This window comes from Salmo salar, chromosome 11 (genome assembly GCF_965601325.2).
Source record: "Salmo salar chromosome 11, fSalSal1, whole genome shotgun sequence".
In the NCBI taxonomy this organism is placed as follows: domain Eukaryota; kingdom Metazoa; phylum Chordata; class Actinopteri; order Salmoniformes; family Salmonidae; genus Salmo; species Salmo salar.
Window position 1 is genome coordinate 110,231,889 of NC_138301.1, and position 71,253 is coordinate 110,303,141.

General features: G+C 41.7%; 2 protein-coding genes, 1 long non-coding RNA gene and 1 pseudogene across 6 annotated transcripts; all 4 read right to left on the bottom strand.

The window, feature by feature from the left end:
• Nucleotides 1-1,535: 1,535 nt before the first annotated feature.
• Nucleotides 1,536-5,190, bottom strand: LOC106563696 (zinc finger protein ZIC 3-like). Its single transcript, XM_014129507.3, has 3 exons — nucleotides 3,937-5,190; nucleotides 3,552-3,715; nucleotides 1,536-3,316 (listed from the first exon to the last, which is right to left on the bottom strand). Exons 1-3 carry the CDS (start codon nucleotides 4,853-4,855, stop codon nucleotides 3,125-3,127), a joined length of 1,275 nt encoding a protein of 424 aa, XP_013984982.2. The 5' UTR covers nucleotides 4,856-5,190; the 3' UTR covers nucleotides 1,536-3,124.
• A 1,741-nt stretch (nucleotides 5,191-6,931) lies between these two features.
• Nucleotides 6,932-9,026, bottom strand: LOC145858937 (uncharacterized). The gene is made up of 2 exons (XR_014379324.1): nucleotides 8,342-9,026; nucleotides 6,932-7,622 (listed from the first exon to the last, which is right to left on the bottom strand). It is a non-coding gene; the product is annotated as an uncharacterized LOC145858937 (long non-coding RNA).
• Nucleotides 9,027-31,759: 22,733 nt separating this feature from the next.
• Nucleotides 31,760-48,629, bottom strand: LOC106563695 (fibroblast growth factor 13). 4 transcript variants are annotated; one of them, XM_014129504.3, is made up of 5 exons: nucleotides 48,426-48,629; nucleotides 37,684-37,794; nucleotides 37,112-37,215; nucleotides 34,725-34,923; nucleotides 31,760-33,480 (listed from the first exon to the last, which is right to left on the bottom strand). In XM_014129504.3, the coding sequence occupies exons 1-5, from the start codon at nucleotides 48,481-48,483 to the stop codon at nucleotides 33,338-33,340; spliced, it is 615 nt and encodes a 204-aa protein (XP_013984979.1). In that variant the 5' UTR covers nucleotides 48,484-48,629; the 3' UTR covers nucleotides 31,760-33,337. The 4 variants fall into 4 exon arrangements, with proteins under 4 accessions (XP_013984979.1, XP_082814387.1, XP_013984980.1 ...); XM_082958261.1 differs by lacking the exon at nucleotides 48,426-48,629 and adding an exon at nucleotides 44,622-44,854; XM_014129505.3 differs by lacking the exon at nucleotides 48,426-48,629 and adding an exon at nucleotides 40,858-40,931.
• Nucleotides 48,630-68,225: 19,596 nt separating this feature from the next.
• The window catches only part of LOC106563707 (proto-oncogene DBL-like), a 13,935-nt pseudogene continuing 10,907 nt past the window's right edge, over nucleotides 68,226-71,253 (bottom strand).

Here is a 71,253-nt window from a genome sequence, read left to right on the forward strand (position 1 = left end):
GGTGAAGAGGAAGGTGGAGAACAGGGAAGATGAAGATTAGGATGCATTTTGGAGAATAAAAAAATCTTTGTTAAAAATGTGACAACCAAATTGGTGTGATATTACTGAGGGGAGTACTTGATATTGGTGAGGGTATCTACCAATAAGCAGGGCTAGAGCTGACCTGAAGTCAGTTGACATGGCTATCCGTAGAAAACAACACAGGACCAGACTCTCACAAAGATGACACAGACATTTGCGTGACAAAGGGCCGTTGGAAACTGCTTATGGGTTGATCCTCTTAGAACGTACTCCTAGCTAAGCCAGCAGATATAGACTAATAGAGCTGAAGGGTAGGCTGAAAAGGTGAGGAGTGTTGTGAGGAGTGTTGTGTTTATTAACCCTCAAGCTACCGACTGGGGTAATTTTGACCCCAGAGGCATTTTTTTTACATCATAGTCCAAAGATGGTTTATTCAATTCTTCAAATTTTTCCTGAGTTTGTCAATCAACTTGTTCTTAACAAATCTAAATCATTGTTTCGTGTTTTTGTATCAATTTGAACTGTATCAATAAAAATGCTCCTGATTCCGCCTATATAATATGATCAATTATATGACCTTTATTTGAATCTAGGTTTCTCTGGAGACAGAATTACAAGTTATCCATACCACCAGAGGATAGTGATTTTGACCAGATAGACAGATCACCTGCAGCAATATAACGCCCCATGTACTCGCCTAAGGTTGTACTTTTCTTATGACTGTGTACAAAAACCAAAATGACCTTATTTTTGTTCATATAAAAATCTGCCAATGGTATACAAAATCTTTTAAGTCACTTTGAAGTCACTAAAAAGATTCGGGCATGTTTTTTTAAGCATGTTGCCATAGCCCATCCCACTCCAGCTGTTTCACCAGCAGCGATGCTAATGCTGGCTGTGGGTTAAGGAAATAAAGAAAACTAAGCCATATTTTTGGTCAATGTCTATTAGAATCACTTTTTGTAAAAAGAATTAAGTATATTTCAAATAGACAGTCATTTTTACCAAAAAACATGTATATTTACTTAAGGATTCTGAAAAATGTAATGATGCAATCAAATTATGGTCAATTACCTTCTTAGTTCTAATGTGGATTGCACTTTGGGAAAAAGCTGCACATTATATGAAGGAAACATTCATATTTTCATTTGACAGAATTAGCAAATTAATGGTAATTTTACTAAAATAACAGTCTGTTTTGGTCATTTTCTGTTTCAGATAACATTATTTACATGTCTAAGGATGTTTTGATAACTAATAAATTGATATTTTGCTATGATTGTTCCTTTTTCAATAGTTTCTTCTTGGGGTCAAAATGACCCCAGTTGGTAATCGATGTAAAATATGTTGGTAGCATGAGGGTTAATCTGATAAAAGATATACTGATATTTCAACACAATTTGTTAATTTGCTACGCCAATGATATCTAATAGGCTATAATGAGAGCAGATTTGTGTACAGATCCACACATAATGTACAGCATCATCATGATAAATAAACAGGGAAAAACCAAATCAAAGTCTTACCAATTTATTGGTCATTTGGGATACACTGCAGTACATAGATAGTATCAATTTTAACAAATCAACAAACTGTGAATTAAATGCCACATTTTGAATATAGGTCAGATTTCTGTAACTTATTGTATGCTTTCTGTTATTTATTTCACTTTGCCTTGATCTATGTTTTTTTACATTTAGCTTTCATTAAAAAAAGTATCTGAATCTGATGCTAGTTTGGCTAACTGAACAACATATACCAGATGTATTTAAATTGCCTGTTTAAAATGTTTTCCTTGATGTTCCACTGAACACTTTAAGAATATTTTGTGTCTTCTGGGCCGTAATGGATTGTCAACTTTACTTTGTCCACAAATGCTGGATCTTGTAAATCATTTAGCAAAAGGTAGGCTACCACTCCAACATCCAACATCTAAAAACTAAAAGCCCCAAAATCTATACAAGTGTATCTAGTTATTAGATTCAACATCACTCATAAACAAAATGTACAAAATGTCCATAAACATGTTTTTCATTGAAGTGTTGACTAAAGTTGCATGCCTAAATCATATTGATTTATATATAACCGTTTATATCTGTAAATTTATACAACAACATTACAATAAACTGCAACAAAAATACAATTGTATGAATTATATTGTAAACAGTATATTTTAAGATAGAGAAATTAAGGAATACATTTTTATATTGTTCTTTGCAAAAGGCAACATTCCATGTGGATGACAGTAAACCCATCTTTTTCTGTCTTAAAACTGATTCTGAAAACAGAGCTAAAATCTAGCAACACATGAAAATACTGTTCTACTCTAATACTTCATTTCCTCCTTTATCTGTTTCCTTTCTTTCTCTCTAAAGTTACTTCCTTTCTTTTTATGCACTTTACGGTTTCTATATGTTGCTTTTGATGATCCATTTCGTATGTCTTTCTTTCTTTCATGTATTAATTAACCTACTCTTCTACATTTGCACACACTGTACATAGATGTTTCTATTTTTTTTCTCTCTGTTGTGTTATTGACTGTACGTTTGTTTATGTGTAACTCTGTGTTGTTGTTTTTGTCGTACTGCTTTCCTTCATCTTGGCCAGGTCGCAGTTGTAAATGAGAACTTGTTATCAACTGGCCTACCTGGTAAAATAAAAAGGGGGGGATGTCTTTGTCCATTTATCAGTAGGCTTATATGGAGGCCTATCTATGAATGTAAAGGCTTTGGTGCAGTGGGACACATTTTCATCTGTAAATCCGTAGTAAATGTGCAGTATTTTCCAAGGATCAGACTTTCCCTAACATTTGGGAGGCTATAGAAGAAACATCACTCCAGAATGATTGCCATTTGATTGCATTTTCTCTGCATTTTATGAAGGTGCATTTACAGCTCAACACTAAGGCAATGCATAGGACTACGCTGTGTTTTCTGAACTTTTGTTGAAAACTGAGCAAACCTATGCTATGGGCCTGAGTTCCTGCCTACCGTCCACAATTTCAATTAAATGACGAATAAAAAACGTTAATTCAACCAGTGTGCCCAGTGGATAACTATATAAACGTTTAGTGTTCTCACTTGGACTGTTAACTCTAACCGTTTCAAACGTACCATTCAACCACATTGGATGAGAGATCCTCTTTAAATATTGACGTATGATGCTTGACCAGCATGGATGGTTTTGCCGAGTCTTCGATGGCTGAGGACATAGCTCTACACGCAGCAGGTGGCGTGGATGACTCGTATCCAGATGTTCCCGTTGGGGAGGTCCCTGAGCTTTGAGATTCGTGAACCTGTAAAGTGAGAACATTTATTGTAGATGTGGTAACTCAAAAGTGTATTTTTTGATTGCTCAAATTTACAAACACAGGATATGTAGCCTAGTCCTTCAATTTTTTCCATAGCCTATATTTTGTGTGTTTTCTTTCAGTTACATATAACAATGGAGAATCATTTGATTTCTATATACTACGTCATATAAATATAGGTCATATACGTTGGCATTTTTCACCAGAAAAGATGGCTTGCCTTCGAGTGTTTCCTCAGAGAGCTGGGATGAGTGTAGGCCTTGTCACACACCTTGCAGATATATGGCTTGTCTGAGGTATGTACGTGCATGTGTTTTTTTCTGTCGCTGCTATTTGCGAACCGCCTGTCACAGCCTTCGAAATGGCATTTGAAGGGCTTCTCACCTGCCAAAGAAAATGAGTAATTTTAATGTAGAAATTAATTTAATAAATTGCGTTGTGCGTCAAAATTGCAGTTGGATAGGCCTATTGACTGGTAGTTAGTCAAAGTTAGACCCATAGCAGTCTTAAAACAGAGAGCATTGTAACTTCAACCAGTTTCATATAACACATTGCATATTATGTTAGGCCTGTTGATTTGATATAATGTAGGGCTGGCTCATTACCTGTATGAATCCTTTTATGTATTTTCAAATTTTCCGACCTGGCAAATATTTTCCCACAGCCATGAAACGGACAGTTGAATGGCTTTTCTCCAGTGTGTACACGAATGTGGTTGACTAATTTATACTTTGCTTTAAAAGATTGGCCTTCTCTCGGACAATCCTCCCAAAAGCAAGTATGATGACCCTGGTCTGGACCGCCGACGTGATCCATGGAGACGTGCGTAACCAGTTCAAACAAGGAGCAGAACATCTTGCCGCACGTTTTTTGGGGTTGATTTGTCTGATTCTCATCTATCCATTTACAGGTGACGTCCTGCTTAGAGGGCTGTCGCATGTATAGAAAGAAAGCACCGTTACCATTCTGTGTTGCTACTCTCATACCCATCTCCACATTGTGATCTAAGTGGAGCTGGGTAGCACTGACGTGTGGGTGAGGGCTGGAGACAGGTTGATGCGGATCTGCTCCCACGTATATGTCTCCCCGTGAACCCACATGCGCCCTGCGGTTCGCTGTGTATCCATTTGGGGATGCGCTCTGGTCGTATATAGATGAAAATAGAGGGTGCATCGGGTTTTCAGATATCATCAGGGGCATTCGCAAACTTTCTGTTGAGGTGCGGCTGAAAAATCCGTGCTCAGCATCCCTTGTTGCTATATCGACAATGTCTGAAGTGCGATACCTGATCGAAAAATCCATGGAGTCAATAGCTCTATATTCATGTGAACCAAAGTGACCGCCGTAGTTGTTTCCGAGCGCAGCTGCGTATCCGGAGTCTTGGGGAATAAACGGGGACTTCTGTGCCGCGGCAACGTCTTGACACGGGGAGCTTAGATTGAAGGCTGCTAAGTGAGAGGTCTCTCCATACGGGATGATCCCTAACCGAAGGTCTTTGCCCCCCGGTTCAAGATGTCTTGGCATTCCAACGCCCCGACACCAAGCGCGGAGAATTGCGCATCGTGGTCAGTGAGCTTGGTTGTTGAAGCGCCGAAGATATAACTTATGTAAAGAAGTACATAAACCTTTTACTGCTTTATAGCGGCCAAAGTGTCCATAATGTGCGAAAATCATATGTACGCTTCCATTCTGTTAAATGTATAGGCTAACCCACAATTCCTTGAAATCCCAAGTTTTTTAGAGGGCACAAAATGTGAGAGGTGGTCAAACTCCCATCCTTTTCGATTGCGTGGGCTATAGGCTAGGCTAGTCGATGTATACGGTCGATTCAAGTCAATCACTCCGCCCAAATACGGCACCAGCAGCAACCATACAGTAACCAATGACATCCAAGATAACCTTTAGGCACGTGATTTTCGTACAGAGAATGAATTGAAAAGCCATTTCCTCATTGGCAGACTGCATCTATACGTAGAAAGCGTCTGTAGTAACATCGAACCCGTCAAGCTGTCGTATTTCTTGTCTATCAAAAAGTGTAGCCTTATTCCCCTGGGTTCCATGACTTTCCTGGGCGTCGTTGCTATACCCTTGACATTGCCTGATTACCACCACTATACTGCTTTAGATTGGCAATTTTGGGGAATTTAATTATAGTGTATTCAACCAAACCTGCACTGCAGTATTTTGACCGTAGCTTCCCCTGCACTATGATTTACCAGGCAGGTTGTTATGGTCCATGCACAAGTAAATACCTCCAAATAATACAACTAGCCTATATGTGCGTACTTTGCCAAATTATGCATAAAAATAGCTTATTACACTTGACCTGTACAGGCAAACTTCAATGTCACGTAAAAACTGTAGTGTAGGCCTATTTCAAACATGCTAATTGAATGGTAATGTTTCTGTCTAGCCTACTGTATATGTGCCCAAAGGCTGAAATGTTTCAGGGATTTTTTATTATTTTTTTGAATGTAGGCTATAGCTTATATTTATCTCAATAATCACTTATGTTTCAGAACAATTGTATCCGGTTTTGCTTCCAGGTGTAGCATTGGTTACAATGGTGGGCTATAACCCAGTTTCCAGACATTTAAAATTAAAACGAACGAAAAAAAGGTTGGCCTAATGCGGTTCCCCTGTAGAATTACTACGACTTGGCAATCAGATGTTGTTCTCACGTCACAAGTAGGCCTAATTGACCAAAGACTTTCAAACTATTATAACTTTCCCTGACAGGGGATTCGAGCGACAGAAGGTTGGGCCTCATTTAGCTTATGTGTTTGCAAACGGCCTTAAGCGCCAAGGGTTTGGCAAGGCGTTTGAAGCCACTGCCAATAATCAGTCACGGATCGGATTGGAGCATGTGGAGGCCCTCCCCAGGTAGCCTATCACATGGAGTAACCTACCAGGTGCAGAAAACAGGAGCTCCAAATAAATAAAAAATAAATAAACTACATGGTAATTTTTCATGAAGAAAAATTTATTTGTGGCTGTGAAATAAGTTTTACTTAAGCGAAGCTGTGAAATATAGCCTAGTCAATGTTAAATATTAAAATATCTGGTCTGATTTCTTTGATAGACTACTATATCAACCTTGTTACTTTTATCGCGTTAGATCGCATATTTCATCACAAATAACTAGTCTCAGACTACTACACAAGGAATATGTGTGTTGAACAATGGAGGCTGGTGTAGTAGAGGGAGGGACTGTTATATACATAGTTGCCTTCAGTGGGAGACTACATAGTAGTAAGTAGCCCAGAAGTACAATGCAGCAGTAAAATTGAATGTTTTAGGTTGGCCATAGTAAATGGGGTCGCTACTGTAGTTTGGTCAGTGTGGGTGTAGTTTAGTGGGGTGATCTATGCGACACAGTCTTATGTGCTCCCCCCAGTGCTATAATTTGATTTGTAGAATATATTTCTGTTCTGATTTCAGATTTGAAAAGTAGAGAAGCAGACTAAGATTTCATACACTCTAAGTTGTTTCTTAAGTGGTTGGAAAAGTGGAGAGAAAGTAATTGATGTGTTTACTAAAACAGCTGTATTGTTGGATTTGTAGAAGATATTTGCATTTTGATTTCAGATCTAAATCAAGTCAAAATCTAATCAAAGTTTATTTGTGGCATACACAGATGAGCAGCTGTTAAAGCAGGTGCCGGGAAATGCTTGTGTTTCTAGCTCCAGCAGTGCAGTAAATATCTAACAGTACAATACTAATACACAAATAATCAACAACAACAAAAAAGAGGAAAAAACAAGAGATATCGGAACGCTTATATCAGAGTCTGGAATATAAATACATAGAGACAGTATGGACAATATACAAGTAGGAAAAAGGAATGTACTGCAGTAGTTATGTGGATGAGCTATGTCAAGAATACAGTATTTACATATAAACCGAAAAAACTATTAACGTAATTTTCAGAGATCAAATTACATTTCAACAAGATAATGATGCAGGAATGAGAATCTTATCTGTTTATTAAAACTACAGAAATGATTTCAGAGCAATAAACATTATGTAAACATTACTATACTAAGGTGCAGGGCAGGGTACCGGGCGGAAGGCCGATTAGTGATGAATGTTCAGCAGTCTGATGGCCTGGAGATAGCTGTTTTTAGGTATCTCAGTCACAGCTTTGTAGATGTCCTTGTGTGCAGACAGTGTGCCCCTGGTGATGTGTTGGGCTGAACGCACCACCCTCTGGAGAGCCCTGCGGTTGCAGGCGGTGCAGCTGCCGTACCAGGCGATGATACAGTCCGACAGAATGCTCTCGATGGTGCATCTGTAGAAGTTCATGAGGGAAAAAGCAGATACCCTTTAAAACCTGTTGGGGCTACAGGTTAGCAATGAACCCCGAGTCGGGATTGCTAACAAGGCTGGAAATTCAAAACATCAAAAATCTAATAATTTCAATTTCTCAAACAATCAACTATTTTACACAATTTAAAAGATAAACATCTCCTTAATCTAACCACATTGTTCGATTTTCAAAGAGGCTTTACGGCAAAAGCATAAAGTTAGATTATGTTAGGACAGTACATAGCCACAAAAGTACAAACATCCATTTTCAATTCAAGGTCAGGCGTCACCAAAAGCAGAAACCAGCTAGAATTATGCACTAACCTTTGTCAATCTCCATCAGATGACACTCCTAGGACATTATGTTATACAATACATGCATTTTTTGTTCCATCAAGTTCATATTTATATCCAAAAACAGCATTTTACAGTAGCGTGAAATTCAGATTTTTTTCTTCTCTGAAATGCTTCCGGTGAACATAACAAAATTACTATTCGAAAACATTGGTAAATTATAATATTGTCATTCAAAGAATAATATATTATCATCTCGTAATTGCTACCGAATGGCCAGATCTCAAAATAACTTTACTGGGAAAATCACATTTTGCAATAAACGGGGTGCTATGCTAAGAACAATAAGCTATGCTATACAGTTAGCATCATCTAATATCGATAATAACATTGTAAATATCCCCTTACCTTTGATTATCTCCATCAGAAGGCACTGCCAAGAATCCCAGGTCCGGAACAAATGTGGTTTCTTTTGACAAAGTTCATAATTTATGTCCAAATAACACCAAGTAGTTAGCGTTCATTATGCTCCCACAAAACGTGGTGGGGGGGGGGGGGTGTAAATCACGCCGAAAAGCTAAAAAAACCTAGTAAATAATCTATTTACGTTCGTTCAAACATGTCAAACGTTGTTTAGCATTAATCTTGTGGTCCATTTTTAACGTTAAACATCAGTAATATTTTCACACAACCTATCCTATGTCTAGATAAACAATAATGACAAACTCACGCTTCTCAGATTTATGCGCAGGCGCAAAAAAATGAAGTGATGACATGTCAACTTCCTTGCATTCTAATTTGCTCTCTGTTTATCATAGACGCTTCAAACCACTTTATAAAGATCGTTGACATCTAGTGGAAGCCGTAGGTGTTGCGAAATGAATCCTTTCTCACTATGGTATCTATAAAACAATGACACTAAATAGTACAGTCACAAAATTCACATTTTTTTTTTAAAATCTATTTTTCACAGGTTTTTGCCTGCAATATGAGTTTTGTTATACTTACAGACACCATTCAAACTGTTTTAGAAAATTCAGAGTGTTTTCTATCCGAATGTGTTAATAATATGCATATCCTAGCTTCTGAGTTGGTGTAGGAGGCAGTTAAAAATGGGCACATATTTTTTTCCAAATTTCTCAATACTGCCCCCGAGCCCCAACAGGTTTTAAGTAAGTTCTTGGGAAAGTGGTCAAAACAGCAGTGGTTTTTAAAAGTTGAAATAAAATGTAGTTGATGTGGTTACTAAAACAGCTGTATCAATGGATTGGTAAAATGTCAGATTTGATACCCTCTAAGTTAACCTATTACTGCACTGGCTACACAGAGTGATTATTGGTAGTCAAACAAATCTACTTTGAAACAAAAGTATTATGGGCTTAAATAAAAGAAGACACCTGTACCATGTCAGATATAGAAATGTGTTCAATTTTGAGTTTGCATCCCAATAATACAATTTATATACATCTCAGAAGACTGAAATATAACAAAACCATTTGACATAGAAATACCGGATTTGTCGATTTAAAAAAAAAAAATAAAAAATTCATTATTTATGAAATTGTAAAAAATATGAATAACATTCCATCCATGAGGCCAAAGAGGGCACTTTTGGTCAGTGACTGCAGGAAAAGGCTACCTTGTTGGGAAAGTGGTCAAAGTAGCTGATGTGTGTCATAAATCACAATGTTTACTCATTGTCTAATGCTTAGAATGTACTCCACCATATGCTATAATATGTCCGTTTTGAATGTTCTATTGCAGTTGTTAATTCAACAGTGGGAAGTTAGCTTAATGAAAGTACTTAGTGCAGTTCCTAAAACAGCTGTACCTCTTTTAGTAGAACACAATTCTCTTCTAATTTTAATAGCAGAGAAGAAGGCCAATATGTCATACCCTCTAAGTTTTTGCTTGTTGTAAAAGTAGTTGATTTGTGTCAAAAGTAAATGTTTACAGTGAATCGAATGTTGGAAGTCATGGAAGTTAACAATGGGAACTTTAGAACTTTGAAGAAATCCCATTAAAGTGGATTCGTTTTTGGTTTTCGAAGGACAAAGAGTTAAAAGTATAAATGTTTTCAAAAGCACACTATTCCAGAACGTTCTGCACGTTTTAAAGTTTGAATTGCGTTTTTAGCCTAGTGTAAGAGGAGTAGGGGAGAGCGGGGTAAGTTGTCAAACTGTTCATACCTCCAACACTAGAGGCGCTATCTCAAAAATCAAATAGCTACTTTGTGTGACTACATGTTCTATGGTCAATGTCACTCTAATCTGAGGTGAGCACAAGTTTCTTATTTTTCCCCTTCAGAAGTAAAAAATTGGCACTTTACATTTTATGCAATAATACTTTGTTAGGGATGAATGTTCAAAATTATAATTTTGCACTGAGTAGAGGAGACAATAACGTGTATTTGATACTTTAGCTGCAGTCCTATGTTGAGCTAACCTTGTGATTTAGCCAACATTAGCACACATGTCAGTTTGGGGCAAGTAGTCTCAATGACCTTGGGGCAAGTCTTCACATGTGACAACTTGCCTCAGTATACATAGACACACAGAACATGCTCAAAAAACATTGTGATATTGTGTAATCAGCTCTGATAATAGTATGAAATGTTACTGTAAATGCAATATTATATATACACATATATACATTTAGAGCAGCAGACATATCCCTGGACTACACAAGACAGGCTCTGGCGTGTGTGTGTGTGTCTACTAACACACTACATGCCTACTGTATCAGACAGTATACACACACACACACACAACTTCATGCAGTGTCATGAATTTAGTGTGGTGTTATGAATTGCATTGTGGCAACAAGGGTAGTAGACAGGGAGGTGGGCTTAATAAGCCTGTAATGGTATATGTAATTGCAATGAGTAAATTATTTTTTGAAGGAAAGCAGAAAGGAAGGATGGAAGGAAAGAGGGGAAGGAAAGAAAGATGATTAGAAATGATAAAAGGAAGACAGAGAATGGCAGCACACCACCTGGCATAATGTTAAAGGCAGTGAGGTAGGTGAAGTTGCAGAACACATGATTTGGAAATGCAGCTTGTTCAGTACATTACTCGGTCAGCTGACATTTATTTTGGTCTGTTGCAAAGTGAGGTCAGAAGACTTGCCTACCAGTTTGCTGTGGCACACCAGCTGAAGTTCACACTAATGTGGGCAGAAAAAGAAAAGGCCAGCTCGGAGTGGTTTACAGGCTTCTTAAAGCGTCACCCAACGCTTTCACTGAGAAAGCCAGAGGCAACTAGCCTTGCCAGGGCAAGTAGCTTCAACAGAGAAAATGTTAATGCTTTCTTCTACAATGTAGCAGAAGTGCTACAGAAATATAAATTTGGACCAGGAGACATATGGAATGTTGATGAAACTGGGGTGACCACTGTACATAAACCTGACAAAGTGGTGGGCAGACGTGGATTCAAACAAGTAGGGTCACTGACCTCCGCTGAAAGGGGAACCCTCGTCACACTGGCCAGTGCTGTCTCAGACACAGGGAATAGTATTCCTCCATATTATATATTCCCCCGTGTCAACTTCCGCGATCATTTCCTGATCAATGGGCCACCTGGCAGCAAAGGAGGGGCAAATCCCTCTGGGTGGATGAAAGATGTGCACTTTGTTGACTTCCTGAAACATTTTGTCGAGCATACGAAGTACTCAAAGGAGAAGCCCTGTTCACTCCTTTTGGACAAAATCACGAGTCTCATCTGTCCATTGATGGACTCAATTATACCAAAGAAAATGGCATAATTATGCTGTCATTCCCACCACATTGCTCTCATCGGCTTCAACCCTTAGACAGGTCTGTCTATGGGCCGCTAAAGAGGCACATCAACACCGCGTGTGATGCCTGGATGAAGAACAACCCCGGAAGACAATGTCAATTTATGACATTCCTGGGATTGTGGCAATCGCCTATCCTCTGGATGCAACCCCCTTGAACATTCAGGCTGGCTTTAGGGTGGCTGGGGTACTACCTTACAACAGGAATGTATTTCTGGAAACCGAGTTTGCGACATCCTACGTTACAGGTCACCCCATTCAGAACCCAACCCTACAAGGCCCCAGCACCAAGCCTGCCCTGCCAGGCCCCAGCACCATTTCAGCCCTGCCAGGCCACAGCACCAACCTGCCAGGCCCCAGCACCATTCCAGCCCTGCCAGGCCCCAGCACCATTTCAGCCCTGCCAGGCCCCAGCACCATTTCAGCCCTGCCTAGCACAAACTCAGACACAGACCTGCCCAGTTCTAATGCTAGCACCAGCTCACCGTCGCCCAACAATGCCATTGCTGACAGCGGACTACCAAGTCCAGAGGACATCCGGCCTTATCCAAAAGCTGAGCCCGAAAACCAGCTTGCAAAGGAAGAAAACGGTGCAAAACAGCAATTCTAACTGACACACCAGTGAAGCAGGCACTAGAAATGGAAAAGAATAAGGCACAATCTAACAAAAGGCAGAAAGGGAAGCAGGGGGGGGGGGGGGGGGGTCAAAATCTGGATCTGCAAAGAACAAGAAGGCAGCTAAAAAATGAAAAAGCATAGAAGAGTCATCATCAGATGAAGAGGAGTGGTTCTGCCTCATCTGTGTGGAGCCATTTTCAAACTGCCTTCCAAAGGAGACTTGGGTGAAGTGTGTGAGATGCAACAAATGGGCCCATGATGCTTGCACCTCAGGCCAGGCAATTTATGTGTGCCAGAACTGTGACTCTGAAGAGGAGTCTGATTAGTCAGATACGGATGTACGTCGTATAGGCTGTTACAAAACTGTGCATTAGTGCATTAGTGTGTTTAAACACCACGTTTTTTAAAAGACTTTAAACATTTAAGCAAGTTATCTGCAGCATTCCATTCCATTCCAACAATTACCGTGGATCTATGTGCACGCCAGAGAACGTTCGATTTCAAGTAAAGTGGTCGTGCCACTTAATTAATGTGTGCTCTGCCAGCATTATTGTCTTGATTGAAAGGCATGATTTGCCAGATTCTCGAGCCATGATTGTTTTTTATTTTGAGTTCTTTAATGGAGTTGAATTTGGTTTTGAATTTGAAATTAAAATCAATATTCTCAATTAATTAGTTGCGTTCTTATTTGTTGATAAACCAATGTGACAATTTACCAGACATAGTGTGACAATTTACCAGCTGATGGGGCAAATTGTCACAAGTGCACACTCTTTATTTAACGGTCTACAAGTCCATACTGAAAGAAGATATGAAGATATAATGAATACAAAATATGTGCCCAATACCATCTTCTTTCATTAGGTATGACATTTATACCATTGTGATGCATTGTGCCCAGTAAATGATAGACTGCGTAAAAAGTGTGACAACATACCTCGCTCTCCCCTAGCGTTCGAAAGAAAAAGTCTGAAATATGTGGTACATTATTTAATGTGAGACTTTTGCTTTCACGAGTCTAACTAATACAATTATGAATTAACTATCCAGGTAGCCTGGTCTATGAGCTTTTTTAATTCCTGAAAACAGAGCTACAATTTACAGTTTGGAAGGATTGGAAAAGTTAGGCCTAGTGCGTCAACCCATAGTCCCAGGGGAAAACAACCTGTGTCTGTGGTTGTTGTCTGGGAAAATGCATGGTTAAGACCTTACAAATATTGTATACCAAACAAAGTTAAGGAAGTGCACTTTAAAGTTTTACTTAAGATATATCCATGTAATTCTATGTTATCCAAATTCATGGCTATTGATGATATCTGCATTTTCTGTGAAAAGGAAGGTGACAATCTGTCTCACTTGTTCTTTGAATGTAAATTTGCGTCAGAATTTTGGGAAAACCTTGCAAAATACTTATTTACCATTATGAACACTACCCATGTTTTTGACATGAAGGATATAATATGTTACTATTGCAATGATAACAAGACCATTGAAATGATTGTGATTTGTTTTATTCTTGTTGCCAAATACTTTATACACAAACAAAAATTCCAAAATTCTATACCAAAATTACACATATTTTTGATTGAATTTAACTATCTTATTAAAACATTAACCCTAGTGAATAACAACAAGAATAATATTTTCCTGAATCATTATAATTTTTTCAGAGTGATTACAATTGCACTAGAATTGGTATTACTTCATAGATGTTTTTGTATGTTTTAGTATTTTCTCGTTAATACCTGCGTTCTGTTTTATATGATGTAACAATGTAAATTGTTGATCTGTATTTTGAATTAAAAAAAATATATATAAAAAAAAAATAATATAAGAGTTCTAAACATAAAAAAAATAAACCTGTGGTTACCTAGGTTACCCCATTGGCTCACAGCAACAACAAAAAAATGCAAACACCATTTTCTTGTCTGCTTGTTTTAGTCAGTTACAAAACTACATTTAAGAAAAGTACATGTCTAAAGACATGACTTTCCAACATTGCCTGCTCCTGAGCGTTCTCAATACTCAATACTGTAATATTGTAGGGCTTCCCTCTCGTGCGTCTTTTCATAATGGCGCTAATGTTAGCCACGTGAGTGAGTTCTAGCTAGCTACCAACCGGAAAATTAACGCTAGCCAATACCGCACAAACAAATTATACAGATACAAGTAGTGAGTGGAGTTACAAACGGACTATACTAAACAAGTTAAATGTCTTACCTGTGATGACATTTTAGCTACGTGTACTTAGACACAAAAACCCACAATTTCCCACGCCAAATAGCCTAAAGCCACAGGGCTCTTCTCACAGGCTCTTATTTCCCTACGTGGGAGGATTGGGAACTGTAGGTTTTTTGACCTGAGATTTTTGACATGTTTCCAAGCTCTCGGTACCAGATCAATGTGCAGGGGTACCCCACAATCAAACAAATTGACACGATTCACTCAAGAAACTAATCTGATTTGTATGATTATGTTTGTGATAGACAAAAACATGTGCTCAAACCACTCATTAAGTCATTAATTCATTAATTCAGATTGCTTGCGAATGCCACTGATGCAATCTCATGCAAGCAGTATTCAGAGGCCTTTGGCATTGAAAGGGCGTTCACCGTAACCACAGAAATAACATGAATGAATTTCTTAAGATGATCTCTCCTTCTGTCATTGGTCATAATGCAAAGCTTTGAATGCAGGTCTCAATAGTAAGCTCCATATTAATTCTAAACTCAAAAAGCTGCATACACGATTCAGTTCATAGTAACCAATACAGTTCCATTATCAAATCAACATCAACACATTCTCATGATCATAAGGGCACCAGTATGTGACAGAGAAAATTGAGGCATCAAGTAGTTCAAACATCTCTGAACCTGATCTGTAATACAGATAGTATAGATTGCCCCCAGGTGGTAAGAGTAGGCAACAACACATCTGCCACGCTAATCCTCAACACTGGGGCCCGTCAGGGGTGTGTACTTAGTCCCCTTCTGTACTCCCTGTTCACCCAAAACTGCGTGGCCAAACACAACTCCAACAACATCCTTATGTTTGCTGACGATGCAACAGTGGTAGGCCTGATCACCAACAATGATGAGATGGCCTATAGGGAGGAGGTCAGAGAACTGGCAGTGTGGTGCCAGGACAACAACCTCTCCCTCAATGTGAACAAGACAAAGGAGCTGATTGTGGACTACAGGAAAAGGCGGGCCGAACAGGCCCCCATTAACATCAACGGGGCTGTAGTGGAGCGGGTCGAGAGTTTCAAGTTCCTTGGTGTTCACATCACCAACGAACTATCATGGTCCAAACACACCAAGACAGTCGTGAAGAGGGCACAACAAAACCTCTTCCCCCTCAGGAGACTGAAAAGATTTGGCATGGGTCCCCACATCCTCAAAAAGTTCTATAGCTGCACCATCGAGAGCATCCTGACCGGTTGCATCACCACCTGGTATGGCAACTGCTTGGCATCTGACCGTAAGGCACGACAGAAGGTAGTGCATACGGCTCAGTACATCACTGAGGCCAAGGTTTCTGCAATCCAGGACTTATAATAGGTGGTGTCAGGGGAAAGCTCAAAAAATTGTCAGAGACTCCAGTCGCCCAAGTCATAGACTGTTTTCTCTGTTACCGCACAGCAAGCGGTACTGGAGCGCCATGTCTAAGACCAAAATGCTCCTCAACAGCTTCTACCCCCAAGCCATAAGACTGCTGAATAATTAATGAAATGGCCACCGGACTATTACATGTACACCCACCCATTTGATTTGTACACTGCTGCTACTTGCTATTTATTATCTATGCATAGTCACTTCACCCCTGCCTACATGTACAAATTACCTCAACACCTCCTGTACTCCCGCACACTGACTCGGTACCGGTACCCCCTGTATATAGCCTCGTTATTGTAATACTTATTGTGTTACTATTATACTTTTTTTAAACTTTAGTTTATTTGGTAAATATTATCTTAACTCTTCTTTAACTGCACTGTTGGTTAAGGGCTTGTAAGTTAGCATTTCATGGTAAGGTCTACACTTGTTGTATTCGGCGCATGTGACAATTTAGTTTGATTTGATTTGATTGACCGAATCAGTTCAAATTGCCCGTTCACTGGCCAAATTGATGAAATAGATCTAATGGAGGCACCCCAAAGTGTACACAACCATGTCTTTATATGTAAATAAAGGCTGAGATTAGGTTATTGGCTGTTATGCGCTGCATCAATTTGATAATAAAAATAAGATTCAGGAAGGGTAGCCATTTTGAGATGTCCTGGTAGGAGGTTGCGTCAGTTGGGTCCTCCATGTTGTGTAAGAGTCTGATAATGTTTATTTTTTTTGTCAGTGAGACAGATTTGAAATATTTTTCACAACAGTGATTTAGGTTTGTGAAATATTTTTATGTTATCACAACCTATGATATGGAAGAACATTTGTAAATGAAACTAGTCCAATACTAGTAGTGTCAACGTAACAGAACAAACGATATCCCAAACTGTTTGTGGCTTTGTCTAATTTCTGTGTTATTTCTGTGGCATTTCTCAATTGAACTTTACAATCATTCTCTCAATATGCTCATTGTATGATGAACAAAATTATAAACGCAACATGCAATCATTTCAACGATTTTACTGAGTTACAGTTCTTAAAAGGAAATCAGTCAATTGAAATGAAATGATAGGCCCTAATCTATGGATTTCAAATGACTGGGCAGTGGTGCAGCCATGAGTGGGCCTGGGAGGGCATAGGCCCATCCACTGGGGAGCCAGTCCCAGCCAATCAGACAGAGTTTTTCCCCACATAAGGGCTTTATTACAGAGATAAATGCGCCTCAGTTTCATCAGCTGTCTGGGTGGCTGGTTTCAGACAATCTCGCAGGTGAAGAAGCTGTATGTGGAAGTCCTAGGCTGACGTGGTGACACGTGGTCTGCGGTTGTGAGGCTGGTTGGACGTACTGCCAAATTCTCTAAAATGACATGGCTTATGGTAGAGAAATGAACATTAAATTCTCTGGCAACAACTCTGGTGAACATTCCTGCAGTCAGCATGCCAATTGCACGCTCCCTCAAAATTGTGACATTGTGATGTGTGACAAAATTGCACATTTTAGAGTTCTGTTATATTGTCCACAGCACAAGGTGCACCTGTGTGGTGATCATGCTGTTTAATTATCTTCTTGATATGCCACACCTGTCAGGTGGATGGATTACCTTGGCAAAGGAGAAATGCTCACTAACAGGGATGTAAACAAATTTTGTGCACAACATTTGAGAGAAATAAGCTTTTTGTGAGTATGGAACATTCCTGGGATCTTTTATTTCAGCTATGAAACATGGGACCAACTGTCACAGTTGTCGAAAGGAGGAGCGGACCAAAGTGCAGCGTGTGTGTCGTTCCACATTTTATTTTCAGCGTGAAACTAATGCGATACATACAACATAAACTGAAAGAACAAAAACAACAAACCGTGACGCAGAGGTGAAACATACACAACTCAAAAACAATCTCCCACAAACTCAGGTGGGACAAACACCAACTTAAATATGACCTCCAATTAGAGACAACGATGACCAGCTGCCTCTAATTGGAGATCATCTCAAACAAAGCCTAACATAGAAATTCAAAAACTAGAACAACCCAACATAGAAATACAAAACTAGAACATTACAACATAGAAAAACGAAACTAGAAAACCCCCCTGTCACGCCCTGACCTACTCTACCATTGAAAATAACAGCTTTCCATGGTCAGGACGTGACACCAACACTTCACATGTTGCGTTTATATTTTTATTCAGTATATAATTAATCAGTAAATATCATATTTTGCAGTACAGTGTTTAACTTTCCGTGTCACTGTGTGTTTTCGTATTAACAGAAAGCAGAAGCAACATCAATATTGAGCCCTGGAATCCCTATTAATGACTCTTTGACAATAGTATACAAGGTATTGAGTTACTAGCTATACTTACAACTTAGAAGCACTTTATGTAATTGACAGAAGAGAATAGACGAGTGTAATGGATGACAGAGTGAATAGGTGGTTGTTTGTCAGGCACATAGGTTAGAGACCTCTTCCAATACACGACAGGGGGGAAAAGCCTTGTTTATAGCTGCCGCTAACATGCAAACTTCTTATTGATCTTGTCCCGATGTTGTCCTGATCTTGTCTATTTACAGTTAGAAGATCTGATCAAAATCAGATCACAACGCGTCTTTTAATTGTCGACACCTGTCAAAAAATATGGGCTCAATCAGAATGTCGCACAAGATCAGGACAAAGGACACGTTAGAACCAGGTATAAACGTGGCTAGAGAGACAAAGCCTTATGCCTCCTGTGGTCTACTCTATCTTCTGTAATGCTATTATCTTTTTCCTTGAATGGCTATGATGAGAGGATGACGATGCTGTTCGCAGCACTCTTACTATGATAAAACCCTTAGTAGTCCAAGTCGTGGGTTTGGTTTCAATATAAATAAATTAAGTCTTCACATTTACATGATGGCACATATCATTTCATCTCATTTATATTCAATATATCCTGCGCTATCCAAAATAGTAGTACGAAAAGGTTTAGCAGAACAATAACATTCACATTGGAAGAGAGAGCCCTCTGCTGCATAGATAATGGCAGCACACCATGGTTGACGCAGCAATTCATCTCGAGTGCTGTACTCAATCTTAAGGCGTTAACACATTTTCTGTCCTGTCAAAATGGTACCTGATAAATCCATCAGCACTTTCCTATAGAACGTGTTGAGGAGGAAGCACCTTTAGCTGGGAGGATAGCACAAGCTGTGTCCATGTTCCCATGTAAGTGTTGAGGTGAGGCAGATGAGAGAGGAGTTAGAGCAGTGGTTCCCATCCTTTTTCGGTTACTATACTACCAACTGAATTTTGCTCTGAAGCCCTGAAGAACCCCTCATGTGCATTTTATCAGTGGGACTATGGTCTCATGAGTCTTCTCAAGTACCCCCTGTGGATAGGCCAAGTACCCCCAGGGGTCCTAGTACCCCTGGTTGGGAACCACTGGTTTAGAGGACCTGCTGCTTTATTTAATCCCACTGTGTAGGAAAGACCAACCATGGCTGTGTGACTGGGTAAACAAAACCCCAGAGTTTCTTTCTATATGTTCTGCCGTGAAAATTGATTCAGCCCAACTTAATCCTACCGTTGTTTTCAACAATGGCCGCTTGTGGCCCTGACACATCTCAAACCAGAATGATATGGCTGTCCAGTGAGATTCCATAGCATTAAGATAATGACCCTGTTGGTGGGCTTTGTTGGCCTCTACAGACAGTTACCCAGATGGCATGAATCAAGCCCTGACTGCACACTCCAAAACTACATCAGAAATCCTTAACAACCAGATGTCGAATACACTCAATTACTGCACCTTTGAACAAGTGAATGAGCCCTCATCATCACACTGACTAACTGCAAGGAAAGGCGAAGAGAGAGAGGAGAGGAGAGGAGACGAGACGAGACGAGACGAGACAGAGAGGTTAACCAATGGGGTTTACAATGGGACAGGTTAATGTTACTATTCTAAAACAAAGATGATATAAAAGGTACCAATTAATTTATTTAAAAATAATATTTTCTAAAACCAAGACAACAGGGATAGTGTCATATGATCAGGTTTGAGAGGTGTTGTTTTCTCATTGCTTAATAATTCATTAACAATAGAGAGGCAGGACAGGGTAAGTGCTTTCAGCAGAAATGTATTGTTTGCTTGAACAAAACCTCAAGTCACCATATTCTTCTGAAAGACCAGTATGGTATGTTGTTCTATCAGTAATTGTATTGTATTACTGAAGCAATTAATTAGTTGAGCTTGGACATTGTAGAAGTGCACAGATGACAATACCTTGTCCAGTCAGCATGCTTCTCCACATTAAATGGAACAACTTGGTCTCAGAGTATTTCATATTATTATGTACATAATCCAAGACACCCATTTAGTGTGTTACGTGATGTGCTACATTTCGTATGGTATGTATTCATTTGTGGATGTCTGTCACGCATGTTACATATTCCAATTTGTATGATATCTTACAAATTGCCATTCGTACAATACGTTATGAATTTGCAATTCATATGATATGTTATGAATTCCAATTTGTTGTTTCTAACTTTAGCTAGGTGACTGACGCTAACGTTAGCTAGGTGGCTAACGTTAGCATAGCTAGGGGTTAGGGTTAGGGTTAAGGTTATGGTTAGGAGTTAAGGCAAAGGGTTAAGGTTAGGATTAGGGTTAGGGGAAGGGTTAACTAGCATGCTAAGTAGTTGCAAAATTATTAAAGTTTTCCATGATGAAATTTGAACACGCAAACTTTGGATTTCTAGACAGTATGATGATGCACTACCTAACTGATGATGCACTACCCCCGCACCCCCCCTGCCGACCCCTCGCGCCCCACTGTTTGGGAACAACTGCCTTAAGTAACTGTCTGTCTTATGTAACCATACCAAACGTAACATATCATCCTAACTTCAGTGTCACGGATTTACATTTACCATGTTACGTCTAGTCTATGAGACCAGGCTGAATGGACAGGTGTCTCCCTTTGTTCACCAGTAGATGGCGACTCCAGTGCTCACAGATGATGGAGAGGCTGCTGCAGAACTCCTCTCATTGGCTACACATCTGCATTCTTTCAAAGTGTGTGTCCAGTGGAGAATTCCACCTCATTCACAATAAATTATTTTCATATCCCCAACACAAGGCCTGAGACCTTGAATATGTAGAGCCTTGGTTAACCCCAACCTTTTCATTTGAACCTATTGGACCAATTTCAATACGACCAATGACTCAAAACCAATAATTTGTTATATCAAGGTAGGATGTTTGTTTCTAGTGAAGCACATCGCTGTTGACCTTGTCAGAACCCCTTGTGATGAGATTTTAGCCTCTGATATATCAGCAGATAACATTCTACCTAATGTCCCTGTGATCTCTGTCTACTAGTTCGTAGCAACGCATTGGGTCCCTATACATTGCGGTTATTTTCCATTAATGCATGCAGGATCTGAAAAGGTCCACTCTAACTATGAGGGAAGAGAGTCAACAAGGTAATTTCTATTCCAGAGTACTGTCTCTCTCTCTGCAGACAGAGGGCCTGAGCTGCATGGTAATGGTGCTCATCAGGTGCTGGGGTGAAAGAGTGCCACAGGCCTGCCTGGAGTGGGGATGTTTTATACAATACAGAAGCCGTGGTGAGGAACACACACGAGGACAACAGTCACAGTATGAAGGGAAAACCTAGTCTGTTGCACAACTGAATGCATTCAACTGAAATGTGTCTTCTGCATTTAACCCAACCCCTCTGAATCAGAGAGGTGTGGGGGTCGGCCTTAATCAACCTCCATGTCATCAGCACCCAGGGAGCAGTTGTTGGGGGTTAACTGCCTTGCGCAAGGGGAGAAAATGAATATTCTTCCCCCTTGCGGGCTCAGCGATTTGAACCAGCAACCTTTTGGTTACTGGCCTGATGGTCTTAACTGCTAAGCTACCTATGCAGTACATTGAATTTGTAACATATTAATAGATAGAGGTATTACTAGAGGGGAAACGGAACAACTTGGAAGAACACTGTCTTCCTGTATATGCCTGGTAATGAAGGCTAGGCCTACTGCTATAATCCTTCTGTACTTATGAAAGCATGGTGGATGTGCTTGTGTATACTACAGTACAAGTTGTAACCCTCTGGAGTAATCAGGGCTCACAGCTAATAAACATGACTTATTCCGTTAACTGTATGCGGATGCATTTTATGCTGAGTCAGAGAAGTGAAGAACAGAACACTCTTTCCCTTTGAGAACATAAAATATCATGATTTAAGTTAAATCACAATATTTTGTTTCATTTTTAATGTAGCTTTTTAACTGTAATTTTCCTGGAAAGTCTGGTCTGCCAAAGTAAAGTGTGTACTTTTCGGCAGCTTTTAATCACGACCCTAAAATGAGTGCAACAACCAATCATAAGCCTTCTCCATCTCTCTCCCAGAAAGAGCTACAGGCAGTGAGGAAGACAGATGCTGCACTTCCTCCCATTAGAGGAATTAATTTCACTGGGTTGCTGTGTAGATAGAGTAGCTTATTTATACTCTATAGACTCATCACCTTAATGGCAGTCTGAATCGGCTCCATCTGACTGAAACAAAGGGGACAACACATGTGAAGATAGGTTCCAGAAACGTACCTTTCAGACACATTCTATTCCTACCAGTTGGAGTGAACCAATCTGCTGTCCACAACATAGCCACCATAGCCAATCCCTGCACTGATTGTGACTCAGGTTCCAGTAAAATGCCTTCAGTAAAAGCTAGTTGTGCTCTATCCCCTCAAACTGGAAGCCAGCCATGTCTGTGGTGCTAAAATTGTGGCCACACTAAGTTTTTTTGTTTGAATCTTTCAAATACCAAATAACATTGGTTTATATCATAAGAATGTAAATGAGTTTACATTTATCTTTTTACATTTACAGTGCCTTCAGAATGTATTCACACCCCTTGACTTTTTCCACAATTGTTGTGTTACAAGGTGGGATTAAAATTAATTTAACTGTCCTTTTCTTTCAACAATATACAAAAAATCATAAAACCCTAATATATCTTGATAAGATAAGTATTCAACCCTCTAAGTTAATACGTATTAGAATCAACTTTGGCAGTGAATACAGATGTCAGTCTTTCTGGGTAAGTCTAAGAGCTTTGCACAACTGGATTGAACAATATTTGCACATTATTCTTTGTAAAAGTTTTAAAGCTCACTCAAATTGGTTGTTCATCATTGCTAGACAGCCATTTTCAAGTCTTGCCATTGATTTTCAAGCTGATTTAAGTCAACTGTAACTAGGCCACTCAGGAACATTCAATGTTGTCTTGGTAAGCAACTACAGTGTATATTTGGCCTTGTGTTTTAGGTTATTGTCCTGCTGAAAGGTGAATTTGTCTCCCAGGGTCTTATGGAAGGTAGACTGACCCAGGTTTTCCTCTAGGATTTTGCTCACTTGCCAGCCATGGTCCCAGCAATACGCCCTATAGGTAATATCAAATCTGACACAGCGGCAGGATTAACAAGAAGTTAAGCTTTATTTTGATGTATTACACTTGTGATTTTATGAAAGTTAAATATTTATAATTCTGCAGTTTGAATTTTGCGCTCTGCAATTTCACCGGATGTTGGCTAGGTGGGACGCTACCGTCCCATAAGAAGTTAAAGGTCTTAGTCACGTCGGCTACAGAGAGTGTGATCACACAGTCATCCGGAACAGCTGATGTTCTCAGTGTTGCTTGCCTCGAAGCGAGCATAGAAGTGATTTAGCTCATCTGGTAGGCTCGTGTCACTGGGCAGCTCGCGGCTGTGCTTCCCTTTGTAGTCTGTAATAGTTTGCAAGCCCTGCCACATAAGACGAGAGTCAGAGCCGGGGTAGTATGATTCAATCTTAGCCCCGGATTGACGCTTTGCCTGTTTGATGGTTCGTTGCAGGGCATAGCAGGATTTCTTGTAAGCTTCCGGGTTAGAGTCCTGCACCTTGAAAGCGACAGTTCTACCCTTTAGCTCAGTGCGAATGTTGCCTGTAATCCATGGCTTCTGGTTGGGGTATGTATACTGCTCAAAACAATAAAGGGAACACTTAAACAACACATCCTAGATCTGAATGAAAGAAACAATCTTATTAAATACTTTTTTCTTTACATAGTTGAATGTGCTGACAACGAAATCACACAAAAATAATCCATGGAAATCCAATTTATCAACCCATGGAGGTCTGGATTTGGAGTCACACTCAAAATTAAAGTGGAAAACCACACTACAGGCTGATCCAACTTTGATGTAATGTCCTTAATTAAAACAAGTCCAAATGAGGCTCAGTAGTGTGTGTGGCCTCCACGTGCCTGTATGACCTCCCTACAACGCCTGGGCATGCTCCTGATGAGGTGGTGGATGGTCTCCTGAGGGATCTCCTCCCAGACCTGGACTAAAGCATCCGCCAACTCCTGGACAGTCTGTGGTGCAACATGGCGTTGGTGGATGGAGCGAGACATGATGTCCCAGATGTGCTCAATTGGATTCAGGTCTGGGGAACGGGCGGGCCAGTCCATAGCATCAATGCCTTCCTCTTGCAGGAACTGCTGACACACTCCAGCCACATGAGGTCTAGCATTGTCTTGCATTAGGAGGAACCCAGGGCCAACCGCACCAGCATATGGTCTCACAAGGGGTCTGAGGATCTCATCTCGGTACCTAATGGCAGTCAGGCTACCTCTGGCGAGCACATGGAGGGCTGTGCGCCCCCCCAAAGAAATGCCACCCCACACCATGACTGACCCACCGCCAAACCGGTCATGCTGGAGAATGTTGCAGGCAGCAGAATGTTCTCCACGGCATCTCCAGAGTCTGTCACGTCTGTCACGTGCTCAGTGTGAACATGCTTTCATCTGTGAAGAGCACAGGGCGCCAGTGGCGAATTTGTCAATCTTGGTGTTCTCTGGCAAATGCCAAACGTCCTGCACGGTGTTGGGCTGTAAGCACAACCCCCACCTGTGGACGTCGGGCCCTCATACCACCCTCATGGAGTCTGTTTCTGACCGTTTGAGCAGACACATGCACATATGTGGCCTGCTGAAGGTCATTTTGCAGGTGCTCCTCCTGCTCCTCCTTGCACAAAGGCGGAGGTGCGGTCCTGCTGCTGGGTTGTTGCCCTCCTACGGCCTCCTCCACGCCTCCTGATGTACTGGCCTGTCTCCTGGTAGCGCCTCCATGCTCTGGACACTACGCTGACAGACACAGCAAGCAAACCTTCTTGCCACAGCTCGCATTGATGTGCCATCCTGGTTGATCTGCACTACCTGAGCCACTTGTGTGGGTTGTAGACTCCATCTCATGCTACCACTAGAGTGAAAGCACCGCCAGCATTCAAAAGTGACCAAACATCAGCCAGGAAGCTGAGAAGTGGTTTGTGGTCCCGACCTGCAGAACCACTCCTTTATTGGGGGTGTCTTGCTAATTGCCTATAATTTCCACCTGTTGTCTATTCCATTTGCACAACAGCATGTGAAATGTATTGTCAATCAGTGTTGCTTCCTAAGTGGACAGTTTGATTTCACAGAAATGTGATTGACTTGGAGTTACATTGTGTTGTTTAAGTGTTCCCTTTATTTTTTTGAGCAGTGTACATACAGTCACTGTGGGGACAATGTCCTCGATGCACTTATTGATAAAGCCAGTGACTGATATGGTGCACTCCTCAATGCCATCGGAAGAATCCCGGAACATGTTCCAGTCTGTGATAGCAAAACAGTCCTGTAGTTTAGCATCTGCTTCATCTGACCACTTTTTTATAGACGGAGTCACTGGTGCTTCCTGTTTTAATTTTAGCTTGTAAGCAGGAATCAGGAGGATAGAGTTGTGGTCAGATTTACCAAATGGAGGGCGAGGGAGAGCTTTGTACGCGTCTCTGTGTGTGGAGTACAGGTGATCTAGAATTTAGTTGTATGTGTGAGGTACAGAGATGAGGTGGTCATTAAAAAATCTTGTTAGACACTATTATTGTACACAGAGTGAGTCCATCCAACTTATTCTGAGACTTGTTAAACACATTTTTACTCCTGAACTTATTTAGGTTTGCCATAACAAAGGGGTTGAATACTTATTGACTCAAGACATTTCAGATTTTCATATGAATTAAGAGTTGGCTTCACATGAGCTAAGAGTTGGCCTCACATGAGCTAAGAGTTGACCTCACACATGAGTTAAGAGTTGGCCTCACACATGAACTAATAGCTGGCCTCACAGACAGTAAGAAGAGTTCAATTATAGTATTTAATCCTGAGGCTGAGTGTGTGTGTGACATGAAAAGATTCCCCAACAAACATGACAACAGGGGTCAAATGAATGGCCAGTAACAGATCAGAGGTTGAGGGGTTAAGATCTTAGCAAGTACCACAGCATGGCCCTTCATCTGCAATTATGCAATTATTGTTGGAAGTAAGCCATTGTCATGAGCATCAAGGATAAGACAAGCATGCCACAAAGGCCAGAGCAGTGAATAATATCCCACTCTTATCAGTCACTCTTAAGCTGTCAATGAGTAGGCCATTTAGATATCCATTACATGACATGTGATATGTATCTCCTAATTGTAATGGCTATCTAGACGGAATTCTTATTGGCTTAGAAATATAACAGATAAATAACGTTCCCTTCTCCCTACCATTGACCCTTTATTGACCCCTCAAGAGTGATTGATAAGGGTGGTATATTATTCATTGCTCTTGCATGTGTTGCATGTTTACCTTATCCTTCAAACCAGGGCTATAGATCCATCTATTGATTGCAGTCAACGATGTGCGCTGTTCTCTCTGTTGTCATCAATATCATAATCGTTACCAATGCAGGAGGTCTATTAGCCCAAAGTCTCAGTCAGTCCCTGTTGTGTAGATGTCTGTGCGGGACTGATTTCTTCATCTCGCTTCCGCCCGCACCCGCGGCTTTCTGTGCGACTCCCACCCCCTAAATGCAAGAACTGGTCCCCAACCCAAATGCAGACCTGCAATGTTATTTTAGGCGTATGTGACGTAGCTCACTTGCCAGCCATGGTCTCAGCAATACGCCCTATAGGCAATATCATTAATGTGCAAAAAAAATACCTAAGAAATAGGTTAAGTTACTAGAGATTCTCACGTGGCCCATTGTATTCGGCTATTCAAGTGGCCCATTATATTAGGCTATCTGTATTACTGGGCTATATCAGCCAATATGCTAGACGTATTTTGAAGAGAGCAGAGTAGGAGAGACTTGCACTTTCTTTTTAGCTATTTTTATAGCCTACGTTTTAGGAGTGGGCGATTGTCAGACGGAGACAAATATGGGTGATCAATATGTATTTCTAGCCAATGTAGTAAACTATAGCCTAATCATATTTAGGAAGTACATTTCCTTGGGAAGATAAGTCGGAAGTTTACATGCACTTAGGTTGGAGTCATTAAAACTCGTTTTTCAACCACTCCACGAATTTCTTGTTAACAAACTATAGTTTTGGCAAGTCGATTAGGACATCTACTTTGTGCATGACACAAGTAATTTTTCCAAAAATTGTTTACAGACAGATTATTTAACTTATAATTCACTGTATTGCAATTCCAGTGGGTCAGAAGTTTACATACACTAAGTTGACTGTGCCTTTAAACAGCTTGGAAAATTCCAGAAAATTATGTCATGGCTTTAGAAGCTTCTGATAGGCTAATTGACATAATTTGAGTCAATTGGAGGTGTACCTGTAGATGTATTTCAAGGCCTACCTTCAAACTCAGTGCCTCTTTGTTTGACCTCATGGGAAAATCAAAAGAAATCAGCCAATGACCTCAGAAAAAAATTGTAGACCTCCACAAATCTGGTTCATCCTTGGAAGCAATTTCCAAACGCCTGAAGGTACCACATTCCTCTGTACAAACAATAGTACGCAAGTATAAACACCATGGGACCACGCAGCTGTCATACCGCTCAGAAAGGAGACGTATTCTGTCTCCTAGAGATGAAAATACTTTGGGCCAAAAAGTGCAAATCAATCCCAGAACAACAGCCAAGGACCTTGTGAAGATGTTGGAGGAAACAGGTACAAAAGTATCTAAATCCACAGTAAAACGAGTCCTATATCGACATAACCTGAAAGGCCGCTCAGCAAGGAAGAAGCCACTGCTCCAAAACAGACATTAAAAAGCCAGGCTAAGGTTTGCAACAGCACATGGGGACAAATATTGTACTTTTTGGAGAAATGTCCTCTGGTCTGATGAAACAAAAATAGAACTGTTTGGCCATAATGACCATCGTCGTGTTTGGAGGAAAATGGGAGAGGCTTGCAAGCCGAAGAACACCATCCCAACCGTGAAGCACAGGGGTGGCAGCATCATTTTATGGGGGTGCTTAGCTGCAGGAGGGACTGGTGCACTTCAAAAAATAGATGGCATCATGAGGAAAGGAAATTATGTGGATATATTGAAGCAACTTCTCAAGACATCAGTCAGGAAGTTAAAGCTTGGTCGCAAATGGGTCTTCCAAATGGACCATGACCCCAAGCATACTTCCAAAGTTGTGGCAAAATGGCTTAAGGACAACAAAGTCAAGGTATTGGAGTGGCCATCACAAAGCCCTGACCTCAATCCTATAGAAAATGTGTGGGCAGAACTGAAAAAGTGTGTGCAAGCAAGGAGGCCTACAAACCTGACTCAGTTACACCAGCTCTGTCAGGAGGAATGGGCCAGAATTCACCCAATTTATTGTGGGAAGCTTGTGGAAGGTTACCCGAAATGTTTGACCTAAGTTAAACAATTTAAAGGCAATGCTACGGAATACTAATTGAGCGTATGTAAACTTCTGACCCACTGGGAATGTGATGAAAGAAATAAAAGCTGAAATAAATAATTCTCTCTACTATTATTCTGCCATTTCACATTCTTCAAATAAGATCCTAACTGACCTAAGACAGTGAATTTTTACTAGAATTAAATGTCAGGAATTGTGAAAAACTGAGTTTAAATGTATTTGGCTAAGGTGTATGTAAACTTCCGACTTCAACTGTATATGATATAGCCTACCTTTTAGGAGCAGGACGATTTGCAGGCAGACAAATAATGGGTAATCAATATTTATTGAAAATTAAAAGGCGCAAAGCTCGCTCACTATGGTGGCCATAGCGCTCCCTGCGACTACTCCTTTCTAATGATCACATTTTTGGATTTCACCTCGGCTCACGTTGCTTGAGCGCCCTGCACTTCTTTCCATTATCAACATTTAAGACACTGTAGTAAACTAGTCTAATCATATTTAAGTTAATTTCCTTGGAAAGGCAACTGCCACGTGATTCTCCGCCCATGCATAGGCACTAGCGGTTCTGGGGGGGGGGGGGGGGGGGGGGGTGGTGGTCTAGAACCGCCACTGTGCATAGGCAGCCTACTCTATTTCAATGAGACTACACATATAAGCTACTACGCGCACTTGATGTCGCATGCCCAAATAGGAGAGGTAGAGATGACGTTGAGAGGAGACGTAGGCTACTGAAGTTGAAGGAGCGAATTCTGAGTGTGAATAATTGCGACAAAGGTGTGCTTTTAATACAATACATAGGCGTAGGCTAACGGATACAAATCAGGAAGACAACCGTTTCCAAATAAACTGCGGGACAACAAAATATATTGTCATCCCAAAGTCGTCGGTCCGACCGCCCTCTCCCACCCGCAGCATTAAAAATACCGACACTATAAGGATCTCTGTCAGGACCCAAAGCCCACTACTGCTGTGTCTTTTACCATGTGCTGCTTTCTCCACCCACCCTGCACTGAAGAGCTCGCCCCACATTTGTTCTGCATTTCTTTCTTTCTATGGCGAATAGACATGCCTCTACCAAATATTCTTTAGACTGCACGATTTCTCCTGCACGCTCTCTCTCTCCCCCTCCTCTCCCTCGCTCTCATTTATAATAGTGTTTGTACTGTCTAGGCCATCGCAAGCAGAGCTCTAGAGTTGAGCTCCACTCTGATTGGCTCAGTCACTCTCCTGCTGTGAAGGCCTTGTATTTCAACATGAGGCATCAACACGATCAATATTATTGGCCTTTCAGCCTATAGCTAGCACCACAGCAAAATGGCCTAATCACATTCATTCACAAACCGTCTCAGAGCAAGAGCCCTGATCTAGGATCAGGTCGCCCCTGCCCATATAATCTTATTCATTATGATTAATACATCTAGACGTTCCGCTAGCGGAACACCTGCTCCAATATCCAATGATAGGCGTGGCGCGAATTACAAATTCGTCAAAAAACCCAAAACTTCAATTTTTCAAACATATGACTATTTTACACCATTTTAAAGACAAGACTCTCCTTTATCTAACCACACTGTCCGATTTCAAAAAGGCTTTACAGCGAAAGCAAAACATTAGATTATGTCAGCAGAGTACCCAGCCAGAAATAATCAGACACCCATTTTTCAAGCTAGCATATAATGTCACAAAAAACAAAACCACAGCTAAATGCAGCACTAACCTTTGATGATCTTTATCAGATGACACGCCTAGGACATTATGTTATACAATACATGCATGTTTTGTTCAATCAGGTTCATATTTATATCAAAAAACAGCTTTTTACATTAGCATGTGACGTTCAGAACTAGCATTCCCACCGAACACTTCCGGTGAATTTACTAAATTACTCACGATAAACGTTCACAAAAAACATAACAATTATTTTAAGAATTATAGATACAGAACTCCTTTGTGCAATCGAGGTGTCCGATTTTAAAATAGCTTTTCGGTGAAAGCACATTTTGCAATATTCTGAGTAGATAGCCCAGCCATCACGGCTAGCTATTTAGACACCCAGCAAGTTTAGCACTCACCAAACTCCGATTTACTATTAGAAAAGTTTGATTACCTTTGGTGTTCTTCGTCAGAATGCACTCCCAGGACTGCTACTTCAATAACAAATGTTGGTTTGGTTCAAAATAATCCATAGTTATATCCAAATAGCGGCGTTTTGATCGTGCGTTCAAGACACTATCCAAGGGTGACGAAGGGTTACGCGCCCGACGCGTTTCGTGACAAAGAAATTCTAAATATTCCATTACCGTACTTCGAAGCATGTCAACCGGTGTTTAAAATCAATTGTTATGCCATTTTTCTCGTAAAAAAGCGATAATATTCCGACCGGGAGTGGTTGTTTTCATTCAAAGAGAGAGAAAGTAAACATGGAGTCGACTCGTGCACGAGCCTCAGTCTCATAGTACTCTGACCGGCCACTATCCAAACGCGCTAATGTTTTTCAGCCAGGGCCTGCAAAGCCACGATTCAGCTTTTTGCCGCCTTCTGAGAGCCCATCGGAGCCGTAGGAAGTGTCACGTAACAGCAGAGATCCCCTGTTTTGGATAGAGATAATCAAGAAGGCCAAGAAATGGTCAGACAGGGTACTTCCTGTGCAGAATCTTCTCAGGTTTTGGCCTGCCAAATGAGTTCTGTTATACTCACAGACACCATTCAAACAGTTTTAGAAACTTTGGAGTGTTTTCTATCCAAAGCTAATAATTATATGCATATTCTAGTTTCTGGGCAGGAGTAATAATCAGATTAAATCGGGTAAATTTTTTATCCGGCCGTGAAAATACTGCCCCCTATCCATAACAGGTTAAAATACAAAACGGGTCCTGGATCAGCACTCCTACTCTGAGATGCTTTGTGAATGAGTATAGGCCCATTTCCCTTGGGATTAATTGATGATGATCTAGCTATTCCATCCATATGATGGTGTTGATGATGGTGGATTAATTAATAACCCTTTCATGCACGGGGTGGAGCCAATATCAACAGGTGGGAAAGAAGGACAAAAATAAAGCACAATTTAACAAAATTTGTATTTCCTTAAAAACATTTTATTCAGTGCATTTTCGTTAGAACAACAAATAACCTACTGCAAGAAGGTACCAGATTAAAAGTGTATCTGTGCTCTGTGGATCATTCACTTGTAGTCTGGTATAGACTGGAGCACAGGGTCAAAAACAGGTAGATAATAAGCATAGTAGACCTACAGTACATCATGCTGCTATTTCCCAGAGGTCCACAGTCTCCCATGCAATAATAGTGTCAATCAATCAATCAATCAAAATGATAGACATAAGCATATATTCGCTCCAGGAGGAAAAAACAATGCAGGAGAATACAAACAATCATTTAATCTGTAAGAGCCCTCAATTTCACTAATAATCCCCATTTGATGGTAAAATAAAAAAATCAAGGATTATGTTATTATCCTTTCACACACACGCAAACAAATGACTGAATACATCTAAATACCATATGAAATGTTGTTTATAGTTTATGTCAAAGGAGCCTACTAATGACACAATACTGTAAAAGGGCTGACATAAGTTTTTAAACAACTACTCGGTTTCTCTATTTTATTATTAAAACAAGTTGCTGTAGACCACACATTGTCCGTGTCCGATCACCCGTCGCCTCCTTGTGTTGTAACTAGTAGACTGATTGGGTATGCGAAAATAGAACGTTTCATAGTATGACACATTTTGAAAATGGAGTATGTTTTAAATGCCAGGATGTCATGCTACTGAGGAAGAGATTTGTCTTTTTAGACTCACGTGTGTTTGACAACATATCAGCTGATAATCAAAAAAGGGGGATGGGTTGTACCAAAACGAATGAATGTCGGAAAACAACGCAATTGTGCATTAGATGATGCATTCTCAGTATGGGTGAGCCTAGTATGTTGATATTTGTTGCTTACTGCATAAATGTTTACTAAACAGTACGTTCTAAATAGTTTGTAGTACGATTAGTACACACTACACAGTTTGTAGTACGATTAGTACACACTACACAGTGTGCAGTTTTAGTAGTAGGTAAGACAGATTTAGGGCATGGCCTATGCTTGTGATTCGATTTCTTTCTTTCTTTGCCTTGAGTAAAACTAGAGAAACACGCTTGACTCTTTGGTACACAGGAACAAATGATCGCAGTCAGTATAGCTGGCAAGCAATTTATATGGTAGACGAGGCAGAAGGCTTGCAGATATGTACACCTTGGACTCAAACACACAAAAAAGCTTTTTTTAGGCGGCATGAAAGCAACAGTTGATGGACCACATAAATACTGACCAGTAACTCTCCCTCTCAAGACCTTCAGAGAGATATACATTGGTAATACACTACATATGCTCAAGAATACAAGGAAGAATATAAATTCCAGACCAGCAAAATGGCTTAGGCTTTTCGTATCGAAGTTCATAGCAAAGTTGACCCGCAGAAGCTCGCTCATGGATTTATTTAATTGATGATGTCATAGTCTGTCACAGTGGTTTCAGTACACACTAAGCTAAGCTAATTTGCTTCCTCTCCACCTGTTCAGTTTGATGAGGATCAGTTGAGTCTGCTTACAGTGAGAACTACCCTCTGCCTGACGCTGACCACCACAGCTATGTGGACTGCTCGTTCTGGCTCAGTGTCTTCCCTCCTCCGTTCAGCAGGGCTGACGCACTACGGCTCTTAGTGGGAGTACCGCTGCCGGAGCGGGAGAACTCGGTCAGATCATGGAGAGAGGGTTCCCTGTACATGGCAACTGGAAGACAATAGGGTATCAGGTTTGGTAAAGATCTGTATTGTGCAGAGCCTTTGACAACATGATATTCTTCTGTAAAATGCAACGATATACTAGGGGGAGTCTTTCTAACAAGGCCCTTAACTCCAACAGTTACCCCAACAACCTTCAACACACACACACAGAGAGTAAGACCCACTCACAGCCTCTCAGAGTAAAGGCGTCAGCATGCTTCCATTCGGCTCCCTTAAAAGACATTAGCTTGAAAAATAAGAAAAAAAGTGTCAATAGTACTGTTTGTGTCACGTCTGCTCCCGCTCTTCCTCCCCCTGGCGCTCTAGGACGCCAGGATCCCCAGCATTACGCACTCAAGCCACACCTGCCTTCCCCCCGTCATGCGCATCAGCGATCATTGAACTCACGTGGACTCAATTACTTGTGTCATTACCTTCCCTATATCTGTCTGTTCCCAAGCTCTGTTCCCGGCTTCGGAATTAATTGTCTCATGTCCTTGTTACCCGTGTTCCGACGCTGTTCCTGTCTTGTTTCCTTGTCTGTTCCCGAATAAATGTCTGACTCCCCGTACCTGCTTCTCCTGTCCGGCGTCGGCCCTTACAGTTTGTCCATTTTGAGACGCCATAGCCAGTATACACTTCCTCATAATAGTCTGAATTAAGATAACTCAAGAAATCTGCTATGTAAATTGCTGTCATTAATTGCCGTTTTTGCCGAGGAGATCTTAGTCGTGCAATTTTACATCTAAGATTTTTGCTGCAGTATTTGTCAATGAAAAATGTGCATGAATAAATGATTTGTCTCTTGTTGAATGACAACAGACGTTATTGAAGAATCCCTACTGTTGACCAATCACCGACGAAGGGGCGTAGACTTCAGCTACCGACTTTGGCTTGTCTCCAGAAAAATGTTTATGTGCTCGAACAGCCCCCAAAAAAGTCCAAAACAAACAAAAACTTCACAAAATGTCATCATAATATATGCACAAACCCTTCCAAACTGTTTTGGCTTGGAAGCATGTGGACGCCTTAGAGCGGGGATGGGCAACTCCGAGGGCCTGATTGGTGTCACACTGTTTCTCCATCCCTAGCAAACACAGCTGATTAATCAAATGTCATTCTAAACTGAAGATCATGATTTGGTGATTATTGGAGTCAGGTGTGTTAGCTGGAGCTGGGGCAAAGCTGTCACAAATCAGGCCCTCGAGGACTGGAATTGCCCACCCCTGCCTTAGAGTAAGACCCACTCACCTTTCAGTGGCTTGGGGATGAAGTGGCCTGATGGTTTATTCTTCTTCACATGGTTCCCTTTCATGATGACTCCCTCTTTATTGAGGCCAAGGTACCAGGCCCTGCCCGACTGCTGCTGTCTGTAGAGCATGGAGGAGTAGGTCACGTAGTAGTTCTCAAACACTGACTCCTTGAACTTACACTCCGGGGTGAAGTGTTCCTAAAGAGGGAGACAGAGAGGCGATAAAGACGGGAGTGTGAATGTGAGAGAAATAAAGAGAGAAGAAACAGAAAGGGATAGAAAGAGAGGGAGAGAAAGAAAGAAAGCTTCACTTAGTTTCAGCCATTTCACTCTCACCAAGGCTATCCATTCATATCAAATGTCCAAAGTGAAGTGAATGAGGACAGAAGGGATGGACTAACTACCTGGCATGAAGCACTACCAGAATCTGTCCAGAGCAGTACAGAAGGCTGAACTAAAAGTTGGGACCAATTCCATTTCTATGGCTGGGAACCTTTGACGTGCACAGCTTACAAATCAGCATAGGCCTGCCCCAAAGTGCCCAGTTGCTAAACAGCATAGGCCTGCCCCAAAGTGCCCAGCTGCTAAACAGCATAGGCCTGCCCCAAAGTGCCCAGCTGCAAAACAGCATAGGCCTGCCCCAAAGTGCCCAGCTGCTAAACAGCATAGGCCTGCCCCAAAGTGCCCAGCTGCTAAACAGCATAGGCCTGCCCCAAAGTGCCCAGCTGCTAAACAGCATAGGCCTGCCCCAAAGTGCCCAGCTGCTAAACAGCATAGGCCTGCTCCAAAGTGCCCAGCTGCTAAACAGCATAGGCCTGCTCCAAAGTGCCCAGCTGCTAAACAGCATAGGCCTGCTCCAAAGTGCCCAGCTGCTAAACAGCATAGGCCTGCTCCAAAGTGCCCAGCTGCTAAACAGCATAGGCCTGCTCCAAAGTGCCCAGCTGCTAATCTACAGTAAGAGATCCCTTACAACTGGTTGCTTTCAGAATTGAGTTGTGAAAACCTCAGTTGACTGATGAGCTGAATGAAACTCGCTTGCCATACTGTGTGAACAGGCCTATGATGGGAATGTCAGACTATAGGAGCCACCATGAGCCATCCATCAGTCTTACAGCTTGCTCATCCATCACTCTAACAGCTCAGATTGTTGTGGCGAGCTGATTACTTTTCACCTGAACAGTTTGAAAACACAGACTCATTCAATTGCCAGACAAAGGTCAAAGGTCAATACTTTAATTGGCAAAGATCGATACAAAACCTCATTCTGCAAGAGACACCAATGTCTATGGTGATAATACACACACCCAATCACACACTCACTCGCTCGCTCGCTCGCTCGCACACACACACACACACACACACACACACACACACACACACACACACACACACACACACACACACACACACACACACACACACACATCCAATCACACGCACGCACACATGCACACAGGCTAGGCTTTAGGCAACTTAGCTAAATAAACAGAATGAATCTAAATACACTGTCTAACATTCAGCCCATGCTGTATTTTTCCATCCAGATTGCTAAATGACCTCACCAGAGCTGAAACAATCCAAACTTCAAAGAGCATTTCCATACTCATGTGTCTCCATGGTAACTTCCAACTCCCCAGAAAACAAACCAGCCCTCTCGTAAAGATGGCCCCCAGGTTACCAATGGGGACATAAACAGAGGGACAAGATCGCTATTACAAGTTAAAATCACAATGTGGTGGCCACTACCACACTCACAACAGCAACTACTGCACAACTACTGACCTTAGTCATCACTCCAGTCACTTTGGTTTTCACACCAACAACTGATGCTTAAATATAATTAACATGGCAGATAAGGTGACCTTCAACGTAGTCAATTAGCTCAGTAACACAGGTAGTAGTATACTTAAGCAAAAAGGCATCTCAGGGGTTTGTGGTATAGGGCCAATATACCACGGCTAAGGGCTGTTCTTAGGCAAGACACAACGCTGTATATTGCCCCAATACCACAAACTCCCGAGGTGCCTTATTGCTACTATAAACTGGTTACCAATTAGAGCAGTAAAAATAATTGTTTTGTCATACCGTGGTATACTATCTGATATAGCACAGCTGTCAGCCAATCAGCATTCAGGGCTCAAACCACCATGTTTATAATGTGATATACACCCTGCCACATGGAAGCCTAACTAGGGAAGTGTGTAGGAGACCCAAAGGAGTCGGTAGTTAGCCTAGCAGTTAAGAGTGTTTGGCCAGTAAGCGAAAGGTTGCTGGTTTGAATCCCCGAGCCGACTAGGTGAATAATCTGTCGATGTGCCCTTGAGCAAGGCACTTCACCCTGGATAAGAGTTTCTGCTAAATGACTAAAATGTAAAGTGAGACTCACCGAAGTGTAGAGGAAGCCGTCGTTGTTCATGGCTAGGTAGAGCTTGGTCTGAACCCCCTGGATGGCCACCACTCGCAGCCCAACAGGAATGAGGTTGAACACAGCTGCAATGTGGATGTGGAATACAAAAGAGAGGGTAGGTAGTACACTTTTAGAAAACAGGGTTCTTCTGTTGTCCCCATATGTAGACAGGTAGAACCCTTTTTGGTTCCATGTAGAACTCTTTTGGGTTCCATGAAGAACACTCTGTGTAAAGGGTTCTACATGGAACTCAAAAGGGTTCTACCTGGAACCAAAAGCGTTCTACCTGGAACCAAAAAGGGTTCTTCAAAGGGTTCTCCTATGGGGACAGCCAAAGAACCCTTTTAGGTTCTAGATAGCACCTTTTTTATGCGTGTAGACAGTATAAGAGAAACATACTACTGGAGATGTAATAGCGAACATAGAGCTACAGAAAACATTGAGCAAAAGAGCTGAAGTCGACTATTCTCTCTTCTTGAATTCTATATCACAATAATCTGAAATCTGAACGAATTCAAGGCAAAAACACAGTCAAAAACACATAGTCCTACCATAGCTGTTGTCTTCGTCCTTGGTTCCATCGATGGTTCCATCAGCCTGCATCTGAAGGCAGAAGCCTGTGCGGCTGTACAGCCTCGTCACTATCCCCTTGAGCTGGGGTTCTGTGGAGACAACAGGGCAGAATGTGAGAACAGGAGGAGAGGGACGAGAGAAGAAGAGAGGAGATATTGGACATATACCAAGTCTATAGTCCAATTATACTAGCTAGTTTACTACTGCTTCACACACAGTCAGTAGTAAACTACCCAGGGAACCTGAGGCAGCCCACAGACATCACACTGTGGCACAAACCCTAAACAGTGTGATGGGTACCTGGGATAGTGGTGGCTGGCCATGCAATATCAAGCTCATTCATCGTTTCAAAAACAGGTGATCTAGCTGTCTGGATACTGTACACTGACACTGTACTTTGAATGTCATTCTTGTTAAGATGATAATATCATGCACAACAGAAGCCTGAATATGTTGTGCACTTTTCAGATGGTGACAGTGTCTTAAGTGTTAGAGTGAGGTAATTCATTGATGAGTGTATGGACTTGCAGGATCACGACAGGTTGATGGATAGATAGTCAAATAATGTATTTCTTATACTATACCATCAGAATTTGGACAGAGGTGCCATTACACTGAGGTCTTCACATTTAAAATGGGAGAGGATGGAAGTGTTCGTGGTGTTCGAATTGTTGGTGGTGATGATGATTATGATGATGACAGTTCTTGTGTTATGTCGAGAAATCACACTCAAGAGCACACCTGGTCGACTTATTCTCTTCCGTTTCTTAGAGCCAAAGAGTTTGACGCGTGAGAACACGTTCAGCTTGCTCGGTTTCTCACAGGGTCCCCTGTCCCCTGCTTTGCAAATATTCGGACTGCTTGCGCAGCGGCAGGCATTCGCCTTCTCCCGCTCCCGCTCCCTCTTTTGCCGAATGAGGGAGCTGGCGATCGCAGCGGCCATCGCCAGTTTGGCGGTTTAGTGATGGCAAAACGTCCCAGAAGAAAATTCTATACTCACCACTCACCAAATAATGAATATTATCCAATGAAATCTAAGCAGTATTGTTTTTATGTAAACCAAATAATCCATTATATCCTTAAAGTGCGTAACATAGTCATTATAGTTTTATTGTCACAGCTGGAGAAAAAAAAAGATTCTGGATATTCCGAGCAGACAAACCTCCCACTGACAAACACTGGTTTAATCAACGTTGTTTCCACGTCAATTCAATGCCAATTCAATGCAATTGCGTTGAACCAACATGGAATAGACGTTGAATTGACGTCTGTGCCCAATGGGCTCGTGCGCCTTCAGCTGTGAATCAACAGCTAGTCTCTCCAATTTATACATTCGATTTGTTGTTGATCACTGCAGCTTCTCATGCGTGCACACCCGCTGTGATGTATCCATCCACCCTCCGTGAGAAAAATCCAGTCCTCAAAATGCTTTTCAATCAATGAAACAACTCTTGTCATAGTTGTGTGTGCCATTAATGCAGCAACCGCAAGCAATCCTCTCCTCAGGTTTGGAGCCAATGCCACATAACCTACAGTATGACTTACAGTAAAGGCTGATAGAGCCACGTGGTATAACACTCATATGTTAGGCTATGGCGAAAGAGAGGGAGAGAGAGAGGGAGCGAGAGGGGGAGCGAGAGGGGGAGGTCTTGCCTCATTTTGGTGCAGAGATTCCGCTACTATTCCTTCCACCTCTCCATCTCTGCGATATGAATTGCGGCATAGGAATCTGAACAAAATACATTAGGAAAACTGCGGGCGCTTTCTGCAGGCATATTCCTAACTGAATATCGGCATGTGACAGGCAAGACATGAGACGCTGATGCAAAACACAGAAAGAAAACGTCGCATCATATAAATCCAGGGAGAACAGAAGATCACTGATAGCACCCTATGGTCTCATGGCAAAATAATCAGGGGAGGGAGGTGTTCCTAGATTAGTGCTTTCTGCTAAAACGAACTTGTTTTTCGGCAGATTAAGCTCATTCAGCTCCCCTGTCGCCTCTCCAATAGGGCTGCGGCCATGTGAAGTGAATCTGCATAATAGCCTATACTTTCGAGAGGCTTAAATTGGTGCTTTCCGAAGCGCCGAGAACATAAGCTCGGACTCAAGACTTTGGTGGGGGTCTTCATCTTGGGGGTAACATCTGTCATCAGATTGAAATGCATTGAAGTTTTGTTGTGGTGTCGGATTTGGCGGCATTTAGGCCTATCCTAAATTGAATTAACCTTTCATCCAATATAATAAAATAAGAAGAGTACAAATAAAAAGGCAATAACAACAATAACGTCAACGACATTAACAATAACAAAAAGTTGATTTGAGTATAATTTGCCCTAAAAAATAAATGAAAGTTGATAGGGGATCAATGAGTGACGACTCCTAGTTTTATTTTGATAAATAATTAAAGCATAAGCAATACTATTTGTGATTGAAACTGAATGTGAAATAAACATTTACCCATAGATTATTAGAACCGTTTTAGTATTTGGCTATATAATTCCAGAAAATCATAGGTCTGGGTTGCTTCATTCGTGCTATAAATCTCGTTGTTTTGATTATCAGTATCCTTTCCTTTGGTATTCAATTGCCCTCTCTCTTTGGCCCTTTGCTGAAGATATTGGCCAGATAATATTTTCAATTGCGCCACCTGCATTTCATAAAGAATCACTCACACATTACTAAAAATTCTTGCAATCTCTTGTCAACAGTTAAAATAACAACCGCACAAACAACAACAAGAACTAAACTTTGAACATATCCATTTTGTTTACATAAAATATCGCAGGAAAGCAAACAAATGTATCACTCATAACGTCAGCACCTTGGACAGGGAGAGTCACTTATAACTTCAGCACCTTGGACAGCGCAAAAGTACACTTCTATTTCTGTGAAACACCTATTAAATTATATTCGACAGGGAATGTCACGACATCAGCTCTTTGGACCGTAACCTTTAAGATCAGCACCGGGTTGGGGGGACTACTTCAATCCATGCTTACAGGAGCATTAGGCGAGTAGGCTTGACCTAATATTTGATTGAATTGACCTGGGCCTCCTTCCAAAACCAAACGCCTTTTTTTGTACTTTATTTTGAAAACATAAAGATTAGTCTATCTTTCAATAATAAAATGTATTTAAATGAGCGCACCTGATGTTGATCTCCGGAGAGGGAAAGTCATGCTTCGCGGAGCCAAGGAGGAGCTCTTTGTTAATGTTTTAGCTCTTCCGATATGCACAGTGAAAGGGGAGAGGACTTTTCGAAGTTTAAACGGAGAATTCTCAAAGGCATTCCATCCATTAAATCCGTGCACGTGGTTGTGATAGGAGATCATTATAACGCATTAGTGGAAGGCCATTATGTCTTCAGGAATGCTCATTAATGATTTATCCCAAGGCATCGCTGATCGGCCAAAACCGTCCATTACTGGGCCACTGTAGACTACGCTGGTGTGCGGGAAGATAAGGGAACCCCTTTACAAACATCAAATGGCCTATAATGGCTTAGAAGTCTATCCATTGTTATGGCAAATGTTCATTTTATTCACCCTGGCGTTAAAAGTACTGTAAATGGCGAATGTTATGGACTGTGACATTGATGTCTTCATGGCTGAATTGATAAACATGCAATAGACCGCAGGTCTCCATTACATACAATTCTCCTACAACATTAGTAAAACAGGCAAGGAAAGAAAACGGAATCAAAGCAATCCCCCACCCTTAAAGATTTGATCAGCAGCTAATAAGATAGTGAAGTAATAAAGAAGAGTGTTCCTAGGCCTCCTGCGCTGGACGGTTCTATTAGCTTCCATCCTGTTACGACCCAAAATAATCTGTTTAGACATGAAGATGCTTGTCATCATGGTGAATCATAACGGGTTTGCATTAGAGAAATTATCTAAATAAAATTAGCTTTTCAAGAATTAGATTAAAATCAGTCCTAATTAGTCCAGGGAGAAGGCTATTTAGTATATAAATGACAATCTATATGACGCAGGCATATTATGACCCTGTCTATTATTAGGTAACGTTCTAAAGACTAACTGACCACTCTTACAAACATAAACATTTCCACAGTCATTGGGAAAAGCTTCAAGGTAGAAACAATAGTCAGCTTCCAGAAACAATTTCCCATAATCTCATCTCAGGGCAGGGGCATTCTTTTCCAATCCAATTCCAATCCTTTAGTCTACATATTGTATTTGCAAGGTAGGATATATCAGGGACACTATGTTATGTGCAGCATGAGCATCACAAACTGATAGTAACTTCTCTCTGTTGAGTTGTCACTCTTTATACTTGAATACTCTCCAGTAGATGGAGCCAAATGAAAGTTAAATAGGACTGACCTCTACCTCTCCCTCATAAAGTGGCTCAGAGTAGGAGAACTGATCAAGGATCAGTTTTGCCTTTCTGATTAAGATTATATGGACAGGGGGAATCTGATCCTAGAAGCACCCCGACTCTGAGACCCTTTATGAATACAGGCTTAGAGCTCTGAGAAGCTTTATGAATACAGGCCCAGAGCTCTGAGAAGCTTTATGAATACAGGCTTAGAGCTCTGAGAAGCTTTATGAATACGGGCTTAGAGCTCTGAGACGCTTTATGAATACGGGCTTAGAGCTCTGAGACGCTTTATGAATACGGGCTTAGAGCTCTGAGAAGCTTTATGAATACGGGCTTAGAGCTCTGAGACGCTTTATGAATACAGGCTTAGAGCTCTGAGAAGCTTTATGAATACAGGCTTAGAGCTCTGAGAAGCTTTATGAATACAGGCTTAGAGCTCTGAGAAGCTTTATGAATACAGGCGTAGAGCTCTGAGAAGCTTTATGAATACAGGCTTAGAGCTCTGAGAAGCTTTATGAATACAGGCTTAGAGCTCTGTGGCGCTTTATGAATACAGGCTTAGAGCTCTGAGAAGCTTTATGAATACAGGCTTAGAGCTCTGAGAAGCTTTATGAATACAGGCTTAGAGCTCTGAGACGCTTTATGAATACAGGCTTAGAGCTCTGAGACGCTTTATGAATACAGGCTTAGAGCTCTGAGGCGCTTTATGAATACAGGCTTAGAGCTCTGAGAAGCTTTATGAATACAGGCTTAGAGCTCTGAGACGCTTTATGAATACAGGCTTAGAGCTCTGAGACGCTTTATGAATACAGGCTTAGAGCTCTGAGGCGCTTTATGAATACGGGCCCAGAGCTCTGAGGCGCTTTATGAATACGGGCCCAGAGCTCTGAGGCGCTTTATGAATACAGGCTTAGAGCTCTGAGAAGCTTTATGAATACGGGCCCAGAGCTCTGAGAAGCTTTATGAATACGGGCCCAGAGCTCTGAGAAGCTTTATGAATACGGGCCCAGAGCTCTGAGGCGCTTTATGAATACAGACCCAGACCTCTGAGAAGCTTTATGAATACGGGCCCAGAGCTCTGAGAAGCTTTATGAATACGGGCCCAGAGCTCTGAAGGCGCTTTATGAATACAGGCTTAGAGCTCTGAGACGCTTTATGAATACGAACCCAGAGCTCTGAGGCGCTTTATGAATACCGGCTTAGAGCTCTGAGACGCTTTATGAATACGGGCCCAGAGCTCTGAGACGCTTTATGAATACGGGCCCAGAGCTCTGAAGGCGCTTTATGAATACAGGCTTAGAGCTCTGAGACGCTTTATGAATACAGGCTTAGAGCTCTGAGACGCTTTATGAATACAGGCTTAGAGCTCTGAGAAGCTTTATGAATATGGGCCCAGAGCTCTGAGACGCTTTATGAATACGGGCTTAGAGCTCTGAGAAGCTTTATGAATACAGGCTTAGAGCTCTGAGACGCTTTATGAATATGGGCTTAGAGCTCTGTGGCGCTTTATGAATACGGGCTCAGTGCTCTGTGGCGCTTTATGAATACAGGCTTAGAGCTCTGAGAAGCTTTATGAATACAGGCTTAGAGCTCTGAGACGCTTTATGAATATGGGCTTAGAGCTCTGTGGCGCTTTATGAATACAGGCTTAGAGCTCTGAGACGCTTTATGAATATGGGCCCAGAGCTCTGAGAAGCTTTATGAATATGGGCCCAGAGCTCTGAGAAGCTTTATGAATACGGCCCAGAGCTCTGAGGCGCTTTATGAATACAGGCTTAGAGCTCTGAGACGCTTTATGAATACGGGCCCAGAGCTCTGAGACGCTTTAGGAATATGGGCCCAGAGCTCTGAGACGCTTTAGGAATACGGGCCCAGAGCTCTGCACACATTCATAAAATGTGGTACAAGACATCATCCCTTAGTACTTCTCCCATGAAGGAAAAAAGCATGGAAGGTTTACGGTGCTGCATCCAGCACCATTGAGACACGGACATGCAGAAGAGAGACACCGACTCAGTTGTGAAATCCAAGGTGATTGTTGTGAAGCACTCAGGGGCAGAAGGAATCACAATCAAATCTGTTCTGGATGTTGGCAGTTTGTTGTGTCTAGCGAGGGTCATCATCACATCAATAAAATTATCATCATCATCATCATCATCATCAGAAGCATATCTTTTTTTGTGTGGAGTGCAGATTGTGAATGCAGTTGTGGTAGAATCTTTGTGTTTGCAACATTCAGAATCAGATCCATTTATGAAAGATTCAATCAAATACTGTACATGGCAATACTTATGTTCACAGCCCATTCAGCTATATTGCACAAGTGCACACATGCATGTAAGAGTGATAAAACTGAGTAATGTACTCTGTATACTGCAGTATACGGGGGGGGGGGGGGGGGGGGGGGGGCATGCAGGCTGGGGGGGGGGGGGGGGGGGGATTCCAATGCTGTGAAAGGGGACATAATAATCCTGGTGAATGACATCAACACGTCATTCAAAGGAAAAACCCAAAGCCCTATATCAAAAAGCCAAACCAGATGCAAACATAACCTTTTTGTTGACAAACCTTCAGGAGAGATTTCTCTTCCCATTCGGATGGCTTTCTTCAATCGACAGCAGAAGATTTTGTAACACGTATTATGGCAGGGGGACTCAATAATCACCACATCCACAGATGAGAAGCTAGAGTCCTGCAGCAACAGAACATAATCCAGTGTACTTAAGGCGACATCTCGCGCTGTGGTTATAGTAAAACCTACCATAAAGTTAGTAGGAGTTAGATTGTGCACTACCAATACACATACTGTACACACAGTGAGAAACTGACACATTATTGATGTCTATAAGCCTCTCACCGGAGACAGCAGAATATCCTGCAAGATAAAGGAACAACACCAATATTAATTATCTCTTGCCTGAGCATCTTTCTTCTGAATGTAATGTACACCACTTGGACTGCAACATGTGACGTGGCACTGCCAGTACTGAGGATGAGTGAGTATGCTGCCAAGACATGTGTCGATGGGGCTCCTGTCATGTGAAAGTTTACTAGCAGGTCCTGTGGTGAAGGACATTGGACAGAGGGGTTTTAGTACAAATGGTGGGTGGCCCAAAATGTAATTTAAATGTCCTCAATAAAAGCCTTCTTGATTTATCTCATACCTTTTGCTTTGTCTTTGAGATACAGTGCCTTCGGGAAAGTATTCAGACCCATTGCCTTTTTCCACATTTGGTTCGGTTACAGCCTTATTCTAAAATTTATTAAAATGTTTTTTCCCTCATCAACCTACACACAATAACCCATAATGACAAAGCAAAAACAGGATTTTAGACATTATTGCTCATTTATAAAATATGAAGTCTCACATTTCCATAAGTATTCAGACCCTTTACTCAGTACTTTGTTGAAGCACATTTAGCAGCGTATTAGGGGAGTTCCTCCCATTCTTCTCTGCAGATCCTCTCAAAATCTGTCAGGTTGGATGGGGATCGTCACTGCACGGCTATTTTCAGGTCACTCAAGGTCATTCAGAGACTTGTCCCGAAGCCACTCCTGCTTTGTCTTGGCTGTGTGCTTAGGGTCGTTGTCCTGTTGGAAGGTGAACCTTCGCCCCCGTCTTATAGTCCTGAGTGCTCTGGAGCAGGTTTTCATCAAGGATCTCCCTGTACTTTGCTCTGTTCATCTTTACCTCGATCCTGACTAGTCTCCCAGTCCTTTCCGCTGAAAAAGATCCCCACAACGTGATGCTGCCACCACCATGCTTCACTGTAGGGATTGTGCCAAGTTTCATCCAGAAGTGAGACTTCGCATTCAGGCCAAAGAGTTCAATCTCTTTTTTTTCCATGGTCTGAGGGTCTTTAGGTGCCTTTTGGCAATCTCCAAGCGGGCTGTCATGTGCCTTTCACTTGGCTTCCGTCTGGCCACTCTACCATGAAGGCCTGATTGGTGGAGTGCTGCAGAGATGGTTGTCCTTCTGGAAGGTTCTCCCACCTCCACAGAGGGACTCTAGAGCTCTGTCAGAGTGACCACTGGGTTCTTGGTCACCTCCCTGACAAAGGCCCTTCTCCCCTGATTGCTCAGTTTGGCCGGGGGGCCAGTTCTAGGAAGAGTCTTGGTGGTTCCAAACTTCTTCCATTTAAGAATGATGGAGGCCACTGTGTTCTTGGGGAACTTCAATGCTGCATAACTTTTTTTGGTACACTTCCTCAGATCTGTGCCACGACACAATCCTGTCTCGGAGCTCTACGGACAATTCCTTCGACCTCATGGCTTGGTTTTAGCTCTGACATGCACTGTCAACTGTGGGACCTTATATAGACAGGTGTGTGCCTTTCCACATCATGTCCAATCAATTGAATTTACCACAAGTGGACTCCAAGTTGTAGAAACATCTCAAGGATGATCAATGGAAACAGGATGCACCTGAGCTCAATTTCAAGTCTCATATCAAAGGGTCTGAATACTTATGTAAATAAGGTATCAGTTTAAAAAAAATATATATATACACATTTGAAAAAATGTTTAAAAAAAAAACTGTTTTTGCTTTGTCATTATAGGGTACTGTGTGTAGATTGCTGAGGATGTGTTTTTATATAACATATTTTAGAATAAGGCTGTAAACTAACAAAATGTGGAAAAAGTCTGAATACTTTCCGCAGGCACTGTAAATGATCAGTTGGCATATATGAAAAAGGTGAAACTGTATCAATCAGAAAGAAAAATGTGTGTAGTTAAGTTATGGTAAGGTACTTTATCCCCAGCTATCTACACTTTAATGCAGATGATAAGCTGATAGGATGGCTATGTTAGTGTCCACACATGATCAGTGGGCGTTGAGAGACAGCGGTTTTGCAGCCCTAGGGCCGGCTGTGGCTATGGTCAGAGATAGACCCCCATCTGCCGCCTAACAATCTAGAATAAGGTAGTTTGTACTGTCAATTAATTTAGGAAAAAATAACCTGCCAGTCACTTGTTTTCATGTCTACAGCATAGAACAGGGCATTAACACAACAATTCATATGGAACAAAAATACAAAAACATTTGTTTATGCAAGATGTTTGAGTCTGACACAGAAAAACAATACCCCTTTGACAGTCTGTCTGGAATGTCCAATATGGCTGTTGAGCTGAAACATTACCACAGATACCTAAACGTTACTTTCCTCTAAGGAAAAGGCAATTAAAAGTTCCATCATCTCAACTTATACATCCTCATGTTTATCAACCTTTCTGTGGCTTTATCTGCACTTTATTTAACCTCCTTAATTCACATGATTTAATAAACTTTAATTAGTTTGTGTCTACACCAACTTAATCTGCTCCATAGTCTAAAAATTCAAGATCCTTTGGGGTCCTTAGAAATTGGCTAAATGACATCTAACCTTTTACCAGAGAGAGAGGGGGAGAGAGAGAGAAAGAGTGAAAGAGGGAGAGAGAGAAAGAGAGTGAGAGAGAGAGAGAGAGAGAGCGCTGTTTTGTTGCATTCTTACTGGATAAAGGTTTTGATTTACCCTGAGTCTGAATAGCTACAATTACCTCGAGTCTCTGAGGTGCCTGCAGTGCCCACCATGATTAAATATGTATTTTTAATTACATTTAGCCTATTATTAAAAGTTATGGCAATGTAATCTGATGGCATTATGTGCTTTTATTGTCCTAATTTCCTGAAATCATATGAATGCTATGAATGAACTTTTTTTTTCTTCTAATGTATAAATGTGAGGTTATTATGAGAGCTCGCTGTACTCCCTGTAGTGAAACCAGTGAGAGCTCGCTGTACTCCCTGTAGTGAAACCAGTGAGAGCTCGCTGTACTCCCTGTAGTGAAACCAGTGAGAGCTCGCTGTACTCCCTGTGGTGAAACCAGTGAGAGCTCGCTGTACTCCCTGTGGTGAAACCAGTGAGAGCTCACTGTACTCCCTGTAGTGAAACCAGTGAGAGCTCACTGTACTCCCTGTAGTGAAACCAGTGAGAGCTTGCGGTCTATTTTCTCTTCTGTTTCTTGTCTGTTATGGCACTTACAGTTGGCATAACAGACTGGGTGTCTCTCTCTCGTTTCACGCCCATACGGTCATATTCTCGCCACTGCTAAAATCCATGCACAGTGAATATTCTGTTTAGCCTACACTGTTCACATTTTTATTCAGTCGTTTCCCCCTGTTATTTGTATAATTGTATGACTGTGTTTAGATAGCCTTATTAATAGTCAAAACCGTTGTGATATTCAATTATTGATGAGGGGACTGAATTAGTCTAATTAAAAGATAATTAACCGACATTATGTTAACCCCCTAAATTTCAGTTAAAGTGACGTATAAAGCGTTCCAAAAAGCTACATAAATTCTGTAATTTAAGTAGGCTACTTACTCACCTCTGGTTGCATGTTCCTTTTCCTCTTTTGTCACTTGTTTTTCCGTTTTCGGGCTCATGGAGATAGAGCCCTGTCTTGGGTTTGGAAATCCCACAATGAAACTTCAACTCAGCAGAACAACGCCACGCTAGTTCTCTTTCGAAATAGCAGATTCCATAAAGCGGTTCCAGTTAAGAAATCATCAGCTGGGGATCTGTGGAACAAAAACACAAAGGCTAGTCTATTTGACCGTAGGCTAGTCCTACTGGTCGTTTAGCCTAAAGAAAGCTGCTGACTTGATTTGTTGAGAGCGGTCATTTGGAAAACATAATTAAGTCTACCATTTGAATTCAGTGTCCAATAAAATAATCTTAAACAATATATTTTCAGCATTGTTATAAACAACATAAAACAGTTTGATAGCATACTCTCAGATTCCACACCACCACGTTTTTGAAAGCAAAACTGCCATAACAGAGAGAATCAGACACACACAAATTGGTATAATTAGCTAGGTTTCCATCCAATTGGCGACAGATTTTTATGCGAATATTCAGACATATGCATAAAGAAATATGCGCATTTCGCCACAAGTGGTGTGTTTCCACCAAACTGGCTTGCTGCGGAAACAAATCAGTGAGCGATGACATAGTGCACACTAAATTTACTTTTTCGCTACGTTTTCATGAACCTAATAAAAATCTAAAGTTCAATGTTCAACTTTTGTCTTGGCAGATGAGCTCTAGCCAACAGTTTGCCAATACAGTGCTGGCAGGCTGTGCGGGTAGGCTAGTGTACAAGATGAGATGATTATGGATACACTACTTGAATATTGTATGTGCATGTATATTACTGTAAATATTGATCACATTCCCTGTCTATGATCATATATTTTGATACATTGAATGTTATACATTTTTTTAACCTCCTGTTCCAGGAAGTGATGTCACTGAGTACTGCCCCTATATATAGGACATTCCACGCCCACCTGGGACATGGATGCTTGATGAAGATCTAAGATTCGAAACGCTGTAAATAAATATCACATGGGCGCATGAGAAGCAGTGTGCGGCGTTTTCCATGAGTTTGCCTACAACTCCAGCGGAAAGTACCTGGATGTGCGTATGTTCTTCAGTTTTTGTACATCATTGTGGATAAGAGCATCATTTTATTTGTCAAAAGACAGACAAACATTGATCATGTCTCCAGAACAAGACCCTCAGATATTTATTGGAAAGGAGCATCAAGTTCATCACGGCATGTTCACCACCCTGGAAGTCAATACATTTATTAGCCTAATAAACTGCGTTGTTTCCCGATTCGTAGTGGGACGACCACACGCCCTATCATCGTGTGACTACAAATGTACTAAAATATGTTTATTATATCAATATTAGCGCATAAAGGCCTTTCCACCGCCATCTCTCGCATAATGAATTGCATTGACACAAAGATCCCACCATCTCGAACAAACAAATTATATGTTGGCATTTATAAAATTGCACCAAACGTTTTTCTTCTATATGGTATGGCTTAAAAACTGTTAACGTGGTTATTTGCTAGGTTTCCATCCAATTGACGACAGATTTTCATGCGACTATTCTAAAACCTTCAGAAAAACAATATGCACATTTCCCCACACATGTTCCATCAAATTGACTTGTTGCAGGTATTAAAGTCTGTGCGTGATGACATTGTGCACATAAAATAACGCTTGCGGTTAAATGCCCATGTATCGAAGTTCACTGGGTTTCCATCCCATTTTCAACTCAACTGATGGGTTCGTCACTAAAAATGTAGAGTTTTTTTTAGCCAATGTGCCCACTCTGGTCTTGCGCTCTTGCCAACTGCTCCGATACAGTGAGGGTAGGTTACCTACAAGAGCGAGATTATTTTCATTTGTCAAACGACCGCCAAGCATCGATCATCACGTCACGAGAATAAAAAAACAAATATATTTATTAAAGCAGTACCAACCTCACCGTGCACATTCACCACCCAGTGAAGTTCATCGTCATTTATTTAATCTGGAGCCTAATAAACTGCATGTTTTCCGGAGTAGTAGTGGGAGGACCACAAAATATAATCGCGTGACTCCAAATGTACTTCTATATGATGGTTTTTATATCAAAATGTACACAAATAACGCCTCTGCCACGCAACAACACAGGTTCGGGACCTGCAAGTCCATGGAGAACGTTATCGGGGACTCAATCATTTAAATCATCTGAAATGCAATAAATAGTCCCTGTAGTTGCATTATTTCTCCCAATACAGGCATCAGCATAACCAACATAATCATCATCATTATCAGAATCACCTTTGTCATACTTCTTAGGTTGTTGTGATCAAAGAGATCCTATTAAATTACGATTCTAATTCCCAATTCTATGGATGTGATTATCACGACTATCAATGCTTACGTAATCAAAAGTATTTAGTGGTAGGCCTACATGGAACATTTTATTCTGTTAGTCTTGGCTTTCTTTTCTGCCGTGATCGTTATGGCTTTCTGAGTTCCATTTAGTTCTTATACTAATGAACTAATCAAGAGTACAGTCTAATTGGCTCAAAGCCTAACGACAGCCTACAAGATTTAGGGCAGAGTAGATTGATGGAGTTTTATATATCTGTTAGAAGTAAAAGCTTGCCTGCTGTTGACAGCCAGTTGCTTCTGGCACAAGGCCAACTGACAGTGCCTACTACTCTGTGGAAGTTAAAAGAAACTCCCCTCAAACTATATATATATATTTTTTATTAGTCCATTGATGATAGTCACATTGTTTTGCTTGTCAGCAGTCAAGTTTTAGAGATAATGGACTTTCAAGGAGCAAAGTGTTGTCTGTGATACATTTGACATTCTGTTAGCTGAGTAAAATTACAGTGCAGTATTCAGACCTCTTCACTTTTTCCATTTTGTTACCTTACAGCCTTATTCAAAAATTGATTAAATCGTTTTTTCCCCCTCAATCTACACACAATACTTCATAATGACAAAGCAAAAACAGGCTTCGACATTTTTGCAAATGTATTAAATATAAAAACCGGAAATATCACATTTACCTACAGTACCAGTCAAAAGTTGACACACCTACTCATTCAAGGGTTTTTCTTTATTTTTACTATTTTCTACATTGTAGAATAATGGGGACGAAATCAAAACTATGAAATAACACATGGAATCATGTAAACAATAAACGTGTTAAACAAATCAAAATATATTTTATATTCTTCTAAGTAGCCACCCTTTGCCTTGATGACCGCTTTGCCCCCACTTGGCATTCTCTCAACCAGCTTCACCTGGAATGCTTTACCAACAGTCTTGAAGGAGTATCCACATATGTTGAGCACTTGTTGGCTGCTTTTCCTTCACTCTGCGGTCCAACTCATCCCAAACCTTCTCAATTAGGTTGAGGTTGGGTGATTTAAGGCCAGATCATCTGATGCAGCACTCCATCACTCTTCTTGGTCAAATAGCCCTTACACAGCCTGGAGGTGTGTTGAGTCATTGTCCTGATGAAAAACAAATGATAGTCCCATCCCACTAAGCGCAAACCAGATGGAATGGCATATTGCTGCAGAATGCTGTGGTAGCCATAAATCCCAAACATTGTCACCAGCAAAGCACCCTCACACCTCTTCCTCCATGTTTCACGGTGGGAACCACACATGCGGAAATAATCCGTTCACCTACTCTGCGTCTCACAAAGAACCAAAAATCTCCAATTTGGACTTATCAGACCAAAGGACAGGTTTCCACTGGTCTAATGTCCATTGCTTGTGTTTCTTTGCCCAAATAAGTCTCTTATTATTATTAGTGTCCTTTAGTAGTGGTTTCTTTGCAGCAATTCGTCCATAAAGGCCTGATTCACACATTCTCATCTGAACAGTTGATGTTGAGATGTGTCTGTTACTTGAACCCTGAAGCATTTATTTGGGCTAATCTGCGGTGCAGTTAACTCTAATGAACTTATCCTCTGCAGCAGAGGTAACTCTGGGTTTTCCTTTCTTGTGGTGGTCCTCATGAGAGCCAGTTTCATCATAGCACTTAATGTTTTTTGTGACTGCACTTGAAGAAACTTTCAAAGTTCTTAATTCTCCACATTGACTGACCTTTGCCTTAAAGTAATGAGAGACTGTCATTACTCTTGGCTTATTTGAGCTGTTCTTGCCATAATATGGATTTGATCTTTTACCAAATAGGGCTATCTTCTGTATACCACCACTACCTTGTCACATCTCAACTGATTGGCTCAAACGCATTAAGAAGGAAAGAAATTCCACAAATTAACTTTTAACAAGGCACACCTGTTAATTGAAATGCATGACAGGTGATGCTCATGAAGCTCGTTGAGAAAATGCCAAGAGTGTGCGAAGGGTGGCTACTTCGAAAAATCTCAAATTCAACCCGATTCAGGAAACTAGGCGTATGTCGCAAGTCACGACTTCACAGGAGAGTTGTTTGAATGTAAAATAAATATTTTTCTTCAAAATGCATTTTTTTGGCAGAAATGCCTTCTTGAACATGTGAGCTTTCATGTGCCTTAATAACAAACTTGTATGCCATCTGTAAATATGAATACATTTGTTAAATTGCGAGCCTTGTTGGTTAAGCCACATAAAGACAGCAACCTCCCCACTAGCCATGACTGGCTGAGATAATGAGTGGGCTGGACATGCAGAGAGATGAGTTCGGATTGGCCTGTCATATAGAAGACTTTTGTCTATTTGAGCTCGTCAGTCTGTGTTTGTAATCCTGTTGAACATGTCTTTAAAAAAATGTTTAGCTGCATAAGTGTTGCTCTCCACTTTCTGGAGGATTACATTTTGCAATCAGTGGCATTGGAGTTTGATAGCAAAAGAGATGGGAAAACACCTGTTTCCGGATTACGTCTTCTAACTAAGAGCATTTGTGGCATAAATCCACATGCCACATGCCACGTCCATCATGCATGATGATGTATATGGGTAAAATATTCTAGCTAGCTACATTTTCAGATATTACACATTTCTAATTTTAACAGAAAGTGGTTTCATTTCAAGCTAAAGTGTACTGTTAGCTAGCGTTAGCTGGCTGGCTCCCTAGCTAAAGTTAGGTGTCTGGCTCGTTAGCTAACGTGACGTGGATGTGTGTGATCTTACATGTTGTTTACCTAGATAGGTTAATTGTTTACCTAGGTATGTTATGTTTACCTAGGTATGTTATGTTATCAAGAGGTAAACAAATCATCGGCCAGAGCGTCAAGTGTGCGCTCTGAATGCAAGGATATGGGTGGGGATAAAGCTTAAGAGGGTATGAACGATACTGAATGGGTGTAGACGAAGAGCTCTCTCAGTGAAACACTAAAATTAAATTTTCTCAAATGTTTACCAACTTTCAAAGCAGAATTACTTTCTCATTGTTCCTCAAATGCAGTGTATGATATACCATTTTGTAGCTCTACTTCTATCCAATGTAAAAAACACTTCATAAGACCAGATCCAGGTTGTGAGTCACAAATACAAAATATATTTAGATTTAACACATTTTTTGGTTACCACATGATTCCATATGTGTTATTTTGTAGTTTTGATGCCTTCACTATTATTCTACAACGTAAAATTTTGTAAAAATAAAGAAAACCCCTTGAAGTAGGTGTGTCTAAACTTTTGACTGGTACTGTAAGTATTCAGACCCTTTACTCAGTACTTTGTTGAAGCACCTTTGGCAGCGATTACAGCCTCGTCTTGGGGGCTACAAGCTTGGTACACCTGTATTTGGGGAGTTTCTCCCATTCTTCTCTGCAGATCCTCACAAACTCTATCAGGTTGGATGGGGAGTGTCGCTGCACAGCTATTTTCAGGTCTCTCCAGAGATGTTAGGTCGGGTTCAAGTCTGGCATCTAGCTGGGCGACTCAAGGACATTGAGAGACTTGTCCCGAATCAAGTCATGTGATGTCTTGGCTGTGTGCTTAGGGGTCATTGTCCTGTTGGTAGGTGAACCTTTGCCCCAGTCTGAGGTGCTGAGTGCTCTGGAGAAGGTTTTCATCAAGGATCTCTCCTTTCTTTGCTCCCTTCATCTTTCCCTCGATGCTGACTACTCTCCCAGTCCCTGCCGCTGAAAAACATTCCCACAGCATGATGCTGCTACCACCATGCTTCACAGTAGGGATGCTGCCAAGTTTCCTCCAGACGTGACACTTGGCATTCAGACCAAAGAGTTAAATCTTGGTTTCATCAGACCAGAGAATCTTGTTTCTCATGGTCAGAGTTCTTTGGGTGCCTTTTGGCAAACTCCAAGAGGGGTGTTGTGCCTTTTACTGAGGAGTGGCTTCCGTCTGGCCACTCTACCATATAGGCCTGATTGGTGGAGTGCTGCAAAGATGGTTGTCCTTCTGGAAGTTTCTCCCATCTACACAGAGGAACTCTATAGCTCTGCTAGAGTGACCATCGGGTTCTTGGTCACCTCCCTGACCAATGCCCTTCTCCCCCGATTGCTCAGTTTGACCGGGTGGCCAGCTCTAGGAAGACTCTTGGTGGTTCCAAACTTCTTCCATTTAAGAATGTTGGAGGCCATCGTGTTCTTGGGGATCTTCAATGTTATAGATATTTTTTGTTAACCTTCCCCAGATCTGTGCCTTGACACAATCCTGTCTCAGAGCTCTACGGCCCATTCCTTTGACCTTATGGCTTGGTTTTTGCTCTGACATGCACTGTCAACTGTGGGACCTTATATAGACAGGTGTGTGCCTTTCCAAATCATGTCCAATCAACTGAATTTACCACAGGTGGACTCCAAGTTGTAGAAACATCTCAAGGATGATCAATGGAAACAGGATGCACCTGAGCTCAATTTTGAGTCTCATAGCAAAGTGTTTAAATACTTATGTAAATAAGGTATTTCTGTTTATTTTTATACACTTGCAAACATTTATTAAAACCTGTTTTCACTTTGTCATTATGGGGTATTGTGTGTAGATTATTGAGGAAAAATGCTTATTTAATCAATTTTAGAATAAGGCTGTAACATAACAAAATGCGGAACAAGTGAAGGGGTCTGAATACTTTCCAAATGCATTGTACGTAGTGGTTTAGGACATTGTAATGAAATATAGGCCTAATGCTTTTGTTGTGTTTGATTAAAACTCCCAATAGTTTTGATGTACATATTTTGTCTTGACGCTTTCACACTGCCTTTACTGCTGGTAGAGTTGGGATTATAAAAAAACTGTAATCAGTTACTTTACCAGTAAAAATATTGTAATCAGATTAGATAGTTTTGAAAAACAAGATGATTGCTTATTGATTTACTTTTAAATGATTTGGCAGGTGCTCCTTTAAGATAGGCCTATGAGAAGTACGGTATTTGTGAAAGCAAAAGATTACCTAGGCTATCCACAATTGACATTTTTGTTATTAAATAGCATCAAGATTAAAGTATCTTTTCAATGTTAAGTGTTTTATTTTGTAAGTGCAAGGGAAACATTATTCATAATTGACACAATGAGTTTTCTTGTTCCCTTCCGGTGTAGCTCTGGGGTGAATTTACACTAAACTTATTCTACAAAAACAGAAAAACAAAGTTCCGACTCAAGAGGGCCAAGCTTTCATAAACAGGAACCAAATGAATATTTAATCTCGCCATTGTCATTGCCAAGCCACAGTTATTTCTGTGTGAACAAGTCATTGCTGTGTGTATCATTGCTTGAATACAGCATTATCTGTGATCAATTTTAATTCTGTTAGCTGTGTAAAACTACAAAATGGTTTAGGACACTGTAATGAAATATATATAGGCCTAATGCTTTTGTTTATGTTTGATTAATATTCCCAATAGTTTTGATGTACTATGTTTTGTCCTGATGCTTTCACACTTCCTTTACTACTGGCAGGGTTGGGGATTATAAAAAACTGTAATCAGTTACTTTACCAGCATAACTATTGTAATCAGATTACAGATACTTTTGAAAAACTAGATTACTACTTGGATTACTTTTAAATTCAGAAAGGATGTTTGCCTAAAAAATACATTATGACACTTTTCTGTTTTCTCAATAACATTCAATTCAGCATTGAAAATAGGTGCAAGTTTAAGTTTGTTCCAATCTAAGTGAGTCTGACTATAAATCAGAGACCACTATGATGACACACCAAATGCCTTTGATGGACCCTTTTTGTCTTCTTCCTCATAAGGGGAAAGTAATCCAAAAATAATTTAAAGCAATCAGAATGCGTTACTGAGTTTGGGCAATCCAAAAGTTACGTTAATGATTACAATTTTAGACATGTAATTAGTACCTGTAACGGATTACATTTAGAAAGTAACTTGGCCACTGGTAGAACCAAACCACCACACTCACATTGTGACTGTGTGTGTGATCTGTTTGAGGCCTAATTCCCTGGTTATTTTCTTATCCTCCAAAGGTCACTAAAGCGCAGACAGAGAAAACAGCAGGACAGCTGGATATTGGAAAATACATAATTAATGAGGCAAAACCTCCTCAGCCTGAGTCTTTAGTAAGGGATCAGGAGCTGACAGCTTTGCCAGCTATGCAAATACTATTCCACTTAGTGCTACACTATATACCCAGTGGGCTAGAGCAGTGGTTCCCAACCCTGGTCCTCCAGTACCCCAAACAGTACACATTTTTATTGTAGCTCTGGACAAACACACCTCATTCAACTCATTGAGGGCTTGATCATTAGTTGACAAGTTGAATTAGGTGTGCTATGTGTTCTATCTGGTGTAATGTCTCAGAGCACATAGACAATCTGTTGTAATGTCTCTGTCTATGTGCCTTTCCAGACAGGGACCAGTGTGAGTCCAACCCGTGCCAGAATGGGGTGAAGTGTAAAGATGCCATGAGTGTTTATATATTCTGGTGTCCACCGGAATTCAAAAACTGTGATGTAGGTGAGCAATGTGGGCTTTTTTATTTATTTTGAATACAGTAACAGACTTTTCATCCACTGGTCATTTGATTGGATTTGCAGATATTCCTGCTTTACCTAAAGATTTCATTGCATGTGTTTTCCTTATTGTATCCTGGAAGGATATTGACCTCATCCCGTCAGTAGAGGATGCCTGGTTATTTTTTTTTAAATGCCTTCCTCACCATCTTAAATAAGCATGCCCTATTCAAGAAATGTAGAACCAGGAACAGATATAGCCCTTGGTTCTCTCCAGACCTGACTGCCCTTAACCAACACAAAAACATCCTGTGGCGTTCTACATTAGCATCGAATAGCCCCGTGATATGCAACTTTTCAGGGAAGTTAGAAACCAATATACACAGGCAGTTAGAAAAGCCAAGGCTAGCTTTTTCAAGCAGAAATTTGCTTCCTGCAACACAAACTCAAAAAAGTTCTGGGACACTGTAAAGTCCATGGAGAATAAGAACACCTCCTCCCAGCTGCCCACTGCACTGAGGATAGGAAACTCTGTCACCTCCGATAAATCCACTATAAATGAGAATTTCAATAAGCATTTTTTTACGGCTGGCCATGCTTTCTACCTGGCTACCCCTACCCCGGTCAACAGCACTGCACCCCCCACAGCAACTCGCCCAAGCCTTCCCCATTTCTCCTTCTCCCAAATCCAGTCAGCTGATGTTCTGAAAGAGCTGCAAAATCTGGACCCCTACAAATCAGCTGGGCTAGACAATCTGGACCCTTTCTAAAATTATCTGCCGAAATTGTTGCAACCCCTATTACTAGCCTATTCAACCTCTCTTTCGTGTCGTCTGAGATTCCCAAAGATTGGAAAGCAGCTGCGGTCATCCGCCTCTTCAAAGGGGGGGACACCCTTGACCCAAACTGCTACAGACCTATATCCATCCTACCCTGCCTTTCTAAGGTCTTCAAAAGCCAAGTCAACAAAAAGATTGCCGACCATTTCTAATTCCACCGCGCCTTCTCCGCTATGCAATCTGGTTTCAGAGCTGGTCATGGGTGCACCTCAGCCACGCTTAAGGTCCTAAACGATATCGTAACCGCCATCGATAAGAAACAATACTGTGCTGCCGTATTTATTGACCTGGCCAAGGCTTTTGACTCTGTCAATCACCACATCCTCATCGGCAGACTCAATAGCCTTGGTTTCTCAAATGATTGCCTCGCCTGGTTCACCAACTACTTCTCTGATAGAGTTCAGTGTGTCAAATCAGAGGGCTTGTTGTCCGGGCCTCTGGTAGTCTCTGGGGGTGCCACAGGGTTCAATTCTTGGGCCAACTCTTTTCTCTGTATACATCAATGATGTCGCTCTTGCTGCTGGTGAGTCTCTGATCCACCTCTGCACAGACGACACCATTCTGTATACTTCTGGCCCTTCTTTGGACACTGTGTTAACAACCCTCCAGACGAGCTTCAATGCCATACAACTCGACTTCCGTGGCCTCCATCTTCTCTTAAATACAAGTAAAACGAAATGCATGCTCTTCAACGATCGCTGCCTGCGCCTGCCCGCCCGTCCAGCATCACTACTCTGGACGGTTCTGACTTAGAATATGTGGACAACTACAAATACCTAGGTGTCTGGTTAGACTGTAAGCTCTCCTTTCAGACTCACATCATACATCTCCAATCCAAAGTTAAATCTAGAATTGGCTTCCTATTTCGCAACAAAGCATCCTTCACTCATGCTGCCAAACATACCCTTGTAATACTGACCATCCTACCGATCCTCGACTTCGGCGATGTCATTTACAAAATAGCCTCCAATACCCTACTCAATAAACTGGATGCAGTCTATCACAGTGCCATCTGTTTTGTCACCAAAGCCCCATATACTACCCACCACTGCGACCTGTACGCTCTCGTTGGCTGGCCCTCGCTTCATACTCGTCGCCAAACCCACTGGCTCCAGGTCATCTACAAGACCCTGCTAGGTAAAGTCCCCCCTTATCTCAGCTCACTGGTCACCATAGCAGCACCCACCTGTAGCACGCGCTCCAGCAGGTATATCTGACTGGTCACCCCCAAAGCCAATTCCTCCTTTGGCCGTCTCTCCTTCCAGTTCTCTGCTGCCAATGACTGGAACGAACTACAAAAATCTCTGAAACTGGAAACACTTACCTCCCTCACTAGCTTTAAGCACCAGCTGTCAGAGCAGCTCACAGATCACTGCACCTGTACATAGCCCATCTATAATTTAGCCCAAACAACTACCTCTTCCCCTACTGTATTTATTTATTTATTTATTTTGCTCCTTTGCACCCCATTATTTCTACTTTGCACTTTCTTCCACTACAAATCTACCATTCCAGTGTTTTACTTGCTATATTGTATTTACTTTGCCACCATGGCCTTTTTTGCCTTTACCTCCCTTATCTCACCTCATTTGCTCACATTGTACATAGACTTATTTTTCTACTGTATTATTGACTGTATGTTTGTTTTACTCCATGTGTAACTCTGTGTTGTTGTATGTGTTGAACTGCTTTGCTTTATCTTGGCCAGGTCGCAATTGTAAATGTAAACTTGTAAACTTGCCTACCTGGTTAAATAAAGGTGAAATAAATTAATTAATAGAATTGTACCTTACATGTTAACCACTTTAATTCCCCCCCCCCCCCACCTTTGTTCATAGTCAACTAGTCTCCTAATCCCCTATGTTTTCATGGCTTCTCCCTACTCAGAGATGGTTAAGCAGTGTGACATCTACAACGGTGGCTGCTTCCACTTCTGTGTGTTGAAGGCCCAGCATGCAGTGTGTGACTGTGCAGCAGGGTATGAACTGGCTCTGGACAAGTCCACCTGTGAACCAGAAGGTGCAGATTAATCATACATATAATCAGTGCACTAAATTCCAGATTAGATTTTTTTAGAACATCTATCTTTTATTTTCAACCTGCATAATGGTTTCACATCACGGAGGTTGGTGGCACCTAAATTGAGGGAGGACGGGCTCGTGGTAATGGCTGGAGCGGAATTGGAGGATGGTATCAAATACATCCATGGTTTCAATGTGTTTGATGCCATTCCCATTCGCTCCATTCCAGACATTATTATGAGCCATCCTCCCCTCAGCAGCCTCCACTGATTCACATACTCTGATTCTCATTCCAAATTGGTTATCAACATAAGAGTGATTTTCGATTCACATTTCAGTTATAACACAAAGATATCTAACCATCCCTTCTGTATCTTTTGCCTGTGTGTCTGGCAGGACTATTTCCCTGTGGTCGTCTTAGCCACGTTATATGCTCAATCCTGTCCTCCAGGACAATCATCACAGCCGTAAATGTTGATCAAACTCAGCACTCCTACAATGACGCCCTCAACATCACTGTGGTTTCTCTTGCGGTCAATGCTACCGCAACCCCCCCACCGCAGCAGCACCAGCAGCACCAGCAGCACCACCACCAGCAGCACCAGCAGCACCACCACCAGCAGCACCAGCCACTTTTCCTCAGTGCTCGGGGACCTGCCCTCCTGGGCCTTCTTCCCAACAATGCCCACCATCCAGGAAGAGTCGTCCAGCGGACAGCACATCGTTGGGGGGAATACAGTGAGCCCTGGGGAGATCCCCTGGCAGGTAGGACAGTCAAGTGCGTGTGTGTTTGACTTTGTGTGTGTTGAGTGAGTGTAATTAAGCCCCTCCAGTCAATGTGTTACGACTGCTGTTGTCTGTGCTAACCTCTGGGACTCTGTCAGGTGTCTCTGATGAGCAAGCTGACCGGGCAGAACTTCTGACGGATCCCTCCTCAGTGAGCTGTGGGTCATTACTGCTGCCGACTGCCTGAACCAGGGCAAGATTGGATCCTTCATCAGAGTGGGTGAGTTAAACCAGGTAGGAGTGACACTGACTATTTTGTCTTTGTGCTTCACTCATTAAAATCATGTTTATCTGATCAAAATACAAATAAAAACGCCACACACTGCTGTTCATGCTGCCAGGTAATTTTATTGACTCAATGTTTTGACCACAGGAGGTTGGTGGCACCTTAATTTGGGAGGACTGGATCGTGGTAATGACTGGAATCCGTGAAATGGTATCAAATACTTTAAACACATGGTTTTCAGGTGTTTGATAAAATACATGACTGGCGCACACCCAGAATAGTAGTTAGTGTGGAGGTGCTGACTAACAGCAAATAAACTATAAACTATCAAAATATAGAAAGGCTTACTGGATATCCTGTCTAAAAACATTGACCCCTAGTGGTCTGAATATTGACTTGGATCTCAGGCCCTTCTTATGAACACATTTTCCTTTTAGAACAAGACTTATAAATTGAAAAATTATTTCTACAGCTTATTAGCGTACACCTAATATGTTCCCCTGTTGATGATGATCATTATATATTAAGGTTGAACCAAAAGATTACATGTAACAAAAATGAAATACGAAATATGTGAAATTGAATGAAACAATAATGTATGTTGATGCTAATATGATGTACAATATTCCATTATGTTTCTATATGATAACAATATCGTAATATATTCAGGGGCGAAAATCTGATATCCACTTTGGAGGGGACAATTACATGAAATTTTCTCAAGAGCAATTCCTGTGGGGGACACCAAAAGTAGTGCTGTAACACATAGCCTACATTGTAATATGGTAAATGTATATTGAGGAACCAAAGAAATAAGGTGTTTGCCGTACTCCTAACTACCGGTACCCAAAACTACACAACTAATCACAACAGCAATACCATTGCCTCTAACAAATCTTAGTTCAGTCACCAGTTTAAGTTGAGAGTGGGGGTATCCATGGCATTTTCCAATTATGTTCCTATTTTACAAGTAAAAAAAATTGAGAACCTTTCATAATGTTGCCAAACAAAGACTCAACAAACTTACCTGAGACTCCCTGTCTCTGCCAGTCTGTCCCTGCATATCTGTCCCCAACTCTGCTGTCTGTGTGCCATCTGTTGCCTGCTCTGCCTAATGACATCATTGTGAAACATTTCCATTAGAATTTCATTTCTTTCTTATGAACATTTTATCAACTAGTCTTTGAGATATTAGGCTACTAGGGTTCTTACTATGCGTTTTGGTGTATTGAAAAATACTCTGATGTCCGTCTTTTATTTTTCTGCCATTTTTCTACCTGGCTGGCTACACACACAGTGTGTAGGTTATTTACAGTAGGAGATGGGCTTCTATCATCTTCAATCATTCTATATGGGCTTCGATCTAAAAGGTAGCTAGCAAATCTGAAACGGATTAAAATGAAAAGAGTTGACAGCTGTATGAGTTCACCATTTACACAACATATGCTGCAACCTTTTGTAATTTTAATAGTTTGTTTCATATTGGCTGGCTTCCAACAATAGCTGAATTTGCAAAGCTAGCGAGCACCAATTCAGCTTCAGTGGTGTTTGCTATAATCTTTGCTACCCGGGTTAAATAAAGGTGAAATAAAATAAATAAATAAAAGTTCCCTTGCGACAATTTAGCTTTTGCAACGAGACCATTAAATATATTTAAGACAATGGTAGATGAGAGTGTAGTTCTGTTCAGTTTGGACTTCAGTTTATCGCTAACCTTATCACAGGGACTTTGAAGCACTAACTTACATCATCTGCATGCTGATTCCATCTTTGACGACGCCACATAAATGGAATAGGTACTAGCTAGCTTAATAGTTAATATTTTCGCGCTAGCTCTGCATATTCAGCTAGTGTGTGTGTGTGCGCGATTGACTGGATGAACCTCACGGCAGTTACGTAGCAAGCTAAGGAACTGGCAGTGGATCAAACATTGTGAGACAAAGGGCGGGGGGGTCGCAATCTTTTGAAACTTAAAAACGCGCTATTAAGTGTCTATAATCAGCACAATTGCTTTCATTGCGTATTATTCATATTATTTAAATTACATAGTTATGTTTCAGTGATATATTGGGGGGGACAAATCATATTTTTCCCAGGATGGGGGGGTCGTGTCCCCCCCGGGATTTCCGCCCCTGAATATATTTAATATGCCATATACAATTTTTTAACAGTTTCACTAATTAATTTTAATTAACTTAATCATTATGACACACCCCTCACTACTATCATTGGTTACACTAATTGCACTGTGTGTCTACATAACCTGGTTCAAGTATTCCAGCTCAGTGGTCAGCGACTGGGGCAGGATGCACTTCCAGGGCCCCGAAGCCTCTTTCTTTAAAAAAAAAAACTTTTGTTTAACTAAGCAAGTCAGTTAAGAACAAATTCTTATTTACAATGACGGCCTACCAGGGAACAGTGGGTTAACTGCCTTGTTCAGGGGCAGAATTACATATTTTTACCTTGTCAGCTCGGGGATTCGATCCAGCAACCTTTCGGTTACTGGCCCAACGCTCTAACCACTAGGCTTCCTGCTACCCCTAAACATTCTGCAGAAGGTGGAGGTGCCCTATGTGGACCGGACAGAGTGCAAGGGCAGCAACACAAAACGGGTGTCCTGCTTCATGTTCTGTGCCGGTTACCACAGCGAGCAAATGGATTTGTGCAAGGGGGACAGTGGTGTTCCACATGCCACCCGGTAGTGGGACACCTGGTTCCTGACGGGCATCGTGAGCTGGGGCGAGGAGTGGAAGTATGGCATCGGCGTATGGCGACGACGTATGGCAAGGACGACGGCGGCGAAGAAGACGGCGGCGACGGCAGCGGCGAAGAAGGCGGCGACGAAGTAGCGGTAGCAACAGATGGAGCAGCAGCGGTAGCGGGAGCAGTAGCGACAGTGGGAGCAGCAGCATTGAACGGAATAGTAAGAGCTGTACTGTATGGTTGCAGTCTTCAGAGCACCGACCCAACTTTGCTATTTGTGATTTTGGCGTTTATCTTTATCTTTCTTTGCACTAAATGTATCCACTATCATTTCTTATGATCAACAAAAACTTTTGAACATCAGATCGGCAGTAACTAACATCAATTTGGGCATCAACTTCGACTCATCTGCCTTTGGCTCTTTGTGTACCTCCGATCCACTCTTCGGGCTACCCAAGAAGAAACGCAGGCAAAAAAGAGGCAAGAGATAAGGCATTCTGTTTTTTAATTTTTTATTTCACCTTTATTTAACCAGGTTGGCCAGTTGAGAACAAGTTCTCATTTACAGCTGCGACCTGGCCAAGATAATGCAAAGCAGTGCAACAAAAGCAACAACACAGAGTTACACATAAACAAAACGTACTGTCAATAACACAATAAAAAAATCTATGTACAGTGTGTGCAAATGTAGAAGAGTAGGAAGGTAAGGCAATAAGTAGGCCATAGAGGTGAAATAATTACAATTTAGCATTAACACTGGAGTGATAGATGTGCAGATGATGATGTGCAAGTAGAGATGCTGGGGTGCAAAAGAGCAAGAGGATAAATAACAATATGGGGATGAGGTAGTTGGGTGGGCTATTTACAGATTGGCTGTGTACAGGTACAGTGATCGGCAAGCTGCTCTGACAGCTGATGATTAAAGTTAGAGGGGGAGATATAAAACTCCAGCTTCAGTGATTTTTGCAATTCGTTCCAGTCATTGGCAGCAGAGAACTGGAAGGAAAGGCGGCCAAAGGAAGTGTTGGCGTTGGGGATGACCAGTGAAATATACCTGCTGGAGCGTGTGCTACGGGTGGGTGTTGCTATGGTTACCAGTGAGCTGAGATAAGGTGAGGGGAAAAGTGTTGTATACTGGCTACGGCATCTCAAAAATGGACAAACAGTACTATTGCCGTTTTTTTTCTAGTTTTTCAAGCGAAGGTCTTTTGAGGGAGTATGCATGCACACTTGTTCGGTTCGGCTAGGCGCCAGCCAAACTGAAGCATGATGAAGCCTATACACAACCTACAAGCAAGCATACGAGACATTAACTGTTCTTCGTGCTCCTGTCCAGCAGACGGTACAGGTGCATCAAGGCTCAGACAAACAGGTTCCTCAACAGCTTCTACCTCCTGACCATAAGGCTGTTAAATGGCTAACAACTACTGCTTTCTTTCTCCAACAGACTATCCAAACTGACTCTATGCCCATCCACAGGTCTCTACCCACTCAGACAACCTGCGCTGATGCTAAAATGATTATTGATTAGACTTGTTACTACTATTACACTGCTGTCCATGGATTATTGATTGCCATTACCATTACTATATATCATGCTACTGGTCACTAGTACTCCTGTTTCCATGTATATATTACCATGAGTACTGTATCTATCTATTTATCCTGCTACTGGTCACTAGTACTCCTGTTTACATGTATATATTACCATGAGTACTGTATCTATCTATTTATCCTGCTACTGGTCACTAGTACTCCTGTTTCCATGTATATATTACCATGAGTACTGTATCTATCTATTTATCCTGCTACTGGTCACTAGTACTCCTGTTTACATGTATATATTACCATTAGTATCTTACAAAAAGTATTTCTATATTCCTTCTACCAGTCTTTTGTCAGCCCTGGTTGCATGTATATCCTACTACCATTCACTTGTTTTGTATAAACCCACCTCAACCAGTCCAGTACCCCTGCACATTGAATAAGGCACTGGCCTGTATATACTTGTATTCTCGTGTTTCTAACTCAATTGTATTTTCTATTATTATTCATATCACTGTATTGTTGGGAGAGAGCTCTCAATGTAAGAATTTCACTGTACTGTTTTACACCTGTTGCATCCTGTGCACATGGGAAATAAACTTTGAAACTTGCAGGACTCCTCCTCTCACATCAATGGTCAGACCACTGACACATCACCCCCTACTGGAACAAAACTGCAGTGCACATGAAAATAAGCACGTGCAGGGTGATGCAGGAGTTCACCTGACCTCCTGCGTCACCCTGTTGTCATTTATGTAGAATAGTGAGCATAGAAATACGTAGCTTGGCGCGGGTTGCTTGCTTTTAGCTTTCACACTGAAATGTAAGATAATTGGGGATAATGGGTGTTGTACGAAATTAGGTTGTTGTAACAAATAAAGTGCACAAGGAAAATGTACAATAGCATGTTTTGGCACATAACCTGGTACTGATGATACAGAATGTTCAAATCTGATATGGCCTCTCTCATGAACTATGATGGGTATACACAAATGTAAAAAATATTGAGATTGATTGACTTATACTGTAACAGAAGTAAAACAGTCCCTTTCTAAGTAAATATTCATAGTGGACTAGAAACAGTTCATGCATCTCATCCACATGGAGATCCTATGGCTCTGATGATTTGCATTTCTTTGAGGTGATGCTGCCTGGGGTTGAAGAGCAGTTCTTTGTGATGTGATGCTGCCTGGGGTTGAAGAGCAGTTCTTTGTGATGTGATGCTGCCTGGGGTTGAAGAGCAGTTCTTTGGGATGTGATGCTGCCTGGGGTTGAAGAGCAGTTCTTTGGGATGTGATGCTGCCTGGGGTTGAAGAGCAGTTCTTTGGGATGTGATGCTGCCTGGGGTTGAAGAGCAGTTCTTTGATGTGATGCTGCCTGGGGTTGAAGAGCAGTTCTTTGAGATGATGTTGTGATGTTGCCTGGGGTTGAAGAGTAGATTCGGTCCAATACCTTGTGCTTAGGTTGAAGTGGGTAGGGTTATACCCTAACATTGCAGGGCAACACTTGCACCCTCTGGGGAAAATATAGAAACATGTCCATGTGGTTTATTGTCATGGTATTAATATGGTCTCAATTATTTCATTGGTGGAGATGAAATAGTTGACCCTTCAGATCCTGTCATCTGATTGATGACTGGTCTGTCTCCGGCAGCAGGTTTAAGGTTGATTGATGGCTGGTCTGTCTCCGGCAGCAGGTTTAAGGTTGATTGATGACTGGTCTGTCTCCGGCAGCAGGTTTAAGGTTGATTGATGGCTGGTCTGTCTCCGGCAGCAGGTTTAAGGTTGATTGATGGCTGGTAGGTTGATTGATGGCTAGTCTGTCTCCGGCAGCTGGTTTAAGGTTGATTGATGGCTGGTCTGTCTCCGGCAGCAGGTTTAAGGTTGATTGATGGCTGGTCTGTCTCCGGCAGCAGGTTTAAGGTTGATTGATGGCTGGTCTGTCTCCGGCAGCAGGTTTAAGGTTGATTGATGACTGGTCTGTCTCCGGCAGCAGGTTTAAGGTTGATTGATGACTGGTCTGTCTCCGGCAGCAGGTTTAAGGTTGATTGATGGCTGGTCTGTCTCCGGCAGCAGGTTTAAGGTTGATTGATGACTGGTCTGTCTCCGGCAGCAGGTTTAAGGTTGATTGATGGCTGGTTTGTCTCCGGCAGCAGGTTTAAGGTTGATTGATGGCTGGTCTGTCTCCGGCAGCAGGTTTAAGGTTGATTGATGACTGGTCTGTCTCCGGCAGCAGGTTTAAGGTTGATTGATGGCTGGTCTGTCTCCGGCAGCAGGTTTAAGGTTGATTGATGGCTGGTCTGTCTCCGGCAGCAGGTTTAAGGTTGATTGATGGCTGGTCTGTCTCCGGCAGCAGGTTTAAGGTTGATTGATGGCTGGTCTGTCTCCGGCAGCAGGTTTAAGGTTGATTGATGGCTGGTCTGTCTCCGGCAGCAGGTTTAAGGCCTCTAGAGACTCCAGGCAATATGAACTTGGATGGGAATGATAGCAGCACGACAACAGTTGTGATGACAAGAATTGTCTTTGTGTCCGGACTGAGGATGGATGGCACATAGTTCATTCAAAGAGAGCTGAGCTTCCTGGTTGTCTCATTTCCTGAAAGAGTAAGCAAAACATATAGGTTGTATGATTATTGCGCAGGGATGAGGACATCTTATTCATAGCATCATATTTTACACAGTGCACTGTCTGACATTATTGACAATTACTTCCGCAACTGTTTTACAGAATAATAACACTACAATGACGTTTAGACCAGCTCACCAGTGGAGTAGTGTGGTCATCCTCGTCAGACTCTGACAGGTTGGACAAGTCAGTGGTGCTCCAGACCTCCGGACCCCTCGAAGATGTCCACTGAGTGGGAGGTGTCAGGCCAACCTACGTTTGACAGAGAGAACCTCTAAAATAAACCACCTCACATGGCCTCACTACTTACTAAACATATCCACCTAAATGTCTCTTATACTAGACACTTTCAAAACAATTCATATAGAATACCTTTCCACTGACTACACAAACTAAATTCCACTGTAACATGCTGGAGTTTCCAGTGGAAAAACCTCACTGACAGGCCCATCTTATAGACATAGAGTATGCTCTACTACTAAAGTGAGTTGGTGGGACAAAATGGCTGCTGTTTCCCACGCTGACTCACTGCGTTGGTTATTGTGCCAGGGCTGGGGGGAGAAGACCACAGGGTCTGTGAGGGCGGAGCTGGTGCGTCCTAACGATGCGGCCTCCTCTGTGCTTAGGGACTTGTCTGGGATATTACTGTGAGGAAGGACATCAAAACAACCTGAGGAGCCAGCGATCTGCCCGGGACTCCTTGACATGCACACCGTCGTACGAGCCGGACTGTCCCGAGTTGCAAAGGTATGGGGCAGAAAAATAATATCCACATGGTCACAGGTTTCCCCAAACTCCACCCTGGACCTCCAAGCCAGATTCACTGCTTTGTTTCATTGTTCCCCTCTAATCAGGGACTGATTTAGACCTGGCACAATTAATTATCAGGTAGAACAGAAAACCAGCAGGCTCCGGACCTTGTAGGGTCAGAGTTCAATACCCCTGCTCTAGATCACACCACAGAAACAAGCCTGACATCACAGTCAGTAAGTTGAAGATGAGTTGAATCCAAGGTATAATGATGGAAATCCACAACAAACAAACCCACATGCTATGACCGATTACATTTTAAAAAATGTCCATGAAATCAGAATGATCTCTTTGTTCACCATGCAAATTGTAAAATGGAGAGATGAGAGGAAATGAGAGGACATGAGAGGACATGCAAAGAGCATCACCTGTCAGTAGAGGAAGGAGACAGAGGAGTCTTCTCTAAGAGTTGAATAGGGGGAGTGTCTTTGGAGAAAGAGGGGGAGAGGGAAAGGGAGGGGGGGCAGAGGGCAGATAAAAGGGACTTTAAAACTCCAGGTAGTTTAACCGAACTACTAGCATGCAGACAGCATGCAGACAGACACCACAATAGAGGACATGGGGAACAAACACCCAACATGGAAGCTGACAGACAAGTAGATCCAAAGTAGAAATCTTGGTTGGTGAGTATTTCCCTGATCTCTGTGAGCCAGGCAATCTTGATCTGGACTGTCGGGGCCTCGGGAACACAATCACAGGGAACAGTACTGTGTGGGTCAGTGAGTCAAGAAGACCAGACAGAGACCACTCTGTCACTTGCCAAAACCCAGACTAGACAGAGCACAAGATAATCAAAATCAAATGATCACTGATCTGGCCCTCACCTGAACAACATACACCTCCTCTCTGCCACTGTACCAGAGCTCAAACTTTTCCACATCTCATTTGACGTTCTCTGTGATCCCAACAGCACTCATCTGCAGAGAAAACACAATTAACCACTGAAAGCGTAATGATTGTCCCTCAATAAAATTGAACATGTGGGTTCATATGATAAGAGCAGCAGTACTAGTAGTGGCCTCCCAGCATTACCTTCAGGCAGCGCTCAAAGCTGTAGAAGGGGGTGCGGTCGTGGTCCTCCCCATGATCCTCACGGCGCTTGCAGAAGAGCAGAGCGTGCTCATGCAGGAAGAGGTGCCTCTGCATGGGCTTGAAGTGGGTCAGCTCCTTCATCCACGTGGGGACCCTCTTATGGCTGATCCACACACTGAAGGAACCCTGCATCAGCACCCGCCACAGGTCACTCAGCTCGCCCTGGGGAAGCAGCCAGACACAACACAACCCAGCATGGTGGGATATGGTAGGACACAATTATTACAAAATTCACTTTGTAATAATTAGGAAAAATTATTCCTTCTCGCTAAGTCACTCATATGGTCTCTCACTCACACTCTTTACCTCATACCCTGTGATGGTGATCTGGTACATGGAGTATTTGACAGACTTGAGGAGATCCAACATGGCCTCTAGTGCCCCCTGCAGCTGAAATATATACTCACTGTCCACGCTGTGCTTCTACAGCTCCTGCTGGGAAAGACAGGAGCCCAGAGGTCCAATGTGTTACAATGGCAATGTCACAATGTTAAAACTCATACATGAACCATCTAAGTCAAGATGTTGTTGGCTGAGCCCAAGCCTTACTGTAGCAGCTGGTACTTAGTCAGCCTCTGGACTGGCTTTCGGACGTATGAGTCCAACCCCAGTTTGTGCTCCAGATTTTTCTCACACTCCTACAAAAGATGTAGACGGAAACAGTGGCGACCCATGCCTGTTTTGTATGTTAATTTGGCATTAATACGTGTCACATATCAGTTTGCAAACAATGTAAAAAAAATATAACATCATTGAGTTAACAAACAAGCATGGTCTCTTTTTTGCTTTCTTATGTAAGGCAGCTCCAAAATGCAGGTGTTTCAGCCTAGCTCAGTGCTTTCTGTGGTGGTGGGGCAGCCAGCGGAAAATACGGAGCATAGGGGTTGGTAATGTTCTCTGGTTGTGCCGTGATTGGCTCAGTGTTCTGTCACTCATGGAGACACTACGTCACCACAAAATCGACAGAGAGAACTCGAAAATTCAAGCCCCTTGGGTGCTGCCATAGAGTTACATTAGAAGTGCCCATCCAAGAAGGCTCAAGGTCATTGGCCACAGATAAAATGACGTCAAATCACGTTATATCTACCGTAGCATTGATTGGACTGATGTCAACATCATACTTTCAAAATCTTAGCTAGCAGTCATCATCATGAATCAAGTTGACAATCTACTGCAAATCCTTTTCAATCCTTGTCATATGAAGAGAAATTATAGATAAAACGTATTGGTGCTCATCAGCCATTGGACATAAACATTACACAACAAGTTGGAAATTGCAAATTCAACAATGAGTGGTTTGGAAGGAATCAGTG

Bases quoted from the DNA above. Each gene is read 5' to 3' on its own strand.
- LOC106563696 (XM_014129507.3), bottom strand. From the start codon at position 4,855: ATGCCAAGACATCTTGAACCGGGGGGCAAAGACCTTCGGTTAGGGATC. The intron at 3,716-3,936 runs GTAATGAGCCAG...TTTCTTTGGCAG, and splicing joins ACATAAAAGGATTCATACAG to GTGAGAAGCCCTTCAAATGC. The intron at 3,317-3,551 runs GCAAGCCATCTT...CTCACTTTACAG, and splicing joins CTCTGAGGAAACACTCGAAG to GTTCACGAATCTCAAAGCTC.
- LOC106563695 (XM_014129502.3), bottom strand. From the start codon at position 38,648: ATGGCCGCTGCGATCGCCAGCTCCCTCATTCGGCAAAAGAGGGAGCGG. The intron at 37,795-38,446 runs GTGTGCTCTTGA...TTGTCTCCACAG, and splicing joins GAAGAGAATAAGTCGACCAG to AACCCCAGCTCAAGGGGATA. The intron at 34,924-37,111 runs GTGAGTCTCACT...CTCCCTCTTTAG, and splicing joins ACGGCTTCCTCTACACTTCG to GAACACTTCACCCCGGAGTG.